Consider the following 64,843-nt stretch of genomic DNA (forward strand, 5'->3'; position numbering starts at 1 on the left):
TGCGATTTGGATTGAGTTCCTGGCTCCCAGCTTTGGTCCAGCCTGGCTCTGGGACTGTAAGCATTTGGGAAGTGAACCAGTGGATGGGAGAGCTCCCTGTCTCTCTCTCTCTCATCCCCCACCCCCCACCCCCTCTCCCCTTTCTCCTCCCTCTCCACTTCCCCGTTTCTTCCCCCCTCCCCTTCTCTGTCTCTCAAATAAATACATCTAAAAAATTCAAATCATTTTATGTAATTCATTACCACCAACTGGAGGAAAACAAAATCATGTAATCACCAATTGATTGAAAAAACACGTTTGACAAAATCCGATACTCACTCATGATAAAAACTGTCAGTAAACTTAGAAGGAAATTTCCTTAACTTGGTCAATCATATCCACTGAAATCCTACAGCTGATATTCTACTTTATGGTCAAATCTGGTTTTACTGTGAAGATCATGAACAAGGCAAGGATGCCCTATCTCACTACTCCTTTCCAAAATTTGTACTGAATGCAATAGGCAAGAAAAGGAAATAAAAAGTATACTTGTTAGGTCTGGAGTAGCTCGGGGTTCCGGTCTTTCGTACCCTCAGAAAGGAGAGACGGATAAAGGAGATGGAGACCGACTTCAACAGAGACAGGTTGCTTTTTTGGAAGCAAAGAGGTTGGCAACTGTCTGTTCCTGCAAAGAGAAGGTGGCTGGGTGCATGTGGGACTCTGGTTTTTATCTGGGTTAGGAGGGAGTTTGAGGGGGGAGGCAGCTGGGGGAGGAGTAGGGGCTCTTTGAAGTCTCCGGGAATTTCCCTCTTGTCTGCTTCACTGCTGCCCTGTTTTGCCATTTGCATTGCAAGGAGATGAGAAGGGTCAGGTCAGGCACCCAGGATCTAGAGGAAAGGGAGGATGTGGGCGGGGATGGGGAAGAGGAAGAAGAACGCGAGGAGGGGAAAAGTGCCGCAAGTCCTTTAGTACTGACTGTAAAGGAAGGAAATGTACTGTCTCTGTTTTCAGGCACTGTGTTTGTTTATGTAGAAAATGCGAAAGAATCAACATAAAAGTCATAAAACTAATAAGCAATGTTATCAAAGTTGTAGGATACAAGGTCAATATATTAAAGTCAATCACTTTCCTATAACCTGCAATGGACAAGAGGAACTTGGACTTAAAAGCACAATGCCATTTACATTACAAAATATCAAGTACTTGAGTATAAATATAACAAAATGTGTGCAAAATCCGTATGAGGAAGCTACAAAACTCCAACAAAAGAAATCAAAGAGAAACTAAATAAATGGAGAGATATTCCATGCTCATGGGTAGGAAAACTCAATATTGTTGATGTCAGTTTTTTTCCAGTTTGGTCTTTAGATAAAACACAATCCCAATCAGAATTTCACCAAGTTGTTTTGCGGATGTTGATACATTGATTCTAAAGTTTATGCAGAGAGGCAGGAGATCCAGAACAAGCAGCACAGTGGTGAAGAAGAACAAAGTCGGAGGAGCAACACCGACACCACTCAATTCCAGACTTACAATGCACCACTCAACTCCACACCTTACAATACACCACTCAACTCCAACTTACAATACACCACTCAACTCCAACTTACAATGCACCACTCAGCTCCACATCTTACAATGCACCACTCAACTCCACACCTTACAATACACCACTCAACTCCAACTTACAATGCACCACTCAACTCCAACTTACAATGCACCACTCAGCTCCACATCTTACAATACACCACTCAGCTCCACACCTTACAATACACCACTCAACTCCACACCTTACAATACACCACGCAACTCCACACCTTACAATACACCACTCAACTCCAACTTACAATGCACCACTCAACTCCACACCTTACAATATACTACTCAACTCCATGCCTTACAATAAAACCACCATCATCGCAGCAGTACAGCGTTGGGAAAGAACAGACAATAGTTCAATGGGGCAGGAGAGAAAGCCTAGAATCAGATGCCTAAAATACAGTTAGCCGAGCTTCCATACAAAGCACGGAAGGCAATACCATGGAGAAAAGTTCATATTTTCTAAAGCGGTGCTGGAAAAACTGGACATCCACATGCCAAAAACAAGCAAAGCAATTGGGCTCAAAGTTTAAATCCTTTGTAAAAATCAACTCGGCACACCGGGTTCTAGTCCTGGTCGGGGCACCAGATTCTGTCCCCGTTGCCCCTCTTCCAGGCCAGCTCTCTGCTATGGCCTGGGAGTGCAGTGGAGGATGGCCCAGGTCCTTGGGCCCTGCACCCGCATGGAAGACCAGGAGAAGCACCTGGCTCCTGCCATCGGATCAGCGCAGTGCGCCGGCTGCAGCGCGCTGGCCGCAGCTGCCATTGGAGGGTGAACCAACAGCAAAGGAAGACCTTTCTCTCTGTCTCTCTCTCTCTCACACTGTCCACTCTGCCTGTAAAAAAAAAAAAACAAAATCAACTCAAAATGAATCAAATACCTAAATGTAAAATCAAAAGCTATAACACTCCGAAGAGTGCATCGTATAAAATCTAGATAACCTTGCATAGAGTGATGACTTTTTTATGATTTATGCATTTATTTAAAAAGCAGAGTGACAGAGAAGGAGAGTCAGAGAGTGGGAGAGAGAAATCTTCCATTTACTGGCTCACGCCCCATATGCCTGTCAAAGCCAGGGCTGGGCCAGGCCAAAGCCAGGAGCCAGGAACTCCATCCTGCTCTCCCATGTGGGTGGCAGAAATCCGAATAGTTGGCCCAGTGTCTGCTGCCTCCCGGGGACTTCAGAAGGAAGCTGAATCAGAACTGTGGAGCACCTGCAACTTGAAGCGGGCTCTCTGATAAGGGCTGTGGACCTCCCAAGCGCAGCTTGGTCTGCCATGACACACCTGCCTCTGGAATGGCTTGGTAAATACAGCATGATCCCTGAAATACTTGATAAGCTGGACTTCACTGAAATCAAAAACTTCCCTGTGAATCACACAGACTGGGAGAAAATGAAGGACTTTCATCCAAAATACACAAAGAACTCTTAAAAATAAATGATTAAAAAATAAAAACAATCCAATTAAAAAATGGGCCAAAGATCTGAACAGAATATCTCATCAAAAAAGATATACGGTGGCAAGAAAGCATAGAAAATCATGCTCGATATTGCATGTCAATAGGGAATTGCAAGTTAAAACAATGAGTTACTACTACATATGTATTAGAATAACCAAAACGCACAACACTGACAGCACCAAATACTGCTGGGGATATGGACAGGAACTCCCACTCACTGCTGGTGGGAATGCAGAGTGTTACGGCCTCTTCTGAAGCCAGTACGGCACTTTCTTACAACGCTAAACCAGCAACCGTACTTTGCAGAATTTACCTAAACGAGTCCAAAACTCACGTCCATGCAAAAGTCTGCACATGGATGCTTACAGCTGTTTTGTTCATAACTGTGGGGACTTAAAAGCGACCGAGATTTCTTTCATTAGGTGAACGAATAAATCAACAATGGTATATTCAGACAATGGAATATATTACTCAGTGCTAAAAAGAAATGAGCTGTCAAGGCCTGAAAAGACATAGAAGGAACTTAAATACACGTTACTAAGCGAGAGAAGCCGATCTGAAAAGGCTCTGTGATTCCAACTATATGACATTCTGGAAAAGGCAAAACGATGGAGACAGTAGAAAGATCCGCGGAGGGCGGGGGTTTGGCACAGCAGTTAAGATGCCACTTGGGACGCCTACATCCCTTGTAGGAGTGCCTGCGCTCCAGGCTTGGCGGTGCGCCATACCCCAGCTTCCCACTAATGCACACTCCGGGAAGCAACAGGTGATGGCTCATGGGCCTGAGTCCGTGCCCTGCGCATGGGAGACCCGGATTGAGATCCAGTCTCTTGGCTTCAGCCTGGTCCAGCCCTGATTGTTGCAGTCAAGGGCATGGACTAATAATGGATGGACGATCTCTCTGTCTCTGCTTCTCTGCCTTTCAGAAATAAAAAAGCTGAAGGTTAGGAGGAAGGGAAGGGTGAACAAATGGAGCACAGGATTTTTTTTTTTTTGGACAGACAGAGAGAGACAGAGAGAAAGGTCTTCCTTTGCCGTTGGTTCACCCTCCAATGGCCGGCACACCACGCTGATCCGATGGCAGGAGCCAGGTGCTTCTCCTGGTCTCCCATGGGGTGCAGGGCCCAAGCACTTGGGCCATCCTCCACTGCACTCCCGGGCCACAGCAGAGAGCTGGCCTGGAAGGGGGGCAACCGGGACAGAATCCGGCGCCCCAACCGGGACTAGAACCCCGTGTGCCGGCGCCGCTAGGCGGAGGATTAGCCTATTGAGCAGCGGCACCGGCAGGAACACAGGCTCTTTTAAGGCAATGAGCCCACGTGTGATTCTATCATGGTGGGTACATGCCATTACACGTTTATCAAAATCCACCGGGAGTGAACTCCAACAGAAACAATGGACTTTGGGTGGTAGTCGTGTGAATGAGGGTTCATCAACTGTAACACAAGTTTACTCTGGGAGAAGACAGACATATTGGGGAAGGCTGGGCTGGTGTCCCAAAGGAACACCACTTTAAGTCCTGGTTGCTCTGCTTCTGATCCAGCTTCCTGCTAATGCACCTGGGAAAGCAGCAGAAGATGCCCAAGTACTTGGTTCCTGCCATCCACGTTCGAGACCCAGATGGAGTTCTTGGCTCCTGGCTGCGGCCTGGCCCAGCTCCAGCTGTTGCGGACACTTGGGGAGAGAACCAGCAGATGGAAGCTCTCTCTCTCTCTCCCCCTCTTTATTTCAAACAAATAAATAAAACTTTAAAACAAAACAAGCAATGAATAAAAATCTTAAAATAATGGAGGAGGCTGTGCACGCACAGGAGTGGGGAGTATATGGGAATTTTCTTTACTTTCTGCTCAATTTTGCTATGAATCTAAAACTGCTCCAAAAAATAAAGTCTATTCAATAAGTGAGGAATAAACTTTAAAAAATATTTGTATTCGTTTGCTTTTTGCTACTACAATGACACACCTCATGCAAGTGACTCATGAAGGAAGGTTTATTTTAGCTCATGGTTTTGGAGGTTCACAGTCCAAAATCGGGCAGTTCTCACTGGTCTAGCATCTGGTGATGGCGTTCTTGTTGGCAGAGCCTTAAGGTGGCACAGGGCCCCGCCCTTACAACCTTATCCAAACTAATGCTCCCGAGGGGGACCACCTTCAGACGCCATAACTGGGTCAAGTTCCCACTCTCTTAGTACCAGTAAGGTAAGGCTTTAGGGACCAAGACTTTAACATGTGGGCTTTTGGGGGAAAGCTCAAACTAATATGCGAACCATAGCACTACTTAATGGAAGTACACAGATGAAAACCCCAGAACTGAAAAATGCCATCTCTGAAATGAAGCATTCATTTACTAGCCCAGAAAACAGGATGGGTTAAGCCACTGCCTGCAAGGCCTGCGTCCCATGCTGGAACACCAGTTCGAGTCCTGGCTCCTCTGATCTAGCTCTCTGCTTATGGAGCCTGGGAAAGCAGCAGAAGATGGGACATCATAATCAAACTAGAAAACAAAAGAGGAAATCTTTACTCATCTGGAAAATGCTGTTGTATCACAGAATGCTGACTTTTCATAAGAAAAAAAAAGCTAAAAGACAACTAAATTTTAACAGTCCAAAAGAAAAAATGTCTGTGACCTTAGATGAGTATACCCCAATAAAAAGATCCTTGAAAAGAAAGGTCTGGGGCCAGCATGGTGGCATAGCAGGTAAAGCTGCCACCTGCAGTGCCAGCATCGCATATGGGCGCCAGTTCGAGTCCTGGCTGCTCCACTTCCAACCCAGCTCTCTGCTATGGCCTGGGAAAGCAGTAGAAGATGGCCCAAGTCCTTGGGCCCCTGCACCCACATGGGAGACCTGGAAGAAGCTCCTGGCTCCTGGCTTTGGATCAGTGCAGCTCCGGCTGTTGTGGCCAATTGGGGAGTGAACCAGCAGATGGAAGACCTCTCTCTCTCTCTCTCTCTCTCTCTCTCTCTCTCTCTCTCTCTGCCTCTCCTCTCTCTCTGTGTAACTCTGACTTTCAAATAAATAAATAAATCTTAAAAAAAAAAAAAAAAGGAAAAAGAAAGAGCAGAGGGAGGGACGACTGTGGCTCCGTTCACCCTGCTCAGGAAGGAGGAGCTGCTTAAATGGCGCCCAGCAGCTGTTACAGTGCCAAGAGGAGGCCTGGTTTCTAGAATCTATCCACTTGATCCCACCCCTATAAAATGGCAGCAGTGAATCAGAAGTCCCCAGGCTGACCTTCCAGTTGTCCCCACCACAGAGAGGGGGTCCCGGGAAGGGGGCGGGCAGCTTGAAGCTCCCCGCTTCCAAGCCCAGGTCAGGAAGGCCAGGCCTCAGGGCCCTGCATCTCGTGGGCCAAGTCCTGCTCTGGCTCCCCATGCAGCCAGAGCTCCAGCAGGAGTGCAGAGCAGGAAGTGGGCTCAGGCTGCGCCCCAGCTCCTCCTCCTCCTGACGGCTTTGGCCAAAGAGGAGGACTCCCTCCCCGTGACAAGCACACCAAGATCTCCTCACCTGGGAGCCTGCATAGCTTGGGGAGCTCTGTGGAGTCCGTCCCTGTCTCTCTTTGTTAACAGTACTAATGGGCAGCGTGATTAATATGCAACGAAGTGCGCAAATCCTAAGTGCACAGCTTGATGAGTTCCTACAGCGACAACACACCCTGTAACAGCCACTCACATCCGGTGAATAAGAGCGTGTCAAACAGCATGCTTGCACTACAATTGTACTGAGTCCTCTCAGCCCTTGCTGCGAGTGTTACTATACTTTTTTTTTTTTGACAGGCAGAGTGGACAGTGAGAGAGACAGAGAGAAAGGTCTTCCTTTGCCGTTGGTTCACCCTCCAATGGCCACCGCAGCGGGTGCGTTGCAGCGGAAGTGGAGCAGCCAGAACTCAACCGGCACCTGTATGGGATTTCGGCATTTCAGGTGGTGGCTTTACCTGCTACACCTCAGCCCCAGCCCATCCTCATCTTACCTTGTTAACTCTGGGGAAAGCAGCTGGGAAAACTCATTCATACTAAGGTGTGGGTGACCGATGCCCATTTAAATTCTGCCTAATAGGGCTTGCATATTAACTGTCTCTAAGACACCCTCCTAATGATGGGGTCCCAGTTAGCACAGAGAGGCAGAAAAATCAGCTCCAAGCCCAGCACTTGCCCTCACACCTCTGAACCTCACCTTACAGTACGGCCACAACACCCAGGGTTGGGCCAGACTGAAGCCAGGAGCTTGGAACTCCATCAGGAATCCCACGTGGGTGGCAGATGCCCAAGCACCTGGACCACCTTCTGCTGCTTTCCCAGGAGCATTAGCAGGGAGCTGGATGGGAAGTGGAGCAGCTGGGACTCTAACTGGTGTTCATATGGGATGGCGGCATGGTAGGTGGCGGCTTAACCCACTGTGCCACAAAATGCTGGCCGTATAGCATATGCTTTGAAGATGTAAGATAGCTAGGCAGTAAATGCGGAAGTTTAGACCGGATGTGCCTGGAACATAGAAGATGCTCAATTAATGACAATTCAACTGCTGGTGCTCCTGTGAAAGCTGACAGACCCCGGGCAGGCCCCTGAGCACCTGAGCACCTGAGCACCTCACTTTACTCACTGTCAAGGCAACCAGCAGCCAGCCCTGCCAGGCTGTCCCCTGGCCTGGTGAGGTTTTGGTTGCAGGTGCTTTTTTTTTTTTAATTTTTTTAATTTAATTTAATTTTTTGACAGGCAGAGTGGACAGTGAGAGAGAGAGAGACAGAGAGAAAGGTCTTCCTTTTGACGTTGGTTCACCCTCAAATGGCTGCCACAGCTGGTGCGCTGTGGCTGGCGCACTGCGCTGATCTGATGGCAGGAGCCAGGTACTTCTCCTGGTCTCCCATGGGGTGCAGGGCCCAAGGACTTGGGCCATCCTCCACTGCACTCCCTGGCCACAGCAGAGAGCTGGCCTGGAAGAGGGACAACCAGGACAGAATCCGGAGCCCCGACCGGGACTAGAACCTGGTGTGCCAGCGCCGCAAGGTGGAGGCCGGTTGCAGGTGCTTTGATGCCAACTATCACTGGGGCCAGAACTGGAGGGAGGAGGACTGGGTGGGCCCCCGAGACAGGAGGTCCACCTGGCTGTCCCCTCCCTTGCAGGAGCACCCTAGCTGCTCCTGGGCTGCCGGCTGCGTTTGTGGGGTGACACAGCAGATAGAAGCCTGGGGACAGAGAACCTGGGAACCAAGGAGGACCTCTACCTGCCCCTGCTTCCTCCCCAAGCTGATGTGGTCCCTTGCTTGGGAGATTTAAAACTGCTTTATTTCCAAAATAAAAAGAACAAAGCCCCCCTAATGGCGATAATTATGCTGTAATAAAAGGCAGCTTAATGGGTTCTCATTAAGAGGTGTGCTCAGGGAATGAGACAGCTCTGACAGCTGTCAGTGTGACTGTCACAGGGGTGGGGCAGGCGGCTGCTGCTTCCCCAGGGGCCAGGCTGAGAGGAGGGGAGGCGGCGCCCAGCAGCATTCCTGCTCCAGGGCTGCAGTTTCTCCCCAAGTGGGGTTCCCAGGGGGAAGGGCCCGGGGGGGGGGGCAGCCCTCTGGGACCACCAGATCCTCATCTGGCTCTCAGCTGTGGTCTCAGGCCTGTCGCTGTGACTGTGGCACGAGCCACCTGACCAGAGAAGCATGGGGTGGGGGCGGGGTGTGGGGGGACGCGTGCAGGGAAGGGTCCCCGAGGCCTTGCATTTCTGACGGGTCCCTGTCCCTCATCACGGCATGGACCGCACCTTGAGCACGGGGAGGGCAGTGTGCAGGGAAGAGCTGCAGCCTGAGCCTCGTGCATCTCCCGCTGGTGGGGTTGGACCTATTTCCTCTGCTCCCCGGTCCACAGGGCAAAAACTGTGTCCTGGCTGGGGGACCAGGGCTTTAACCTCCTCTTCCGAGCCCTCCCGTCCTCCTGCTCAGGCGAGGAGCTTGGAGCAGGCTTTGCGCACACAGGTTCAGGCGTGCCCAGGTCAGCATCAGCTGGAGGTCGGGGCTCCTGCTCTGCAAAAACTGAGCGGCCATGGCCCTGCTTGTGTCTCTCCCACTCTGTCTTTCCTGCTAGATCTGGGGCCTCGACAGCACGCAGGTTTGCCCCATTTAGGTCCTGCAAATGGAAGCTGGCCCCTAAGTAGAGTTGATGGGGAATGGGGGACGGGGCGAGCTTGGTCACTTGAGGTGGATAACTGGGCCCCACACGGATGTGTGCATGAGTGGATGGGGTGCTAGAGGGTGTGGCTGAGCCAGAGATGGGCTGGTTCGCTTTGAGGAATGTCCCAGAGCTTGGGCCCCACGTGATGCATAGGGGAAGCGGCTTTGCTGCTCCCATGGAGGAGCGGAGGACAGACGTGGAGAACGGGACACCGGCACGCCACAGCCCACGAGGCTTCCTCAAGCTCACCTACAGGTCTTCAGCTATGCCACTTGGACAGCTGCCCCCTGACCCCAGGAACAGGGCTGGCCAGGGGGAGGCAGCCTAAGCTGCGCTTAGGGGAGGGTTTGCAACCCCACCAACCTGCCACCTCACCCCACCCCCACCAAGCCAAAGAGACAGGGACAGGGAGGGACTGCAGGCAGTTGGCAGGGCAGCGCTGAGAGCTCTGAGGGTCGAGGGCTGGGGCAATGTCTGGGCTACACTTTGCTCATTCCATGGTGGCCCGGTGATGGAGTGAGAAGCACTGGCTGAACTGCCGGCAGCCTCCTGGGGTCAAGGCCAACCTCTGCAGGCCGCCTTTTTTGGTTGAGCAGCAGCTGATGTATGCAAGAAGACCCTTCCCTTATGCCAAAGAGTCCTGGGAACCTGAACCCTGAATTCATTGCTACGCTGTCTCCCCCGGGGACCACTCAGCTAGGCTCCTTTGGTTTGGGCACCGTTCGCTGACCCAGCCTTGGCAGAGGGAAGACGAGTGCACACTGGCAGGTGGGAAACCGCCCTGGTTTAGATGGGACTGGGCGTCGTAGGGGGCAGGACTGGTTCTGGTCAGGGTCTCTTCTAAAGATTTCTGGAGGAAGCCGGCACCGCAGCTCATTAGGCTAATCCTCCACCTAGTGGCGCCGGCACACCGGGTTCTAGTCCCGGTCGGGGCACAGGATTCTGTCCCGGTTGCCCCTCTTCCAGGCCAGCTCTCTGCTGTGGCCAGGGAGTGCAGTGGAGGATGGCCCAAGTACTTGGGCCCTGCACCCCATGGGAGACCAGGATAAGTACCTGGCTCCTGGCTTCAGATCAGCGCGGTGCGCCGGCCTGGCCGCAGCGCGCCAGCCGCGGTGGCCATTTGAGGGTGAACCAACGGCAAAGGAAGACCTTTCTCTCTGTCTCTCTCTCTCTCACTGTTCACTCTGCCTGTCAAAAAAAAAAAAAAAAAAAATGCCGCAGAGCAAGACGTCTGAACTTGGCCCACAGATTGACCCTGAGCTGGATCGCGGCCACCGGGGCGGATCTGACCTCCCTGCCGGTTTATCCTTTGGGCTTCCAGCCGCTGGGCAGCTCCTCCTGACCCCGTGGACCCGTCCCTCCCCTGACCTCTGGGGAGCACCCTGTCGCTCAGAAATCCCAGCCATCCTTACAAACAAACAAGGCAAAGGCCGCACTTAGCAGAAGGCAACTTGAACTACCAGCAAAGCGCATGGAGAGCACATTCGGGAATGTACTTTAACCAGAGGCACCTCCTGGAAAAATACAATGCAAATACAAATTAGGAAAAAAAATGCTCACCCCTGCCTCTGTCAAACTCAGTTCCAGCAGCTGCTGCCTCCTGTCTGGGAGCACCTACATCCTGGGAATAATGCATTTTTTATTGTATTTTTTTAAAAATTTTTTGGTGCAGAGGGAGCTTATTTTGTTTTTGGAGGCAGTAGCAGCAGCAGGAGAGGGAGAAGACAGGAGGAGCACAAAGCCGACTGGAAGGTGTTCTGCCTGGGCGGGGGTGCGGGGGTAAGGGACACCCAGCCTCCTTCCCTGTGTACGGGGGAACAGCAGTACGGAGAGTGAATGAAGTCAAGTGAGCACCCCACCATGCCTACAGTCAGTGGGGTCTGGAGACAAGCAGGGGAGGGGATGTGAGCCCTGCCCTTCTCCAGGGGCCAGTCCTCCAGCTCCCACCCCCGAAGGTACGCTGAAGTCCCTGTTGAGCGCCACCCTGGGGCCAGAGGGGGCGGACAGGAGCAACAGACCAGAAAGGTCCCAGGCGCCCGCCCCATGTTAAATACAGCGCAGGCGCAGGCAGGGTCTCCCCAGGGTGTGTGACAATGCTGGGGAGGCTTCCTGAGGACCCCAAGAGGGAGGATCCACGCAGAGGATGGCCTCACCTGGGTGGAACAATAGAGTCTGTGTTTTGTTGGTGCCTGTATATGAATTGTTATTTTATTTTACTATTACTTTTTATTTGTTTGAAAGGCAGACAGAGAGAGAGAGATCTTTCATCTGCTGGTTCACTCTGCAAACGTGCATGATGGTCAAAGCCGGGAGAAGGGAGCTCAGTGCAGGTCTCCCACTGGATGACAAGGACCAAGTCCATCCGCCATGACCAGCTGCCTTCCAGGGTGGACGCTGGCAGGAAGCTGGAGTCAGGAGAGGTGCTGGGACTTGAACCCAGGCTCTCTGATATGGGATGCAGGTGTCTCGGCATTGCAACCACTGTGCCAAACGCCCACCTCCATCTGTACGTTTTGGAAGACCCAGAGGCATGCTCAAGACATTGTTAGTGATTATTTGGGGGAGAGAAACATTTTCTCCCAGGCATTTGATATTGCTTGAATTTGTTGCTATGTGTTATTTTTATTTAGAAATACTAGCTGAAGTAATTACCTTTAGGGACCAATTTGTTTTGGGGGAGGATGAGGTAGTTAAGAAACGCATTAACATTGTCTGGAATATAAAGGTTTTTTTTTTTTTTTTTTTTTTTTTTTTTTTTTTTTTTTTTTTTTTAAAACAAAGATGTTCCTGAGCAATTTTAAACAAATCTGTAGGACCAGCGTGGTGGTGCAGTGGATTAAGCCTCAGCTGGTGATGCCAGTATCCCATATCAGAGCGCTGGTTCAAATCTCAGCTGCTCTGCTCCTGATGCAGCTCCCTGCTAATGGGGTGGAAAGGTAGCAGAAGATGGCCCAAGTGCTTGTGCTCCTGTCACCCATGTGGGTGACCCAGATGGAGTTCTGGGCTTCTCTGGCTTTGGGCTGAGCCAGCTCTGGCTGTTAGAGCCATTTGAAGAGTGAACCAGTGGATGGAAGATCTCTCTCTCTCTCTCTATTTCTCTCTCTCTTCCTGCCTGCCAAATAAATAAATAAATATTTCAAAACAAAAAAAAAAACTTTAAAATCTAGTAAACTGGCCATCAATCAACAAACCAAAGCCCCTGGGCTGCGGCTGCTGGCCTCCCCTCCCCCTGCAGAACCCCCAGATGTCTACCTTGCTTGGAGATGCAGGTCTTAGGTGGGCAAATCTCTGTCTGGCCCTGGAGGAGACCTGCCCAGCCCTCCAGCAGCAGGGGCCAGGCAGCTCCACATGCAGGAGCCCAGCTCCCGGGGGCGCTAGTGGGGCTGCGAGCTCACAGCTCTTGCCCACTGCTGCTGTCAGTGGAGCCCAGCCCAGCGCCCCACAGATGGAGGACCTCCTTGATACTGATCCCTGTCCAGCACGTGGGCAAAGGTCCAGACCAGTTCCCCCAAACCCCCACATCCCTGTCCTCACTGCGCTCCCAAAGGTGCCTTGGTGGAGCCTGAGCTGCCCACCTGAGGGTGAGGTTTGACCTGACTTTCTGGCTCCTTCCCCCAACTCATGGCTTTTTTGGTGTCCTGGTGCAGAGGGACATGGGCTGGGGTGTGCATGTGCTTGGGGGAGGGGTCCCAGGCCAGGCGGGTTGCAGCACCAAGCTCAGTGGCTGGCAGGTGGCACTGTTCAGCACCTGCCAACTCCCCGCCCCCTCCGCTCCTGCCGCCTGCCTTGTCATGGCAATCTGGGAGCTGTCACGTCAGCTGTGAAGCACACCCAGTTCTCCCCACTTGCTTCTGCAGCCTCTGCTCTGCCCCACGCAGCCTGGTGACCTGGGGTGTCCTTTTCTGCACCTGGACCTGGGAGTCCACAAGGGCCAGAGAGAGCAGGGACCGTGTGGCTCACGTGAGCCGATTCCCTGCCCAGCTGGGCAAGGACTCAGGCTGGCTGAGGGCAGGAGGAGGTGGCGGGAGCAATCTTTCCAGTGATGCAATATTCGGCGTTTACCTGTGAGACACACAGGTATGACCCTAGCAGGGAGGAGGACCAAGGCCTCCACCATTCGCAGAGCAGTGGGGTGGCCAGCTCACAAGAGAACTATGAAGACGTTCATAGTAGCAAGACAGGACCTCGAGTTTTTCCCTGGGTGTGTGGGGGGAGTTCAGAAGGCTTTGCAGAGGAAAGGGCATTTGAGTTGGGCTTTGAAGGATAACTAGGAGTTCACCAGTTAGAGGGGACCACAGGAGCCTTGCAGTCAGTAGGCAAAGCAAAGTACGCTTCACCCAGAGATGTATCAGATGGGTGGTGGTGGAAAATGCCGGGAAGGTAGCTGGACACCATGTAGTACTGAGCCTGTGTACCAGGTAGGGTGCTTTGGGCTGCAAGTAAACAAACAGCCCAACTGAAGTGTGTACAACATTTTCTTATATCACAGAGCAGACAGGGACAGGGCCAGGACCAGTTAACCTGGCAGCTCAGCATTATGGTCAAGGACAACTTCCTCCTTGGGCTTGTCTCCTCATGGCTGCAAGATGGCTGCCACGCCCCGGGACTGCATGCCCTCACAGATCTAGAGACCAGAGACAGTAAAAGGGCTGTGTCCCCAGAAGTCATAGCAGACGTCCGCCCTCCGTGTCCCTGAGCTGGGAATGGGTCGCATGACAATGCCCTGGTTGTAAGCAAGGCTGGGAAGGCAAGCAGCCAGCACCTTCTCTCTCCTGGAAGGCTGGGGGGGGGGGGCTCTGGCTGGAGGAGGCACTGATGTCTCCAATGGCTCCCAGCGCCTCCTTTCAGCCCCGACCCCCACAGTCTGAGGATGGGCCAGTGCCGGGAGCAGGGGGGGCTTCCCCAGTGCCTGAGGGGAAGCCACTGGCAGTGGGCCGCCCTTTGCAATGTGGAGTAGCAGAGCTCGCTCAGGCAGGGCTCCGCGCAGGTGCTGAGCCAGGCATGCTGCATGGTGGAGCTCACTTCACCCTCAAAGCACTGTAACCACCCACTATACAGACTGCTCCCAGCAGGCCCCAAACTTTTACTCCTGACATCGACTGCTGCCTCCTCTCTTGGGCTCTGGGCCCCTGCTCCTGTGCCCTGGGGAGAACACTGATCTGAGAGAGAAGAATCCTGGGCAGGATACCCGGTCCTACCCTTACCTCATCATGTGGCCTTGAACAAGCCACACCTTCCCTGCCCCTGGGGCTCCCCTCCTGCAAGGCCAAGGATTCAGCCTGGATCATCCACAGTTGCCCACAGCACAAGGGCTGGTGGGCTCAATTCCTATTCTCTAGAGGAAGAATTCATCATTCATTTGCCATTCAGCAAATATGAATTACCAATCAGCTTTGTGTCAGTGTCTAAGTACTTGGGATACTGCAGAGAACAAACCCAGCCGCCGTCCCTGCCCTGTGGAGTTGATGTTCCAAGGAGGTTCACATGCAGAGGACCAGATGAAGGGTTGGAACTCAGGCCTGAAGCAGGGGTGAGGGAGGGGCTGCCCATCTCCCCCTCCCCAGGAGCTGGCGCGAGGCGGCGGGAGCTGCCTGCATCCGACAGCTGTGCAGATAATCGGCACTTCTCCATCGCTACTAATGGCACGTTTAGCTTGTTAATGCCTCTGTTTGCCTGGCGCCTCCCACGGGCCCAGAGCTGGGAGTCTGTCGGCTGCCTGGGTGGGGCAGCTGTGGCAGAGGGACCCCTGATCCCGGGCTCTGCCCACAGCGCAGCAGCTCTACCCAGGATCCTGGACACAGGGCCTCCTTGAAATCCCTTGCCTCCACTCCTCCCGAGCCCAGAGAGCTCCCTCTGGGCTCTAGGACGTGGAAGAGGCCTCCTGTGAATCTCTTCCCCCTACATAGGGCCAAACCCACCTTAGGTCAGGTTCCCACCCCTGCCCCCATGTGGGGAGCAATCCGGACTGGACTAAGTTACTGAAATTAAGACTTATTCTATGCATCTGCTCTCCCACAATATGGCGCTGGGAGAGAAGTAAACAGCTTCCGCACAGCTGCCTCCAGTTCAGCTAATAAACTGTAGGACTTGCTCCTGATTGGAGAGCAGCGTACTCGGCGTGTGGGCAGCCGAGTTAGGATTGGCGGAGGAGGACTATAAAGGAGGAGAGAGACGGCATGCACCAGGAACATCTATGGGGAACATCTAAGGGAACCCGTGCAGCCCCCGAGAAAGCCGGCCGGCGGTGTGCCGCTCCCCTGCGGAAGTGGGGAATGCGGCCAGGGGGAACTGCCCTTCCACGGAGGTGGAAGGGATAGTAGCCAACCCGGGAAGAACCAGCAGCAAACCCGGGGAGGGCCGAGCAGACGAAAGAACAGCGCAGGGTCCTGTGTCGTTCCTCCACGAAGAGGGGGAGCGACATAATGGTGCCGTGACTCGGATAGGAAACCTAGCTTGGATAGGAAACTTAGGACGGATAGCAAACTTAGGAGGGAAGAAACGGGAAGAAGCAGGAAAATACCAGAGAGGGAGACTAGCAAACAGCCTAGGGAAAAGCCGGACGAAAAGGGTGCCGGAAGAAGCTATTGAAAGCCTAGGCATAGACTCAGATACGGACTACGGGGGGAAGCTGGGAGAAATCTCTAAGGTCGAAAGTGAAAGTGAACGCTAGAACAAACAGACTCGGACGCGGACTGTGGGGAGAGGCCAGGAGAAATGAGGGAGGAGTATTGTTGGAGGAAAGCTTGGGGAAACATACCGGGTAGAGAAAAATGTTAGGGAAATTGAAGCCGTGGGGGGCAGGCCGAGGCGGACACGAAAGCCACTTTGGGATTCTCAAGTTAGCCCGGGAATAGGGGGCGAAAAGTTGAAACCAGAAGCTGAAACGTGAGCCTGGTTGGGATCCGTCTGATTAGCCCGGGGAGCAAAGGACGGGAAGCCAAACTGTGGGGCGGAGACGTACGCTGGGTTGAATTCGCCAGGCTAGCCCGGGGAACTTAGATTGAATGCTAGTGGCGGACACGTAAGCTACGCTGTGTTACTCGCGGAAGCCGCCGCGTGCAGAGAGAGCACGGGGCGTGAATAGATAGGGAACGGGGCTGGCGTAGGCCGTGGTTCAGACGCGAAAGGGTTAAGCGTGGAGACCGCGGAGCGCGCGAAGCCGAGCCGCGCAAAGCCGGGAAGCTGCGCAGATGAGAGAGGCGCGCGGGCTGAAGCGGCGCAGAGCCGGGAACCCGCCGGCGGGGCGAGGTGCCGGAAAGCCGCAGGGATAAGAGAAACAGAAGTTTAGAAGTAAAGTGAGAAAAATAGGAATGCTGGAAGATAGAAGTAAAATGGGAGAAATAGGAATGCCCGGAGATAGAGAAATAGAGAAATAAAAAGGCCTCCCTACAACACTGCAATGTGAGAGCTTGGATTCGGTCTGCCTGATTAAGTGAGGCGATGAGCACGATGAGCACCTGCGGCGGCTAGCAGCTTGTGCGCCGCAGGTCACCGAAGACGGGCACGAATTAACATCAGTAAGGCTTCCCCACAATGCAACAATTAGGAGGCTTGGATTCGGTCTGCCTGATTAAGGCGGTAAGCGCCAGCAAGCAGCTCGACCAGAGTATGAGCTGCAGGTCACCGAAGATAGGCACGAACCAACACTAATAAGTCTCCCCCACAATACGGCAATGAGAAGGCTTGGATTCGGTTTGCCTGATAGGTTTTGTAAGCACCTGCAGGCAGTTCTAGCAGAGCAGAGCATGCGCTGCAGGGCACCGAACACAGGCACGCATCAGCGCCTAAAAACCTCCTCACAACATGGCGAAGAGAGGACCCGGATTCGGTTTGCCTGATAGGACTTGTAAGAGCCTGTGGCAACTCTAGCAAGTAGAGCAGAGTGTGTGCCGCGGGACACCGAAGACAGGCGCGTATCAACGCTAAAAAATAAAAAGAAAGGGGGATCTGTGGGGAGCAATCCGGACTGGACTAAGTTACTGAAATTAAGACTTATTCTATGCATCTGCTCTCCCACAATATGGCGCTGGGAGAGAAGTAAACAGCTTCCGCACAGCTGCCTCCAGTTCAGCTAATAAACTGTAGGACTTGCTCCTGATTGGAGAGCAGCGTACTCGGCGTGTGGGCAGCCGAGTTAGGATTGGCGGAGGAGGACTATAAAGGAGGAGAGAGACGGCATGCACCAGGAACATCTATGGGGAACATCTAAGGGAACCCGTGCAGCCCCCGAGAAAGCCGGCCGGCGGTGTGCCGCTCCCCTGCGGAAGTGGGGAATGCGGCCAGGGGGAACTGCCCTTCCACGGAGGTGGAAGGGATAGTAGCCAACCCGGGAAGAACCAGCAGCAAACCCGGGGAGGGCCGAGCAGACGAAAGAACAGCGCAGGGTCCTGTGTCGTTCCTCCACGAAGAGGGGGAGCGACACCCCCAGCCCTTGCCTCCCTGGCCGCCATTGCAGGTCTGGCGGTGCAGGGGCAGGATGGACCACCCCAGGCCCTCGGGTGCACTCACTCACTCCTGAGCACCCCCTGCCAGGTTAGTAGAAAAAGCAGCTCACACTGTGAGGGTCTGCTTCTCCCCTGGTTCCTCCATGAACTCCAAGGGTTCCCGGGCTTCCTAAGAGCAGCCTGATCAATTTCCGGCCAATGGGAAGACGTATTGACCGGCAGGGCCCAACGGCATTGGTCGGGTGACTCATTGCCTCACAGTGCCCCTGGCTTTGCTCCTGGTTGTCCCTGTGTTAGGAACCCGTGGACCTCTGCTGGACTCTTCTTGGAGACCGTGAGCTCAGGCAGTGGAGCCACAGTGGGCATCGAGGGGTGGCCGAGGGCACAGAGGCCTCATGGTCTGTCCAGCCCCCTGCCTTAGGGAAGGACTTAGCTGTTGTTTGACTGGTTGCTCACCATGGGGCTCTCCCCTGGAGCTCTCTCCATGAGGGCAGGGACTTGGTCCCTTTCACAGGGGTCTTTCTGGCACCTGGAGCAGGTGCAGTCACCATTCGCCACCCGTAAAGATAAGCACCAGTTCTCGTTCTCACCTCCCTTAACTGTATCCCACAAAGAATTTTCTGAGCTTGCCCGTTTTCCTTGGATGTGCAGTAACCGTTCTGCTGTGTTGACATTGCAGCCCCCCCCTCCCGCCCCCCACCGACTTGCAGATCTTTTGGCTGGTCCCACTTTTTTACTATTATAAATAATGTTGCTATAAACAGTTGTGCATATAGAGCTATTTTTTCCTTTTGCAATTATGTCTTTGGGAGGAATTCCAAACAGTAGGATTACTGGGGCAAAGACCATCGCAAGTTTGCAGGCCTGGATGTGGTGGGACTGCCTAATTCTCAGCCCTTCCCCAAGGTTTGTCTCTGGGTGAACGCCCACAGAAGTCCTTGCCCTTGACATCTGAGACTAGTCCGGCGCCCAGAAATGCTCTCTCTGGCTCCTGACGTGTGGGCAGAGCTAGGCACACCCGCAACAGAGATGGAGGTAGGGGTAGGAGTTTGAGGGGGTCATGACGAGGGGGCTGTGGGAATGGCTGGGATGATAAGCCCCCTAGTTCCCCCACAGCAGGGAACCCCAATCTGGGACTGTAGTGAAGCCTCTGCCTCTCACGGACCCCGCCTTCTCCAGCATGGCCCCTGTGCCCTGCACCACACCCCTCCAGCTGAGCCCCCCACAGCCTCTGGGAGAGCAGCACCGTTCACCCGGCAGGTGTGTTTGGAAGGGAGGGGACCCCAGTGTCTTGGCCTGGTCCTGACTTCCTTCCTGCAGACGGTGGGTGGGGCCGGGAGGGGAGGCCTGGGGAGAAACAAGTGTAGCTGATGCCTGGAGGAAATGGATCTGGGATCTGCCTGCCTCACCTCCTCAGCTCCCAGAGCCCCCTTTCCTCACCGTCAGCCCCTAGATCTGTAGGCCTGGGTGGGAGATGGGGAGGGGTCCACACTAGCCCTTCTGGGCCCCTCCCCAGAGCCTGGCTCCTACTGGGGGTCACCTCCCAGGCAAACTCTCCTGTCCTGGGGAGACTCCTTCACAGTGTGGGTTGTTGGCCTGCCAAGAGAGGGCCTGCATCAGGGGGCTTGCTGCTTCTAACCGGCTGAACCCCTGCACAAGCAATGGCAGCACAGCGGGAGAGCCAGGAGCGACACCTAGTGCCGGGAGGGCCGAGGTGCCCCCCAGTGCCTTCAGCTTGCCCTTGCATCTGGCTCTCTCTGAACCCCCTTCCCTGGCCTCGCTCCCTTCCAGGCCTCTGGTGGCAAGGAGCACTGGGAAGCAGTGTGGAGAGAGTGTGGGCCTGGGGTGCTCTCATCCAGGTTCCGTCCCCAGTGGGCTCTGGGACTCGGCCCTGCCTCAGTCCCCTGCTGGCACTCAGGGGCACCCACGCCCACCTGCTGCCTTGTGCGACTCCTGCAGCAGCCGGGGGTCAAGGTCTCACCAGGGTGGGCTGAGTGGCCAACTGGACACAGCCCAGGCTTCTGAGCCAGACACCCTGCTGGAGCCCAAGTCAGGAGGGAGGTTAGGAAGGAGGCTGGCTCCTGTCCCCTGATGCCACCAGCCTCTGGCCTGGTTCTAGGAGACCCTCAGGGTGGGGATGCAGCCCCTTCCCTCGCACGCCTCTCTTTGCTGCTGTGCCGGCAGAGGAGGGAGACGATGATGAGCGGGGAGACTTTGTGCCTTTTGTGAATTTCCCGGACAGGCAGGCGTGAGGGGGAGGAGGAAGTATTCTGTCTACAAGCACAGAGATGAGTCCTTCAGAAATGCCAGAGTGACTGGTTCGCGAACCCAGGTCTCTGGGCGCTGGAGTTCATATCTTCCAGACACCTCCGCTCAAGCAACCCCACGGGGGTCCTGTGTCTGTAGGCAGCCAGGGAGGGGACCACCCAGGCAAACGGGCTGTGGTTCCTGTCCTGGACCGCCAGGCAGGATTGGCCCAAGGCCCTCTGCCCGCAGCTCACGGCCTGCTTTCCCCTCCATGAGTGTGTCTTCCACGCTGGAGCAGGGGCAGGGTTGGACTGGGGAGAGGTGGCACCTGTTGGGATCTCCAGCCCTCGGCTGGCCTTTGCAAGGCTCCAGGCTTCATAGGGAACCTCGAGGTGCCTGGTGGACTTCCAGCTCTCTCCCCTGAGAGAGATCACAGGAAAGGAGCCAGCTAGCGGTGGCTAGACCCTGAACCCGCACCGGGGTCTCCACCTCCTTCCCTGGCGGCATTGCTCTCCCACGGCGGGATCTGCAGTGACTGGCTGGTGAGAGCAGGGGCTCTCGGTGACGTGTCGTCATGGCACCCCTTGGAGCTGCTCAAAAACGTTCACATTTCTTTCATCCCAGGTTCATGGCAGGAGGTGACTTCTCCATCTGCTTCAAATTTGTCAGAGTCTCAAGCCCGATGCTGCCCCCTGACCAGCAGGGACAGCGCAAGCACTCCCCGACAAGGCGAACGGGAGAGGTAAGGTCGACAGGTGATGAACACACCACAAGCACCCGTGAGTTCTGTCGAAGCAGGCACCGCTTTATTGAGGAAGCGTACAGGCTCATAAAGCTTACGAAGGACATGCGCAGTAGGGGAGCCAATCAGCGAAAAGGTCACGCAGGCCCGGGTGGACCACGCACAGGGGCATCTTAAGCAAAGTATAGGGATCACGCACTGTCCACGTGTCCGGAACTGAAGTGGACCTATTCCTGCCAGTGGTCCGATCTTAGGTAGTTTAACCGCAGCAGCTGCAGACACGCCCCTCGAACATCTGCCAGGCGCCATGTTGTAATGGAGATTTTAGGCAATGCCCAACAAAATTAGCATGGTGGGGGGGCCTTGTTCTGGTCAATAAACGGCAGGGATGTGGAAAGTCACTCTCAGGCAGGAGCTTTAAGGGCCCACATGGGGTCTGCTGCATTCTCTGTCTGTGTCTCCAAGGTCCTGGAGACACCTGTTGAGACAACATCTGTGTCACACTGGGTCACTGTGTGACTCCGAGGCACGGGTCGCCCAGGGGACTCACTGTGGACATGTCACATAGGTGAAAAGTAAGCCTTAGCGTTTCAAGCCTGCATAGCCTGGAATGGACTCCTGACTGGTACAGACACAATCTGACCAATAAAACCCTGGCCGAGGACTAGGACTTTAGAATTAGGGCCTCCCTGGGGCCGGCGCTGTGGCGTAGTGGGTAAAGCTGCTGCCTGCAGTTTTGGTATCCCATATGGGTGCCAGTTCCAGTCCCGGCTGCTCCACTTCTGATCCAGCTCTCTGCTGTGGCCTGGGAAAGCAGCAGAAGATGGCCCGAGTCCTTGGGCCCCTGCACCCACGTGGGAGACCTGGAAGAAGCTCCTGGCTCCTGGCTTTGGATCAGCCCAGCTCCGGCTGTTGGGGAGTGAACCAGCGGATGGAAGACCTCTCTCTCTCTCTCTCTCTCTCTCTCTCTCTCTCTCTCTGCCTGTCTGTAATTCTGCCTTTCAAATAAATAAATAAATCTTAAAAAAAAAAAAAAAAAGAGTTAGGGCTTCCCTATTGGACTGGGCCCCTGAGATCCAAGCCTGGCTCTTATATTTTCCATGGGATTGTGGAAGCAGAGAAATCATTTTTCTTAAAGAAAAGTTTTTTCAAAATTATTTTTCATTTACTTGAGAGGCAGACAGATGAAGCGGGCGGGGTGGGATGGGGGGAGAGAAAAGCTGCCCATCTGCTGGGTTCACTCCCCAAATGCCAGCAGCTGCTAGGACTGGGCTGAGTCCCAAGCCAGGCGCTCATGCTGGGTCTCCCACGCAGGTGGCGGCAATCTAAGCACTTGAGCCATCATGCTGTCTCCCAGGGTCTGCATCTGTAGGAAGCTGGACGTGGAGCTGGGCACTGACCAGGCATTCCAATGTGGGATGGGGGCATCTCAACGGTTAGGCTAAGCACCTGCTCCTCATTTTTCAGAAAGACGAGAGCAGGCTCCTGAGAAGGAGAGACACAGAGACTTCCTCAGCATTCTATTTCCCGCCTAAAATCTGCATGCGTGGCCGGCGCCGCGGCTCACTAGGCTAATCCTCCGCCTAGCGGCGCCGGCACACCGGGTTCAGGTCCCGGTCGGGGCGCCGGATTCTGTCCCGGTTGCCCCTCTTCCAGGCCAGCTCTCTGCTGTGGCCAGGGAGTGCAGTGGAGGATGGCCCAGGTGCTTGGGCCCTGCACCCCATGGGAGACCAGGAGAAGCACCTGGCTCCTGGCTTCGGATCAGCGCAGTGCGCCAGCTGCAGTGCACCAGCCGCAGCGGCCATTGGAGGGTGAACCAACGGCAAAGGAAGACCTTTCTCTCTGTTTCTCTCTCTCACTGTCCACTCTGCCTGTCAAAAAAAAAAAAAAAAAATCTGCATGAGTAAGAAGTCCGTGCCTGATGAAACCTTGTCCCTTCCCACAACGCAGGCTTACGCTGGTGCGGGCTGATTGCAGCCGACCATCCTAACACAAAGATGAAAGCGGACTCGGGACAAGCCCCCACTTTACGGACGAGGCAGGGGAGGCTCAGAGCGGGTCACGTGACTTGTCCATGGGCATAGGGCCACTAAGGACAAATATTCACTTGCTCCCTTTCGTGGTAAGGTAATTCAAGCAGTAAAGATAAAATACGTCTTTCTCTCTTTCCCAGCCCCAATGCTGCAAAAGCACCTGCTCATCAGTTAGGTGGGTGCCTCACTACTCCCCACAAGGTGATTGTATGAGGACCCTGAGAGGGGGCGTGGCCTGTGAGGCAGGGGGCAGGCTCTCGCTGGACATTGCTTCTCTTCTGCTGGCGCCTTCATCTTGGACCGGCTGCCTCCAGAGCTGTGAGCCATAAATTCCATCGTTTATAAGTCACCCGCTGTAAGGAATTCGTCAGAGCGGCCCAAACTGACTAAGACAGTGAGCAGTGCAGAGCCCTTTCCAAAAAAATGTCTTTGTAACATAAATAGCACGCTCACAGAATTGATTGGAAAAATGGGATTATGTTGTACCCGTTTTCCTGAAATTTATCTTCTTCACACATCGGAGTGTTGACACTGCCAAATCCCCTGGTCCCCACTCAGTCTGGTGCCAGGGAGGGAGTTGGGGGGGCAGGCGGGAGCCACCTGGAGCCCTGGGGTCAAGGGCGGAGCCTTCCAGAACTCTGGCTCAGTCTCTTCTGAGGGTCCCAACAGCCCCTCTGCCTGGTGCCAACCGGGAGGGGTTTGGCTTTTGTTTCAAGGGAAATCTGTTCCCTGCTGAGTCCTCCTACTAGCCCAGCCCTTCCCCATTAATTCCTGGGGCAAATTTCTTTTAGTGCCTTCCTGCCTCCCACAACAGAGCAGGCAGGAGGGAGCCGCCTCTGTGGGCTGGGGGTGTAGCTCTCTGATTCCCACGGTTCCCAGTGGGGGCCTCGGCAGCCCCACCCACCGGCTCTGCAGAAGGCCGGCCACAAATGCCCTCACTGACCAGGAAGACCCCACAGGCAGAGACCCCAGGGCTGGGGGCATGATGGGAACTGGGAGGAAGCCAAAACCGCCAGAGGCAGGCAGGCAATTAAAGGAGGGGGTTGAGCTTTTTTCAATTAACACGCTCCTCCCCCGCTGCCAGAAGCAGATAATTAACGGATTAGCAAGGCTGTTAGCTGCCAGGGAGGAGGGGGGCAGGCGGTGGGGGTGGGGGAGGCTCCGGGCTCCAGCATCCACAGGAATGAGAAAGAATCTTTGGGTTCCTGACCCGAGGCTGCCTGGTGGAATCCGGCAGAGACACAGTGTGCAGGCTGGAAGGGGTCGGGACAGCAGGCAGCTGAGGAGTGGATTTCTGGGGGTCATGGTGTTGATGTCCATGGAGTGTGCACATCACCGTGCAGTCCACAAGTTGGCACCATTGTTTTTGGGGAGGCTGCATAACACAGGGCTGAGAGCCAGGACTCTCACATCAGACACCAAGTTCAAGTCCGATTCCCACTTCCCAGCTGTGGGGGCTCATCAGACACCCCGGTTGCTCTCCCGGACTTCTCAGCGCCTTTCTCCATGAGCAGGGTCACGCCAAAGCACAAAAGAGCCAGTGTGCAGCCTCCATTTGTTCTTCCCCTGCCAGGGAGTTTGGGAGGCTACCAGTCCAGAGGGCGGAGCTGTTAGCCGGCCTGAAGCCCTGAAGCCAGGAGCCACCTGCATGGGGCAGGGTCTCACGCCTGTCCCATGACACACGGGGAGGGAGCGAGCAGTGAGCTGCTGTTTCAGCAGTGTAACCAAACCTGCCCAATTGCATGGGGACCCTAGCCTCAGTCCTGTCATCTGTAAAGTGGGTAAGAAGGAGCCCCAGCTTGAACGATCACTGTTTAGCTAAGATCATATATATATGTATATATGTTGACTAAAGGTTATGCTCCGCTCCTGGACCCCACATCCCCTCCACATAAGAGGACAGTTGCCCTGGGCCAAGGTCAGTGGCCAGGGATGTTGGATTGGCTACGACTAGTGGGTGGAACTCTGATAGTGCTGATCGTGTTTCAGGGTTGAGCCCCCGTGGGTGTGGGCAAGGTCCATGGGATGCTGGAGGCCTGGGCTGTGCCCTGCTGGGGGAGGCCTGGCCAGCTCTCTTGTGTCTGGAGAAAGGCTGAGGCCTGCACTTCCATCCAGGGAGGGCTGGCGGGGCCTCCGTGAGGTCTCCCCTTGGTTCTCGAAGGCCCCAGGCCAGAGGGGAGTCCTGTGACCTCCTCAGCAGCACAGCTTTCCCTCGGTCTGTGTCCATAGCAGGCTGTCTCAGCTAGGACTGAATCCCGTAAACTAAGTTGTAAAAGAGAAAGGGTTTTTTTTTTTTTTTTTAAATTTATTTAAGAAAGAGAGGGAGAGAGAGAAATCCATCTCCCATCTGCTGGTTCATCCCCCAAGTGCCCGCAGCAGCTGGGACTAGATCATGCCGAAGCCAAGAGCTGAGAATTCGATCCAGGTCTCCCACAAAGGTGGCAAGGACCCAAGTACTTGAGCAGCCTCGTTCAAGTCTCTCTTGCTGTTATAAAGCCACAGGCCCAGGGGATTGGACCCTTGGGGCCTCATCTAATTTTAAGCACCTCCAAACACCTCAGTCAGATGAAGTCCCCACCTTCTGGACAGCTCGCCCTCAGTTCCAATGTGAATCTTTGGGGGGACGTTCAGACCATGGCCGAGCCCATAGCTCTGCTTCCCTCTCAGCCACCCCCTTCCCAGGCTCATTGCTGAGCCTGCACCCCTGAAAGAGGCCGGGGGACAGCTGTGGCCAGGTGACTGTCCTCTCGCCTGCCTTCCTCCAGTGGCCTGCTCCCCGCTGTTTCTGTTTGGCCTACAAGATCAAACAGATTTTTTTTTTCTCCCTAGCTGATCTCTTTTCTCCTGGAGTTTCTGATGCCCTGTGTGCAAAGCCTGAGCAACCGTTTTCTGTTCGCTTTCTGAATACGAAGGCTTCACAAACTCGCTCTGTAGCTGGCTCCCTGCTCCGAGCTCACCTGATCCTTTAGAGGCAAAATGTTCCCGGCAGCAGCTTTTAAAAATTCCCTTCTCAGCCTGTGCATAATCCATCGGGACTCTGCCTGCGCCCCTGCAGCTCTCTTTGTTCGAGCCCTGCCTGCCCCTCATGGCTGGGTCAACAGCTCTGGGCTTTGAGATTCAGAAATACAATGAGTGACCTCCTGTCCAGTGAGGATCCCTGGCTGGGGATGAGCAAGGGTTGGCAGCTTCCCCTGTCTGGGCCACAAAGGATTTCCTGTTCTGGCTAATGCCAAGGGGTTGCCACCCTCACAGTCAGAGGTGTCGCCACCAGGCCTGTGCTGTCCGGGTCACTGGCCACGTGTGGCTCTGCAGGGCTTCGCGTGGGACCAGAACTACTGAGATGTGCTGTGAGTGTGAAATGCACACTGGACTCTGAAGATGGTGTGCGAACACATGCGAAATATCTAACTGATGCTTTTACCTTGACTACCGGTGGAAATGATACTCTTTTGAATATAGTGAGTTAAGCAGACAAAGGGTCTTTAAAAAGTTCATAGAAAATGTGTATTATGAAAAACCTATGCATGGATTTCAAATACTCTCCTCCCTTCCTCCCTCCCTCCCTCCCTCCCTTCCTTCCTTGAGACACAGAGACCCTTCATCTGCTGGTTCACCCCCCAAATGCCCTCAATTGCCTCAGGCCGGGCGGAAACGGAGCTGGGAACTCAATCCAGGCCTCCCACGTGTGGGTGGCAGGGACCCAATTACTTGAGCCATCGCTGCCACCTTCCAGGGTCTGCATCAGCAGGAAGCAGGACACCAGACCTGGTACTCGGACAGGGGAGGCGGCCTCTTCGCTGGCATCCACACCGCCACGCCAAATGCCCACCCCACCAAGCTTCTTTTCATCCCAGTTTTCTGCAAACTTACTGGAGCGCCCTTGCAAGTTGGGAAATTTTCTACCACCTGAAATCAGAAGAGCCTTGAATAAGCCCCTCTTCCCACACCCGCCCCACGTGGAAGGGAAGGCTGAGCCGGCCCCGGACCTGCAGGGGCCCTCTGGGAGGCGTCTTCCTCCCTCCCTTTGTGCCGGGCAGACAGCACGGCTGAGCTGGGAGTGCGCCCTGAGCTGCCCAGGGTTACAGCAAGAGACAACATTGGGTCCCAGGTGGTCTGACCCGTGAGTCTGTCTACCCTCTCCCCTCCTCTCACAAAGCAAACCCTGATCACATAACCCCATGGGACTGACGACAGGTATCTTCTGAGCAGGGCTTCCAGGGTGCCCGCTGCCTTCCTGCCAGACCCGGGGGCTCCTCCGCTTTGCCCTTCCCCTTCTTCCTCCCCTCGGCTGGAATCTCTGTGTGAAGGTGTGGCAGCCAACTTGTCACCATGACGGCAGACACTCGCCGAGGATGGCACTGCATGACTCAGCCCCCCCCCCCCCCCCGCCCCGGCTGAGACACCGTTGTGATTTGCACTCGTAACTCACCCTCATCTGTGTTCCCTGGGCGCTCTGGTCAAGGATGGAGTTTTCCGATGAGTCGGGAAGGGCTCAGAGGGTCTGTAAGTTCAGCATGCGGTCCAGGGTCCAGTCTCCTCTCAGGGTGGGAAGGTCAGAGGCAAGGTCAGCAGGAACCTGGCGTTGTCGGCACTGGGTGCAATGGATTCTGGGATTCCTTCATCAGAGAGGATGTGGGGAGGCTGGAAACCACTGGAGCCTTTCTTTCTTTAAAGAATTATTTTAAAGAATTATCTTTTTAAAAAATATTTGACAGGTAGAGTTATAGACAGAGACAGAGAGAAAGGTCTTCCTTCCATTGGTTCACCCCCTAAATGGCTGCTATGGCTGGTGCTGCACCGATCCGAAGCTAGGAACCAGATGCTTCTTCCTGGTCTCCCATGTGGCTACAGGGGCCCAAGCACCTGGGCCATCCTCCACTGACCTCCTGGCCACAGCAGAGAGCTGGACTGGAAGAGGGGCAACTGAGACTAGAACTCAGTGCCCATATGGGATGCCAGTGCTGCAGGTGGAGGATTAACCAAGTGAGCCATGGCGCCGGCCCCAGAATAATCTTTTTTTTAAAGAATTATTTTATTTATTTGAAAGAAAGAGTTAGAAGAGAGGGACAGAGAGAGGGAGAGAGAGAGAGAGAGAGAAATGTCTTTGATTTTGCTGATTCACTCCTCAAGTGACTGCAACGGCCAGAGCTGAGCTGAGCTGAAAGCCAGGAGCCAGGAGCTTCTTCCAAGTCTCCCACGTGGGTGCAGAGGCCCAAGGACTTGGGCCATCTTCTACTGCTTTCCCAGGCCACAGCAGAGAGCTGGATCAGAAGTGGAGCAGATGGGTCTCAAACTGGCGCCCATATGGGATGCCAGCACCGCAGGCGGTGGCTTTACCCACTACACCACAGCGCCGGCCCTGGCAGCCCTCTTGTAATCATGAGCAAGCTGGCCTGAGAACAGCACTAGCCCACGGAGAAGGGCAGCGTGGAAAGACAGGTGAAGACCGTTGCCGTCACGGCAGGATTGAACTAGCAGACCTGGCTGTCCCATCTTGGGGCTGTGTGGTCCAGGAGCTACAGCTCTGGTATTTAAGCCCTTTGACTTCAGCTTCCTATTTCTCACAGCTGAAAGTACTCCTACAAGCAACACATTTCCCGCAGGTGCATACCGGCACCAAGCAGCCTCCTGCTCAGGGGGAAAACAGCACGGCCCGTTCTTTGTCCATACAGCCAGAGCTCAGCCTTGTGTGGCTGGGTGCTCACTACACAGCCACGCTGCTCATCACAGCCATAGAGGCCAGGGACTATGTTCAAAACTCCAGGCAACGGGGAGGCGAGCTTTGCAGAGGAGGGGCCGCGGGCACTGCATAAAAGGCGGCCACTCCCCGACTGTCAGAAACAGTGCTGCCCCCCACCATGGTGCTGCCCGGGCCAGCTTCACCCCCAGTGTGCCCAGAGACAGTGACAGCAGCCACCCACCAGCTGCACAGGGGCCAGGCAGGGCGGGGAGGTTGGTGGCTAGTGCTGGAAAGGGCCCAGGCCCTGGGCCCAGGCCAGAAAGGGTTTTTGTTGAGGGCGTGTGACCATTCTCTCTCCCGCTGCTCAGTGTCTGGCGCAGGATGAATACTGGGCAGTTAAGTACTTTGCTGGCAGCCTGATTATATAGATTCGCTTCCTTGGGAGCTTGCTCTTGCAATGACCTGGGACCCCATGAGGGCTCTCGCTCTCCCCAGTCATTTGTGTTGGAAACACTGAGCCCTCCAGCCTCCTTGCTCTTTGGCAGGGAGAAGGGTCTAGAAAGAGGCACTTCTGCAGGGGTTTCTTTCTCAGAGGAAATGCCCCCCCAGGCCACCCACCACCAGCTGCACGTGGAGTCTGCCCATCATAGACCCCGGCCCGCCCCTGCTCGGCTCCCAGACACGATGGTCCCTGCTGGCCTTGACTGTCATGCGGGTGCTGGGCAGCCTGGGAACTAGACCTGCTTGTCCAGCTTCATTCCCTGAGATGTCAAGGTCACGTGGCCGAGTTTTGCTCACGCTGGGAGAGCCCTTTCCTGTCTGCGGGTGTCTGTAGGCCGTGGGCATAGCACGGGATTCTCTGGGTCAAAGAGGGTCAGTGTGTTATTCTATTGTTTGTTACTGTAATGAAATACCTGAGGCAGGTGCAACTTCCAGGGGTCTCCTCTGGCCATGACCTTCTTGCTAGGAGAGTCCCGGCGGCGGCTCAGAGCAACACACGGCGAGAGCCAGCATGTTTGTGTGTGTGTCTGTGTCTGTGTGTCTGTCTCCCTCTGTCTATAAAGCCACTAGGATTGGCTCATGCTCCACCTTAAATGCTGCAACTGGGTAAAGTTCCCTCCCTCTTAATTCCATTAATCTATGACTTTGGAGATTAAACTCCTGCATGCATTCATGGAGCAGAGAAGCCATATTCAAGCCATGGCAGTCAGCCCAGGGGCTTTTGTGGAAACCTCTGGAAAGCAACTCCCCCTCCCCTAACATCTTTGGTTAGTTCGCTGGGAGAGCGTTCACCTGCCAGTGCTGGGAGCCACCTTTGCTACTCCAGGACGTGAGCTGCAGAAGTGGGCCTGCATGGAGGACAGCAGGTGGGAAAGGCATCAAGAGATACCAGATAACATTATTTGAGCACTTGCATCCATCTAAGCCTGCAATCTAACCTACCCCTGGATTTTTCAGTCACTTGAGTCAATACATTTTCCTTTAAAAAAAAAAAAAACTTGAATTCAGCTTCCTGTCACTCATAATCGAACAGTCATGATGTGAAAGCAGGCTTCCCTGTCAGTCTGAGCCAGTCCCTCTTTACTGCCCCCTCCAGGCTGCTCTCACTGCCCCACCCCTACTGTGTTAGCATTTGCTGCTTGTGCACCTGCGTGGAGGTCCTTCTAAAGCCAAAGCCAGGAGCTTGGGACTCCTACTGGGTCTCCCATGTAGTTGTCAGGAACACAAGTACTTGGACCAGCATCTACTGCTTTCCCTGGAGCATCAGAAGGGAGCTAGGTTGGAAGTGGAGCAGCCTAGACTTGAACTCACACTCCCATGTGGGACGTTAGCATAGCAAGTCGTGGCTTAACCCGCTGTGCCACAATGCTGGACCTCCTTTTTCCTAAGTTTCATTTATTTGAAAAATGAAATGATATAGATAGAATATTCTATAAGCTGGTTCACTCCCCAAATAGCCACAACAGCTGAGGCTGAGAGCCACACTGAAGCCAGGAGCCAAGAACTCCATCTGGGTCTCCCACATCCTCCTTACTCAGGCCACTGATTCAAATGCCAGTCTCCTCTGGATACCCCCTTATAGACATTCCTGGAAATAATGTTTTACCAGCTATCTGGGTGTCCTTAACCCAGTCAGGTTGACATCTAAAAGTAACCATTATGTCTCCCTTTCTCCGACTTCCCTTGTGATTGCCAGGGAGAGGGCAGGAGCCTGTCTGGCTAGCCCAATGCCAGGTCCCGTCTGTCTCTAGATGCTGCACAGCAGGAAGGCCCACCATTGCATTCAGAGAGCGCCCTCCCCCAGCCACAGGGAGGCCTTTTGTCCCTCCGAGCCCAGGAGGCTAGTTATGTGCATCTGGACACTTTGGGGCACGTGTTCTGGCCTGAGGCTGGGGTGGGGAACCCAACACCCAGTTCAGATTGCGTGGGGCCCTGCCCGGTTGAGTTTCTGGTTCTCCCAGAGTCATGTCAGTCAAAGTCAGTGGGCATAGCAGCTGTGACGTCACAGTCCTGCGTCTTTTGCGACTGCCTCAGGAAAAGCAACTGAGTTCTCAGAACCCTACGTAAGATCCAGCAGCAACAGCCACCCCCCCACCCCCCCAGACACGTTTCTTCCAAGGAGCACCATATCTGAGGCCAGGGCTCTGCTGGTGACCAAGCTGGTCACGGTCCAAGCAACTTTCCATCTGAAGCATCTGCCTCGGAGCCACTTCTCAGCATTAGATCTCCCTAAGAAGAAGGGGTGGGCACATTCTGACCACTGCAAACTTCAATTGCCTACACAGATGGTGAAACTCAAGGCTGCCCTCCAAGGAAGCGACTTACATCTAAATAAAGGCTCCCCCACGCCCCTTCCTAAGCTTCAGAATCACCAGGTCTGGTTGTGGCCAGGACACCCTGATACAAAAGAACGCTAACAATGGGACACAAGGTAGACTCTGCAAATCCTAGGACTGAAAGTGAGTGGACCCAGATATGCAGCCTGCATCAGCACATAACGGTACAAAGAAGGGAGATGGCTACATCAGGAAACGCAGGCTCGGGGTAGTCACAGCAAGGGTGGTGAGTCAGAGAGAAGGCAGCCGCGTGAACCAGCTTCTGCTAGCGTGGGCCCAGCAGGGCTCACATATAGACTTTTGTTCCTGCAGTGTCACGAGGTTCTGAAACGATGGAATCTTCTGGCATGTCAGGTGGGCTCATTACATGGGCGGCAGTGCAAGGACAATGCAGAGTCATTCCCTCATTCTTTGATTCTGTACTGCATGCCTACCACTTGCGGGTCTCCTGCTGGGTGTTGGGAACAATCCAAAGATGAATGAACCTGTAAGGTCTCTGTTCACACGATGCTTAGGGCTGAGACAGCAGCTGGGTATCAACCAATTATAAGAACGCACACTCTGTCACAGACCCAGCTGAAACCCAGGCGCCTTGTGGGTGCAGGAGATCCCTGACTATGGCCTGGAGTTCTAATTAACAAGAGAGGTAACACTGGGAAGCCTGGCTTGCTTTTTATGACTTCAAGCTGGGTCTAGCGGTCTTTATTTTCTAAGCGTCCCCAACTCAGAATTTTCCTAAAGCATAAACTCTAGCTTAGTGGTGTGTGGACCCTGGGAACCTTTCACTACAGCCTGGCAAACCACGAGGCCTTCTCCAGTTTCTGGGTACCCTGTGTTTCACAGAGGTGTCCTCACGGAATCAAACAGAACCACCCCAGGAATACGCCCACAACCCCAGCAGCACGCGAGCTACGGCCACGGGGTCCGCCCAGAGCACAGGTCACGTGGCCACAGGGAATGCGGCAAGACGCAGGGCGCGGGGGCGGGGCTTCGGTCCCATCGCGCATTCCAATTGGCTCTCAGAGCTGCCCTCGCGATCAGCCCGCCCGCCCCTTCCGGCCGCCTCACTAGGCTACACCTTTGGCGGGAGTCGGCGGTGGGTGTGAGGTGAGGCCCACAGTCCCCGCTTCTGGAATGTGTTAGGTAGGACTAGGCCCCCAGTTATTCAGGGGCCTTCCCACCTCGAGGGCTGGGCTGGTGGGCCTTTCATTGGCTGCGGGGGGTTGGGCGGGTTGGTGCGTCGGCCGTGCGGGTCCTGTCGGGCAAATAAGCCCCTCTGAAGGACCCGGGTCTGTGAATAGTCTTGAGGAGCCCCGTTTCACATCGCCCATGGCCCCCCTCACCCTAGACCCAGCGAGGGGCGCCCAGATGGGATGTTTGACCTTGGTCCGTGGAGGGGGGCGCCCTTCGTCCATCTTGGGGGTCCGGGAACGCACACCAGGGGTCAAGCGAGGGACCTGACTTCTGAGGGGTAGGGACTGTGGGCTGCAGAGGCCGTGTGCAAGCTGAGCTCGAGAGCATGTGTCCTTCTGTGGTTCTTTGTGGGGCAGGAGCGTTCCGGATCGGGGACCGGGTTTGGGTTTTATCCTCCGATCAAGGGCTGCACACGCAGACGTGCACAGGGGCCCCCGACATCAAGTGTAATCAACGCGGGGGCACGCAGGAGGGCTCCTGCCGCCTGGTTAAAGAGGCGGTGGCGGCCCGGCTGCAGCCGGCTGAGGCCCTGTGGGGCGCGTGCTCCGAGATGCCAGGCTCGGATTTTCGTTTCAATAATGACAGCTGGAAGCTATCGTTGATTTTTTTTTTTTTTTATGTAACATGCTCTCTGGCTTTAAATGTTGGTCTTTAATTCATGAAATTTTAGCACATTGTATAGCTGAAGGATGGAGATGTATTTATTATGAAGCGTATCTGACCCTCGGGATGCCAGCTTGCAGTGGGTGCTGTGGGTGTCCTGGGTGAGGAGCTACAGAATGACAGGTCTCTGTTCTGGGGACTTGGGTGCTAGAAAAGAAAGTTCCAGAACTAGCTTCGGATTGTAAGAGCTGAGTCGCTGGCTTAATTGGAAGATGGAGAAATCACCCGCTGCCCTATCTTTTACTCTGCCCCTTTAAGGCAAGCACAGATCTAGGGCGGCTGGCTTTGGGAACTGGGGGTGAGCTGCCTGTGGGGTGGGGCAGACACCTCCTTGCAAGCCAGGCAGGTTTGCAGCCTTGCGGCCCTGGCTTGGGGCCTCGCTCTGCCGAGTGTCTGAATGGGGCTCTGAGACGTTTTCACACCAGGCCTTTGGGATGGGCTCCCCAGAACCAACGTCCTGTAACAGACTTGGTCTTATTGTTATTTGGTCTCATAGGTTTTTTATTTTTTTATTTATTTTTTTTTTTTATTTGACAGGCAGAGTGGACAGAGAGAGAGACACTGAGAGAAAGGGCTTCCTTTTGCCGTTGGTTCGCCCTCCAATGGCCGCCGCGGCTGGCGCGCTGCAGCCAGCGCACCGCGCTGATCCGATGGCAGGAGCCAGGTGCTTCTCCTGGTCTCCCATAGGGTGCAGGGCCCAAGCACTTGGGCCATCCTCCACTGCACTCCCTGGCCACAGCAGAGAGCTGGCCTGGAAGAGGGGCAACTGGGACAGAATCCGGTGCCCCGACCGGGACTAGAACCCGGTGTGCCGGCGCCGCAAGGTGGAGGATTAGCCTAGTGAGCTGCGGCGCCAGCCAAGTCTCATTGTTCTAAACTGTGTTAACAGAGAAGCAGAGAGGAGAACCTGAGGAATTCTTTATTTTATATTTTATTAACATGTAATACTTGTACGTCCTTATGGGTACAGTGCAATATAGCAACATATGTACAATGTGAAGTGATCGCTAGGTAACTAGCATCTCCATTTCTGTATCTTTTCTTTAGCTTTGGAGCCTGTAATGCATTGCTGTGAACTAAAGTTGCCCCACTGTGCTGTGGAGCTTGTAACTTCTGTGGGTGTCTGGCACCCATTATCCAGCCTCCCTATAGCCCCCTCTCCCCAGTCCTTCCAGCCTCCGCTATTCTCTTCTAAGTTCAGCTCGACTTTTGACAGAAACTTCCACATAGGAGAGAACGTACAGTAATTGTCTTTCTGTGTCTGGCTTTTTTTTTCTTAACATAATGATCTCCAGTTTATTCATTTTGCTGCAAATGTCAGAATTTCATTCCTCTTCATGGCTGAACAATATTTTGTTTGCATACACCAGGTTTTCTTTATTCTTTTTTTTTGACAGGCAGACTTAGACAGTGAGAGAGAGACAGAAAGGTCTTCCTTCTGTTGGTTCACCCCCCAAATGGCCGCTATGGCCGGCACTGCACCAGTCTGAAGCCAGGAGCCAGGTACTTCTCCTGGTCTCCCATGGGGTGCAGGGCCCAAGCACTTGGGCCATCCTCCACTGCCTTCCCGGGCCACAGCAGAGAGCTGGACTGGAAGAGGGGCAACCGGGACAGAATCCGGCACCCCAACTGGGACTAGAACCTGGAGTACCAGCGCCACAGGTGGAGGATTAGCCTATTGAGCCACTGCGCCAGCCTCTTTTTAATATTTATTTATTTGAAAAGTAGAGTTATGGAGAGGCAGAGGCAAGGGGTGGGGGTGGGGTCTTCCATCCATTGGTTCACTCCCCAGATGCTGCAGTGGCTGGTGCTGTGCCGATCTGAAGCCTGGAGCTTCTTTCAAGTCTCTCATGTGGGTACAGGGGCCCAAGGACTTGGGCCATCTTCTACTGCTTTCCCAGGCCACAGCAGAGAGCTGGATCAGAAGTGGAGCAGCCAGGACTTGAACCAGTGCCCATATGGGATGCCGGCACTGCAGGTGGAAGCTTTACCCACTACACCATAGTGCCAGCCGCACCGTTTTCTTGATCCATTCATCTATCAGTAGACATCTAGATTGATTCCATATTTTAGATACTGTGAATAGTGCTGCAGCAAACATGGGAGTGCAGGTTTCTCTTTTATATGCTGACTACATTTCCTCTGGGTAGCTGGGTCATGTGACAGATCTCTCTTTAGTTTTCTGAGAAACCTCCCTATTGTTCTCTGTAATGGCTGTCCTAGCTTGCATTCCCACAAACCGTATATAAGGGTTCCCTTTTCTCCCCATCCTCACCAGCATTTGTTATTTTTTATTTTTTTGATTATAGCCACTGTGATTGGAGTGGCTCATTGTGGTTTTCATTTGCATTTACCTGATAGCTAGTATTATTGCATAGGTATTCATGTATTTGTTAGTCATTTGTATTTCTTCTGTTTTGCAAAAGTTGTTTACTTTTATTTATTTGGAAGGCAGAGAGAGAGAGAGAGAGAGATCTCTTCCAGAGAGAGAGAGAGAGAGAGAGATCTCTTCCATCTGCTGGCTCACTCCCTGAATGCCCACAACGGCTGAGGTGGGGCCAGGCCAAAGCCAGGCGGCCAGAACTCAGTCTAGGTATCCTACATGAGGCTGGGACCCAAGTACTTGAGCCATCACCCAGGCCTCCCAGAGTGCGCATTAATAGGAGGTGGATCAGAAGCAGTCAGGACTCAGGCACTCCGGAATGGGGTACAGGCACCCTAGGGACGTCTTAACTGCTGCACTGAATGCCCATCCCTGTATTTCTTCTTTTGAGAAATGTCTACTCAGATAATTTGCCCAATTCATAACTGGATTTTTATTCTTTGAGTGCTTTATACATTGTAGATATTAGTCCCTTGTCAGATGAGTAGTCTGTAAATATTCCCTCCCATTCTGTCAGTCATGTCTTCACTCTGGTGATTATTTCCTTTGCTGTGCAGAAGCTTCTTAGTGTGAGATAGTCCCACTCATCTTGTTTCGCTTTTGTTGCTTGTGCTTTTGGGTCTTACCTAAACTATCATTGATCATGCCAATCGTATGATCGTACCAATTATATTACACCAATGTCTTGAAGTGTTTGTAATGTTTTCTTTAAGTACTTTCACAGTTTCTGGTTTTACATTTTGTCTTTGATCTGTTTTGAGCTGATTTGTGCATCGAATGAGAGTTTGGGATGGAGTGTCTGACATCTGTGTAAAGGTGTCCAGTTTTCTCAGCACCATTTATTGAAGAGTCAGCCTTCTCCAGTGTGTGTCTTTGGTACTGAGCCCGAGGAGTTCCTGGAAGTTAGAATCAGTCACCTGGCTTTTCCTGGGGCCTTCTTCCCTGTATAGAGATGGGTCAGCCGCAGCCCTTGTCCTCAAGAGACTTTCAGATGCTGTGGGGAGGTGCAGTGTTAACCCTGCAGGCTCCTTGCCCAGCAGACTTGGGCTGGAGAACCCCAGGAGGAGAGGGAGAACCTAGAAGGTATTCCAGAGGCCTCATGGACTTAGAGTCATAGGCAGGATTGAGGGCTGGCCAGGAAGGGAGAAGGCATTCCAAGCTGGGCTTGTGTGTAGTACGGTGGGGGTGAGGAAGTTGCAAATAATTAGGCCAGCCCACCCAGGGACATGTGAGAGATCAGGGAGGGGTTTTTAGGGTGCAGTTTTGAGATTGGGGTGCTCAGTGCTGTTTTATGGAAGATAGCTTTTTGTCAGCTCAGTATTGTGATGGGGAGGAGGGGCTGATGAGATGCCAACCAGGTGTTGTCTTCTGTAGAGAGAGCTGCGTAAGAGGGAGCTGATTGTGGAAAAGTCTGTCTTGTCCCCAGCCAGATGAGAATGCCTTGTGATATGTCTGCGTGGCACTTCTACGTGTTCTGACCCCGAGCTGCCCACATTCTCGTGATGATTGAGTAGACAAAGGGCTGTCTTCTGCTGGGCAAGGGAAGCACAGGTGCGCAGGACCTGGTGACCGCGTGGTCCCCATCCCCCTCGGCAGACTCCTGCCTCCTTGCTGCCAGTCCAGTCTGTGGCCTCTCCCTCTGCAAAGAAGGGTTCTGAGTCCCCAGTATGGCCCCGTTTGTGCTGGGAGGTGGCAGGTGTGTGTCGATGGCAAGAGCCAGTTCCCCTCGTGGTGATGTGAGAAGTCCCGACCTGGACACTGTAGACCTTCTCAGGACAGCTGGCTCCTTGCTGAGACAACTTGGGTGTGGGGCGGACTGAGATCTGAGCTGCCCTCAGTTTCCAGCCAACGTTCTCTTTACCACTGCAGGCCTGGGGGATGTCTGTTCTGGGTCAGAGTGGGGTGGGGTTTGGGGTCACTCCAAGAACTCCTGAGTATGGCTCAGACTCCTTATGGCTGCTTCCTTCCACTTTTCCCAAGGTCAGGTTCCTGTGGAGAGAAATAGAAGGAGTCAGAGGTACCAGGGTCCCAGATTTTACAGACCTTCATGGAAACCATGTTGGAAACCAGACCCCAAATCCAGCAGAGGAGCAGCCACAGTGGCCAGGAGGTAGTGTGTGCCCTCCCATTCCGTCTCTGGTGCCCCTCACCCCTTAAGTCTCCCTCTTTCCACCAAGGACCTCTCACCTCTCCCTGTACCCTTTTCCAGACCAGCCTGTGGTCATCAGGCTTTGGGATGAAGCTGGAGGCTGTCACCCCATTCCTGGGGAAGTATCGCCCCTTTGTGGGTCGCTGCTGCCAGACCTGTACTCCTAAGAGCTGGGTAAGTGATGGCAGGGCTGAGCCCCACTCTTGGAAACTTGGGGTAGCTTGGCTTTGGGGGCCACAGCTCTGGGAAGCTGTTCTTTTTATGTCTTTCCAAGCGGGGCCCCTACCTGATCCCAGCCTCTAGTTTTGTCTTTGAGGGCAATGGGTGTACTGGTGTGGTTGTAGTTCTGGGGCTGCAGCAGTCTCCCAAGCCTGAGAGAGACAGGTGGGAAGCTCAGAGGGGCTCAGAGGAAGTGGGGCTGTGCCCAGAGAGCTGATGTCTGGCCGGGCCTGAACGAGTCCTGTTCAGTATGGGGTGGCGCCCCCTCAGGCTTCGCAGCACTCAGCACGTGCTTGGAGACCGCTTGTGTGTCCATGCCATGTGCAGATGCTGAGACTGAGTTTTGATGGACATCCAGGCTGTGTGTTCTCTGCTGTTGAGGGCAGAACTTCTCTTCAAAGAGCTGATTCTGGACAGGGCGTAGCACTGCCCTTTTGAGCGTGGAAACTTTTTCCTGAGCAAGCACAGGCTCTGGGGTCAGACATCTTTTGTGAAGTACTGTGTGGTAGTCCTTTCTCCTGCTAGACTCACCAAGCCACTGGGCAAGGACTGGGGCGGGGGGTGGGGAGAGGACAGGGCCTTTCCTTCACCAGTTTCCAAAGGCCCCCCGGGACATGCTGTCCATGCCTCTTCCCTGGCAGGAGTCCCTCTTCCACAGAAGCATCATGGATCTGGGCTTCTGCAACGTGATCCTGGTGACGGAGGAGAACACCAGGTAGTGAGAGCGGAGCAGAGGGCTGCTGGGGCCCTGCTTCCTGCCGCAGGGGAGGAAGGGCCCTGTGCCCGCACGGCAGTGAGGAGAGGCGGGCTGTGCTCCCCTCTCCTGCAGTTCCTCTGAGCATGAGGGACTGTCCGCTGTGTCTCAGGCCCTCAGCGGAGAGCCTGCTCAGCAGGGGGAGAGGTGGGACTGGGGCACAGGGTGGCAAGTGGTTCCTCTCTGCTCCATTGACGAGCCAAGCTCAGGTGTTTTCTGGGATGTGGGAGTGCGGTGTAGTCCCTGCCTGATGGAATGCCCCAGGGGCCCCAGCTGGGGTGGACCTTTCCTGCACCATCTTTCCCTTCTGGGGCTGTGCCTAGGTTTCGGGGCTGGCTAGTTCGGAGACTCTGCTACTTCCTGTGGTCCCTGGAGCAGCACGTACCCCCCTGCCAGGACATCCCGCAGAAGATCATGGAAAGCGCTGGGTGAGGGGCAGGGACTGGGGTCTAACTGGCATTCCTGGGGTCTGTAAAAGGATGATGAAAGCTCTAGGCAGGGGTGGCCAAGAAGCCTGCTGGGGCAGGGCTTCCAAAGTGTTAGCTCTGCCTGGGCCCTTCTCAAAGGAGGGTGAAGACGGGAGGCTGTGCCCTGGGAGAGCTTGGGCCTGCCCCAGCCTGACAGCAGCCTCCCACCCCACCCCCTACTGTCACAGGGTACAGAACCTCCTTGCAGGGAGGGCCGCTGGAGGGGCTGAGGAAGACCAGGTGCCCAGTCATGTGAAGAAAGACGTGCAGCGCATCCTGGGCCACATCCAGGCCCCACCACGGCCTTTCCTGCTCAGGTAAAACTTGCCCCTGGGCCAGGTCCTGTGCCCTTCTGGAGAAGCTGGGCCTGGGGAAGGGCTGGACACACCTTCTGGGGAGCTGGACGATATCTACCAGAACAGGCAGCAGCCTGCTGTCACACCGGCCTCCCCGCCCCACCTCCCTGACCAGGGCTGAGCACCTGTTAGATGCAGGGTCCTGTTCTAGGGGTGTGAGGGGTGACAGAGATACATGTAAAAAGAAACAGGGCAATACTAAGGACAGCAGAAGCGAAGGGAGAGGGAGTTTAACCAGGGCCAAGAGGAGCCAGGGTTGGCGGCACGAGAACTGCGGGGAGAGGAGGCAGCCTTGCTAGAAGGAGCAGCAGGAGCCGTGGCCCTGGGCAGGAAAGGGCTGCATGTTTAGAAGCTGGCAAGCGGGGCCGGTGCTGTGATGTGAAGCTGCTGCCTGTGGCACTGGCGCAGTATGGGCTCCGGTTCTAGTCCCAGCCGTGCCACTTCCAAACCAGCTCCCTGCTGATGTGCCTGGGAAAGTAGCAGATGGCCCAAGGGCTCCCCTGCATCCACGTGGGAGACCCAGAAGAAGTTCTGGCTCCTGGCTTTGACCTGTCCCAGTCCTGTCCATTGCAGCCATTTGGGGAGCGAACCAGCGGATGGAAAATCGATTGATATCTCTCTCTGTGCCTCTGCCTCTCCTTTTCTAACTCTGACTTTCAAATAAATAAATCAGTCTTAAAAGCTGGCAAGTGAGGAAGATAGCTGCTAGAGATGATTTTTTTTTAAAGATTTATTTATTTATTTGAAAGAGTTACAGAGAAGGAGAGGAAGAGGTAGAGACAGAGAGAGAGATCTTCCATCTGCTGGTTCACTCCCCAAATGGCCGCAGTGGCTAGGGCTGGGCCAGGCCAAAGCCGGGAGCCGGAAGCTTCCTCCAGGTCTCCCATGTGGGTGCAGGGGCCCAAGGGCTTGGAGCATCTTCCACTGCATTCCCAAGCGCTTTAGCAGGGAGCTGGGTCCAAAGTGGAGCAGCCAGGTCTCTAACCTGTGCCCACATGGGATGCCTGTGCCGCAGGAGTGGCATTACCTGCTATGCCACATCGCTGGCCCCATAGAGATGAATTTGAGAGGTAAAGGGGACCAGCTCATGGTGGGCCATAAGAGAAAGTGGGGTTGGATCTCTGAGGAAAGGGTTTTAAACAGGGAGTGACAACTCTTAGCTCAGGTGAGAAATGACGCTGGACGGCCGTGCAGAAAAGCACATGCAGGCATCGAGGAGCTGCCTTACTCACTGGTGGACCAGGTGGCAGGGCTGGGGTGGTAAAGGGAAAAGAAATTACAGGAAGCCCTGTTACAGCCTGTACCTGGTGGTATGTACAGAGGGGAGCGGGCTTGAGGAAAAGTGGGTTTGGTTTCGAAGGATGCTTTGGACATAAAAGAGTTTTCAGTACCTGCCACACTGTGGAGACAGTGAGGAGCAGTTGGGTGTAGGAGTCAAACTCAGAAGGACAGATTTTGAGAAGCTTTAGCATATAGGTAGGGGTGTGTGTGTGTTAAAGATTGATTTAAAGAGAGAGATCTTCTATCTGCTGGTTTGCCTCCCAAAATGGCCACAATGGCCAGGGCTGGCACAGGCTGAAGCCAGGGGCCAGGAACTTCATCTGGGTTCCCCATGTGGGTGCAGGGGCCCAACCATTTGGGCCACCTTCTGCTGCTTTCCCAGGCACATTAGCAGGGAGCTGGATCAGAATGGAGCAGCCAGGACTCATATGGGCGATCGTAGTGGGATGCCAGCATTGCAGGTGGGGGCTTAACTCTCTGCACCACAGCATCAGCCCCTAAGTGGTATTTATAGCCAAAGGATGGAGGACCCAGGACTACACGTGTGAGTGACGGCTGGGATACTGATAGGACAGAAAGCAGAGGTTGCTGGTGACCTTGACCACGCCTCCCCTGGCATTCGTCAACTTTGTTGTGTGATTCCAGTCCCTAGACCTGACTACCTTTACACCAACTGTCAGCCCCTCCCATCCTGCCCTCCCTCCTGGCCTAGCTTTGGTGCTGGGCTCGTTGTGATGAAAACACATGGGAAAGTCTCTGGGTACAGCCCCCGCTGCCTGCCTTCTCTGTGTACCTAAGCAGCTGAATGGTGCCAGCCAAACATACTGGGTGGGTGGTCCCTGTAAGTACAGATCTCCCAGGGGCACATGGCGTTTGCCAAGCCTGTCCAGGCTGCTCCTTCTCTTGCTTACCCACTGATGCCACGTGTCATGCTTCGTGGAGATACAGAAGCCACCCAGTGGAGACTTGCTGCTTGTTTACAATGCCCTGCTACCTGCATGTACACGTCTGTCCCCTTCCCAGCCTCTACCAGGGACTTTGCCCTTCAGTTATCCCCGCTCCTTCTTGTATCACTGACGCTTCCCTCGCATCCCATCTCGCCAGTGGTTTGCTAAGACCAGGCTGAGTTCTGCCTGGGGCGAGTCTGGAGCTTCCAGTCTCCCCTGGGGCGAATGGAGGCAGCTGCTCACAGAGGCCTTGGTGTGCCCGCACCACCCCTTCTCAACCTTCTCCACTATTAAGCACCTCTGTAGCCTAAGCCCCACTTTTCTCTTGTGTAAAATGGGGACAGTAGTGCCACCTGGCTCCGGGTGGTGCTGTGCAGCTCTTGAGGTGCTGGGGCTGAGTCTTTCGGGCTGTGGGTCGCCCTGGCTGCAGCTCAGACCCGGATTCACTCCCCAGGCTGTGCAGCTGGGTGTTCCTGCGGTTCCTGAACCGCCTCTTCCTGAATGTGCAGCTGCACAAGGGTCAGATGAAGATGGTCCACAAGGCAGCCCAGGCGGTAAGGCCCCCGTGCTGGGGTGGGGATGGCGGGGAGAGGCTGGGGCCAAGCTCTTGAGTCAGGCCAGCCCCATCGGCTGGTGGGAAAAATGCAGTGCTCTTGGGTGACCTTCTCTCCATGTCTCACGGCCCTGCTCCCACAGGGCTTCCACTAACATCTTTTCATCATGGTCCTCACAACCATGACGTCAGTGCATTACCTTAAAAGTTGTCGGAAGGCTGCTCTACTCTGAGAAATATGCTCAGAGCAAGAAGTCTTCAGCTGAGCCCTCCCTCCCTCCCTCCCTCCCACCCCCTTCCCGTATTGCTCTGGTCTGAAGGCACTGGGGTTTGGCTTCCTGTGTGTTCAGGGTGGGGACAGGTTGGCACTTCCCTCTGGCTCTCCCTGGAGCAGGGCTTGCCGCTCGTCTTCCTCTCTACTCACAAGTCCCTCCTGGATGGGCTCCTGCTGCCCTTTGTGCTGCTCTCTCAGGGGCTGGGAGTGCTCCGTGTGGCTTGGGATCCCCGTACCTGCTCCCCTGCCCTCCGGTAAGAGCCTTGTGCCCCTGGACAGACATGGGAGGAGTTACAGGCTGGGAGGGGCCCTCTTCCTGGCACCTCTGCTCCCAGCAGCATGGCAGCCTTGCCTGTGGGGCTCACAGGGAGTCAGCTGAGGGTCCCAGGGCTATGGCTGCAGGTGTTCAGGCAAGACGCACGCTGCTCTTGGGGGCCCTAGGCTATCACTAGTCTCTGGCTCAGCCCCACCTCCAGAGACCCCTCCCTCATCAGGCTCTACCCTGTGCCCCACAGAGCTCTGATAAGGAACCTTGGGGGGCTTTTCCTGCCCCCAGAGGCCAACCTCTCCCTGGACAGCTCCGAGGGGGTCTTGGCAAGGGCCGTGGTGCGTGCCGTAAGTACCCCCAGTAGCTTTGTGTGGGGCCAGGTCAAGGATACAGGGTCTGTTTCTTCTCTGGCCTTGAAACCTGCCCTCGCTCCCTCCCATTCCAGGCCATGGAGCAGCTGCTGGTCAGCGGACAGCCCTTGCTCATCTTCCTGGAGGAGCCCCCTGGAGTCTTGGGGCCTCGGCTGTCAGCCCTGGGCCAAGCCTGGCTAGGACTGGTGATGCAGACAGTCCAGTTGGGCATCATCCCAGATGCTATGCTGGTGCCAGTGGCCATCACCTATGACCTGGTTCCAGATGCACCATGTGACAGTTACCATGTGAGCACCTGGCACGACTGCCCCTGGGGATCCCAAATGGACACCAGCTGCAGACAGGAGGCAGTACTGTGTGGCTGAGCCACCCTAGGGCTGGGGTCAGAGTGCGGGTACGTGAGCATGTGTCTATGCAAAGGCATCTCCCTGCATCTCCATCCTCACATTTCTTCCTCAAAAGACCCTGTGGGGAAGGCAGGGTTTCTCCTGTTTCATGGATGAGGAAATGGGAGCTTGAGAGGAAGCGGTCCTGCATCAGGTCGGCCCTGAGATAAAACTGAGCAGGCGGTAGCAGGGGGTGCCTCTGGAGAGTGAGGTGGGCCCTGAGCACAGTGAGACCTGAGAGCAGCGCCCTCCCATGAGGAGCTGCACCTTTACCCTCCCCTCCCTCCAGACCTCGGCTCCCCTGGGGCTGTGGACAGTGGCGCTGGCTGTCCTGCAGAGCCTGTGGAACTGCTGGGGCCGCCGTCGCCGGGTCTGCGTCCGGGTGCACCTAGCCCAGCCCTTCTCCCTGCAGGTATGGAGCCCACTGGGCAGGGCTGGGAGTGCCTGGGGATCCATCCTGGCAGCATGGCCCTCAAAGTCTCTGCAGAGACAGCTTTGCCTGCCTTAGGTGGGCTTTATGCAGGGTTTCTGGTGGGCCAGAGAAGGCCATCTAAGAGCCTTGTCCTGGACAGGAATACATCATCAATGCCAGAAGCTGCTGGAGCAGCAGGCAGACCCTGGAACAGCTGTTGCAGCCCATCGTGCTGGGCCAATGGTAAGGCAGGGGAGTGCCTGGGTCTCAGCCCTTTAGCACCTGCCTGTGTGGGGAATACGCCATCTTCCCCCAAACATACCAGCTTGCGGTGGGGTCGTCTTGAACAGTACCACGCCCTCGTCTTGCCTGCAGTTTAAGTGTGGAATATGCACCCAGGCCTGCAAGGAGCTGAGGTGACATAAGCCACCCCTCCTCTGGGACTGGGAGGGAGAAACGCCTTCACCTTGAGAAAGGCCCAGCTTCCCCCACTGTTTTCAGGTTTGGTCCCTTCATCCTCTGATCTGTGTCTCTGTCCCAGTTCTGTTGTCCCAGATACTGAAAAGGAGCAGGAGTGGACCCCAGTAACTGCGCCCCTCTTAGCCCTCAAGGAAGAAGACCAGCACCTGGTCAGGAGACTGAGCCATCACATCCTAAGTGGTGAGACGGACTAGCCCTGGACTTTGGGGGCGGGTCCTGAGCAGTGCCTTCTCTCTGTGGCTCGGCCAGTCAGGGCCCTGTGTTCCAAGTGAGTGTCTGCACCGACCTGCTCTCCCTTCATGGCACACTTGGGACGTCTGTAAGGTGGAACCTCCCCCACCCCTAAGAGCAGAGCACCCAGCAGAGCAGGAGGGAGCAGCTGAATGAGTGCACCCAGATGGCTGCCTAGACAGTCAGACAACCGTGCCGAGGGCAGAGGCCAGCCCAGAGCCCCAGTCACAGCCAGCCTCATCCCACATCCTCATGTGGCCTCTCTGAGCCTGATCTCCTTAGCTGCATATGGGGATGAGGGTCATGGGACGGAGGCTTGTGACCGGAGGGCTCTGGCAGAATTCTGTGACCTAGTGCCTCTCTGGTGCAGAGACTTGGGGCTAGGTAGGCCCTACAAGATGAAGGGGAAGTCCCTGAGCTTCTGGCCTGTCAATCTACGTGCTGAAGGCCAGCTCTCTGGGCTCTCCTGAGACCTCGCTGGGGTGGAGTTGGGGTTGGGCCATGTGGCGGGTGAGGCTTGGCCAGATGATGTGACCAGCACCGCACTCTTGGCCCCAGCTGGCGTGGCAAGCTCAGCGGTGATGAGCACGGCCATCATGGCGACGCTGCTGCTGTTCAAACACCAGAAGGTGAGGTACGGTGTGGTGGGGCCCAGGGAGGGGCGTGGCCCCGTGCTCAGCCCTGCTCTGCCCACCCAGGGCGTGGTCCTGTCACAGCTCCTGGGGGAGTTCTCCTGGCTGACGGAGGAGACGCTGCTGCGAGGCTTTGATGTGGGCTTCTCTGGGCAGCTGCGGTGCCTGGTGCAGCACACACTGAGCCTGCTGCGGGCGCACGTGGCCCTGCTGCGCATCCACCAGGGGGACTTGCTGGTGGTGCCCCGGCCCGGCCCTGGCCTCACGCACCTGGCACGTCTGAGCGCCGAGCTGCTACCTGCCTTCCTGAGTGAGGCTGTGGGTGGTGAGTCCCGAGGGCCAGGCTGGATGGGATTTGTGTGCAGAGATGAGGGGATTGGCTCCCCCTCATCCTCTCCTGCTTCCCACCTAGCCTGTGCTGTGCGGGGGCTGCTGGCCAGCAGAGTGCCACCAGAGGGACCCTGGGAGCTGCAAGGCATAGAGCTCCTGAGCCAGAAAGACCTGTACAGCCAGATCCTGCTGCTGCTGCACCTGCTGCCGCAGGACCTGCTGCTCCTGCAGGTCAGGCCTCCCCTGGGCCCAGTGTGGCCTTGGGCCTGTCCTGACGCCCTCTGGGAGTGGGACAGGTTGTGCCCCGCCTCTGGTCAGCCCTTGCCTGTGGGCTTGGCTTTCTTGAGGCCACACAAGTGCTGCTTTCTCCCTAGCCGTGCCAGTCTTCCTACTGCTACTGCCAGGAGGTGCTGGACCGTCTGATCCAGTGCGGGCTTCTGGTTGCTGAGGAGGTAGGCCACGCGGTTGGAGACAAAGGCCCTGTCTGGGCTGAGCTTCCTGCAGCCTCCCCTGCCCTGTGTGTGCTGGATGGGAGCCCCCTGGCTCGATGGACAGGGAAACCTGGGTTGTACCTCTACCACTCCTGCCCCAGGAGATGACAGGATCTGCTCCCTACACTTCCTGCCCCCCACATTTCTGTCCAAAGGACTGTGGCCCATGAGAGGGGGAACTGATTTCCTGCAGCCCACAGACTGGCTGGGCTCCTTTTGGGCTCCCTGGATTTGCTCTTACTGCTCTCATCTACACAGACCTGGTCTGGGGCATAAGGCTAATCCCTAGCCGACGTGACAAGGACCAATGGCTCCTGTCACCTCCAGACCCCAGGTTCCAGGCCAGCCTGTGACACCGGGCGCCAGCGTTTGAGCGGAAAGCTGCTGTGGAGACCGAGTGGGGACTTCACCGACAGTGACAGTGATGACTTCGAGGAGGCCGAGGGCCGGTTTTTCAGGGTAGGTAGCGAGAAGACTTCCCCAGAGGGAGGTGCTGGGGGGCAGTGGGAGCTGTCCTCACCCTGCCTGTCCTCCTCCAGCTCAGCCAGCAGTCACGCTGCCCTGACTTTTTCCTCTTCCTCTGCCGCCTGCTCAGCCCTTTGCTCAAGGCCTTTGCACAGGCGGCCGTCTTCTTGCACCAGGGCCAGCTGCCGGACTCCGGTAAGACCTCACTTCCTTCAGTCCTCAAGCTGGGGGCTCTGCCTGGGCTGGCCGCGGGCCTGGGCTAGGTCTCCTCTCCCCTGCAGAGTCAGGCTACACAGAGCAGCTGCTTCAGTTCCTGCAGGCCACCGCCAGGGAGGAAGGGATCTTTGGTGAGTCCCAAGCAGCCAGCCCTGGCTCCTAGAGGTTTGCTGGTGGCTGCTGCCCCCTGCTGGGCAGTGGCAGCCCAGCCCCAGGAAGGTGTGCGGCACAGTGGCTGAGCCTTGGGTCCTGTCTGAGTGCTGTCCCTGGGATGTTCCTTCTTTACACAAGAGGACAAGAAGCCTGCACCCAGTGGCTCCCAGCCCTCCCTCCCTCCCTCAAACGTTCACTTCTCTTCCCTTCTCTTCCCTCCAGAGTGTGTGGACCCCAGTCTCGCCGTGAGTGCCATCTGGACCTTCAGAGACCTGGGGGTGAGTGACTGTCACATCACCCTGTCCCCTTGTTCTCACCCCCAGAGCAAGTTGCCCAGGGAAACCCTCATGTGCTCCCCCCCCCCCAGGGCTGGCCTTGGTGATGCCTCATTGAGATGCAGGGATTTACCTGGTGTCTCCCCAGAACAGATGCGGGGACAGGAGGCTGGAGATGGGAGGGGTTTCCTGTCCCTCTTGGTCTCCCAAACCACTGGCTCCTCACACTCCCAGGTGGGGTACTGAGTGTGGTTTGAGATGGGGCAGTGTCTGCACACAGACACAGACCTAAGGAGCCAGACTGCAGAGTTCTGGGACGTGGGCTTGGTCCCTGTGTGCGCAGTCCCCACAGCAAGGGTGCTCAGTCTGTTTCTCCTGCCCAGGTGCTGCAGCAGACGCCCAGTCCCACAGGCCCCAGGCTCCACCTGTCCCACACATTTGCATGCCGGGACAATCAAGACAAGCTGGAACAGTTCATCCGGCAGTTCATCTGCAGCTAGACCTGGGGAACGGAGCCTGCGCTGACTCCTCAGCCTGGACGCAGCCATGTCCCGGAGCCAGACGACGGACGAGGCTGCAAACCCTTAGCTGGGCTACAAAATCGTTGCTGTTTGACTGTTGCGCATCCCTTGCTGTCTCCATCCTTTGCTGTGATAAACAAGGGGACAGAGCAAGTTCTCTTCCCAAACCCAACTGTCGCTTGTGGTGTGCCTGTGTAGGTAGCCGCGCCTCCTTCCCCGTCTCCCCCACCAGACCAGCCCTGAGAGAAGACAGAGCATGGACCCAGCGGCCACGTGGCAGGACAGATTTATTGAGAGCTCGATCTTCCTCCTTTCCACCTAGCGCCTTGAGGCAGCTGGCAGGAGCCCACGCTGGCACTGGGCTTCCCCGGTACTGTGCTGTGCGGTGCTGTGCTGTGCTGAGTGGCAGTGGAAACCCCGTCCTGTGCGCCCCATCACACCACCTTGTTGACAATGACGCCAAGTCCTTCAATCTCACACCGGACTTCGTCTCCCTTCTGTAACAGAGTGGGCCCCAAGTTTCAGCCTTGGTCCAGACTCGCGCATGTACACACACAGGCCTGCTGGGTCCCTTCCTTGCTCCCTTTCCTCCCATCTTGAGCAAACCCACCTTGAGAAAGACGGGAGGCTTCCTGAACACACCAACACCTGGGGGGGTCCCGGTCAGGATGACGTCTCCTGGATAAAGAGTGACGAACCTGGGGCAAAGCAAGAGGACCAGAGGGTCAGCTCAGCCGGCAGGTGTGTGTGTGTGTGTGTGTGTGGTGGGGGCAGGGCTGGCCGCACAGGCTGCACACTCACTGGGAGACCCAGGCTATCAGCTCTTCCGTCTTAAACACCATCTGGCTGGTGCTGCTGCTCTGGACCACCTCCCCATTGACTCGGCAGCTGATCTTCAAGTTGTGTGGATCTGAAACGGAAGCGCGGAGGGTCACCCCTCTGCCACACGGAGGGAGGCTGTGTGAGCTGCACGTGTGAGAGCGTCACCTGTGGCCCCCTTGGCTCAGCATTACCTGGGAACTTCCACAGACACTGGCCCCCTTGTGCCCCCTGCATCCTCCGCCACAGTCACTTGGGTGAGTGACAGGAGGGCAGTCCAGACTCAAGTGGGGAGAAAAAGGCTAGGGTTTTTGCCCTACAAGATGGACAGCTGTCCACAGCAGAGGCTAACAACTGTAGCCAGAAAAACGACCCCGCATCCACAGAGCACGAGGGCGACAGCATGAGCAGGGACAGCGAGGCCCCCGTGTCTGATGTAGGCAGGCCCCGCCCACCTGTGACAGCGTCCTGGTGGACTTGCACTTTGCGTGTTCTTGTGACGGCGTTCACGCTCTGAGCACTGCCTGCCTTACTGAATAGGTGCTGGGAGGCCCTGGGCGTCTGGTGCACTGGGTGTCTCTGTGGCTCTGGCCCTGCCAGTTATCAGTGGCTGTGCTATACCTTCTTGGCCAGTGGCCCCCTCCTTGCTGTTCTGGTCACACAGGGCTGACCTCTCCGTTACTGTGGAAAACGCACAGGCTCTGAGACTGCCTCTCACACCAACGCTCAAGGGTCAGTGTTGCTTCCTTCCAACGTGGCAGCTGGGGGAAGGCTGGCCCACGTGTCGGTGTGACACTGACCCTGGTAATGGGCTTCATGAATGCAGTCTGACCACCTCTGCAGTTGCGTCCCCTAGGGGGCTTGGGGCTGCAGAGCTCAGCACTGAGGCTGAGACCCACCCTCTATAGAAGCAGCAAGAAAAGGGCCATGGGAAGGGAGGGGCTCCGCATGTAGCTGGACTCCCTCTCCAGCGCCTGGAATGCTGCTTTGTCCCCACACAGGTACCTGCAAGGATAGGTACAAATGGCAAGAACCAGGGACCTACCTGCCACACTGTCCTTGGTCACCAAGGCAGGGCCCAGGGGGCAGAAGGTGTCAAAGGTTTTTCCCAGTAGCCACTGCTTTCCGTTGCGTCTCATTTGCCAGTCACGAGCACTCACATCTTGAGCCACGGTGAAGCCGGCCACGTAAGCCATAGCATCCGTGGCCTGTAAGGGCAGACAGGTTACATCACAGGTGACACTAATCCCTACAAAGGATCCTAAATCCTGTATCTCACAGGAGCCCCCAGAGCCAGCCAAAGGTTGTGGGTGAGAGCAAGGGACAAGGCAGACGGGGGCTGACCACTTCCCAGGGCCGGGGGCAGCTGGCATCACTGTGAGGAGGCAGGAGCAGGGTCTGGGGGCCCATCCCTTCCACCTCACCTTGATGTGTTTGCCTTTCTTCCCAATGATCACGGCCAGCTCCACTTCCCAGTCCACCTCCTGTTGAGTGGGAGAGCAGCGAGCTGTAGTGGCCATTCCTGCATGCGGAGGCCGCACACCAGGCCTCAGGGCCAGGCCTCCACACCTGCCACGAAGCAGAGCTCATGGCCAGCTGCAGGATGTGTATATCCCTAAGCGCTGGGTAGTGGCAGGCAGCACTGCTGGAGGAAGGCACAGCTCCACACTGACCACAAGACCAACAAGTCTGGGAGGTTTAGTTCAGAAGTCAACTCTTGGGGCCAGTGTAGTGGCATAGTGGGTTAAGCTGCTGGCTGCGGCACTGACATCTCCCATATGGGTGCTGGTTCGAGTCCTGACTGCTCCACTTCCAATCCAGCTCCCTGCTAATGCACCTGGGAAAGCAAGGAGGATGGCCCAAGTGCTTGGGCCCCTGCACTCCCCCTGCAGCATGGGAGACCCGGAAGAAGCTCCTGGCTTCTGGCTTTAGCCTGGTCCAGGCCATTTGGGGAGTGAACCAGCGGACGGAAGACCTCTCTCTATCCCTCCTTCTCTCTATGTAACTCTGCCTTTCAAATAAGTACAATTTTTTTTTTAAAAAAGAAAAAGTCACTTTTGATAGCTGCAATAAAGACTGAATACCAAGCAATGACAGCTACCAACAGTTAGCCCCACAGTGTGCCCAGCACTGCTCCAAGTGCTGTGACCCATTAACTCATTTTAATGATAACAGTTCAGCATCACGAAGTTAAGTGTGGGCAAAGGACTTAATAAGCAATGCATAAAGAGGAAATAACCCATGGCCACAAACAATGAAAAAAATGCTCGCTCTCCTCATCGCAAAATGCAACTAGGCCCTTCAGATTGGCTGCTGTTTCTAACGGTAGTAACTAGAACCGGTGTAAGAACATGGACACCTGGATGCTGGTCTCTAATACAACTCCCCACTAGAAGAAACAAGATCCCAGGAAGCGGTTAATTCCAGGTCAAGATGAGTACGAGATAAGCCTGGCGTGTCCTGGCTAGAAAGCAAGGAGGTACTCAAGTGATGGGGCCGGGAACCAATGGGAAACTCCCCTCCCCCCACAACTGGCCAAGCTGAGGTCAGAGCGCACGGAGATGGGAGTGGACTTTGCAGTGCTGTGCAACACACCTGCGTCTCACACTGGAGTGCCTGCCTTTGATTCCTGGCTCTGTTGCTGACCCAGCTTCCTGCTAATGCAGACCCTAGGAGGGAGCAGGTGACAGGCCAAGTACTTGAGTCCCTGTCATCCAGTGTGAGGAGAACTCGACTGAATTTCGGCCTCCTGGTTTTAGCTTGTCCCAGCCCCAACCACCACAGTGTTTTAGGAGTGAATCAGAGGCTGGAGGATCTCTGACCTTCTGTCTTTCAAATAATCAAGTAATTTTTAAAAAAGGTAAATGATGAATTACAGGTAAATTACAGGTAAATGATAAATTACAGGTAAATGATGAATAAAAATAAAAATCAGAAATTTCAGGATACCAAAGGTGTGCAGTAAACAAAGGAAGGGAGACAGCGTTTCTTCACAGAATGCCAGTGATGAAAGTATAAGGCCCAATAGAAAAGCCATGTGTCCCCACCCCGCAGTGCAATAAGTTAGGGGGGATGAGAAGCTGAGAGGCAGTAAGACAGAGTCCCCAGCTCACACCATGGCCCACTTACTAGTTACAAGGATGAGAGCACACCTTCACAATCGGGAGATCTAGTGGCATCAACTACACCAACCGGCTAAACTTTAGGGCCAGCAGACGTGAGCCTCCTCACGGGAGCACACAGCACCGTCTGTGGGAAACTCCAGACCAAAGTGCGTAACCTGAACCTCATCGTGAGGACACAAGGCAAATCCAGAGTGCGGGACGTGTGGGCAGGGAGCCCGGCTGGGGTCTTCCCAAGGTCAGCGTCACGACAGACAAGGGTGGGCAGACCTACCGAGAGTGGAGGGCAAACCATGGCCAGCTTAGGGGCTGCGTTTCTGTTTGTTTATCCCAGGGGCAGAGAGAGAGGTCAGTCCTATCCACTGGTTTACGCTCCAAATGCCCGCACAGGCTGGGGCTGGGCCTGCGGGTGCCGGCATCAGGGACTCAGTCCAGGTTTCTCGCGTGGGTCACAGGGACAGCACCTGGGCCATCACTGCTGCTTCTTGGGGTCCACATTAGCTGGAACCAGGAGCCGGAGCTGGGAACCCAACCCGGAAGTCTGATGTGGGGCTTGGGAACTGCCCAACACCTGCACCTGCATGCCTGTTTGTGCAAATAAATCAGGTCTTCCCGCACCACCGCCGTGCTCACTCATGTGTCACGACACCACGACAGCAGAGCTATACTGCCATAACACAGTCCACACTGCATTCAAGGCCCAACATTTATTATTAACTGGCCTTTTAAGAAAAAGTCAGTGGAGCCCTGATCAAAACCTCTCAAGAGACATAACCAAAATGTGTGCGGCCTTGATTAATCCTAGATCAACCCCAAAAAAAAGCAACCAAATTCAGAGTCACCTTCGGTCAACTCTGAGCATTCCCGGTTGGGAATGGGGCCAGCTGGACTATGGATTAGATATTATTCACGTTCATTTTATTAGTGGTAACCATGGTATGGTCATGCAGGCCACTGTCCCTATTAGGAGATGCATGCTTAAGTTTTTTATGAGTGAATTGTTTTAGTATCTGCAACTTTCAAAGGTTCTCACTCCAAAAATATATACGTTCAAGCCGGCGCCGTGGCTCAATAGGCTAATCCTCCACCTTGCGGCGCCGGCACACCGGGTTCTAGTCCCGGTTGGGGCGCCGGATTCTGTCCCGGTTGCCCCTCTTCCAGGCCAGCTCTCTGCTATGGCCAGGGAGTGCAGTGGAGGATGGCCCAGGTGCTTGGGCCCTGCACCCCATGGGAGACCAGGAAAAGCACCTGGCTCCTGGCTCCTGCCAGGATCAGCGCGGTGCGCCGGCTGCAGCGGCGGCCATTGGAGGGTGAACCAGCGGCAAAGGAAGACCTTTCTCCCTCTGTCTCTCTCTCTCACTGTCCACTCTGCCTGTCAAAAAAAAAAAAAAAAAACAAAACAAAACAAAACAAAACAAAAAAAACAAAAATATATACGTTCAGATGAGGAAGGAGGGAGAGGAGAGACAGAAAAAATATGGCAAGATAAACCAGGTGAAGAGTCTGAGTGTTCATTATACCTTTGTTTTCAACTTTACTATAATTTCCAAAACATCCCCCAAACTCCTTTGTTTTTAAAGATTTATTTATTTGAAAAGCAGAGTGACAGAGAGGGAGAGACACAGAGAGAGACTGTCCATTGTTGGCTCAATCCCCCAGTGGCTGCAATAGCCAGGGCTGGGCCAGACTGAAGCCAGGAGCCAAGAACTCCATCCTGGTTTCCCACATGGGCAACAGGGCCCCAGCACTTGGGCCATCCTCTGCTGCCTTCCCAGGTGCATCAGCTGGAAGCTGGATGGGAAGTGGCGCAGCCAGGACTCAAACCAGTGCTGATACAGGATGCTGGCGTTGGAAGGAGCAGCTTAATCCACTGCACCACAATGCCAGTCCTTCCAAAACATATTTCTAAAATAAAAAAAGGAGAGGAAACTAACTAGTGTTAGTAATGGCCCAAACACTGCTGGTGGATGCGTGAAACTGTTATTTATTTATTTTTTTGAAAGGCAGAGTGGACAGTGAGAGAGAGACAGAGAGAAAGGTCTTCCTTTACCATTGGATCACCCTCCAATGGCTGCTGCAGCTGGTGCGCTGTGGCCAGTGCACCGCTCTAATCCGAAGCCAGGAGCCAGGTGCTTCTCCTGGTCTCCCATGTGGGTGCAGGGCCCAAGCACTTGGGCCATCCTCCACTGCACTCCCTGGCCACAGCAGAGAGCTGGACTGGAAGAGGGGCAACCAGGACAGAATCTGGCACCCCGACCAGGACTAGAACCCAGGGTGCCGGCACTGCAGGCGGAGGATTAGCCTAGTGAGCCGTGGCACCGGCCTGTGAAACTGTTTTTACAACTTCTCTGACGGTCAGTTGGGCAGAATTTCTCAAGCGTTTTAAAATGCTGCCTGTACTTTGACACATTCAAATTCTAGGAGCTTATCCAAAGGAAATAATTAAGTATTAATGGATGTACAAAGTCTTTTCTAGGCAAGCCTGGTCATTGCAACAATATTTATAAAAGCCAAAACTGGAAACAACTTTAGTCCAGCACCAGGGAACTCCTGAGGAAGTTACAGCTGTCGGTACAACAGCAATTCCTAGGCAATCTAAAATCCGGCAGGAAAATTGCTCAGTAGTGTGAAAAATGCTCTGATGGAGTCTTAAGTAAAATGCTGGTGCAGGAGGAGTATAAATACACACGGAATAAAAAACACTGGGATAAAAAACACTGGGATAAAAAACACTGGGAAGTTATGCAGCAAATACTAATACTACAAACCCCAGGCAGTACGAACATGGGTGGCTGTGCACTTTCCTGTTGATTGGTCGTCATCATTGATTTTCTCTCTCTCTTTTTTTTTGATAGGCAGAGTTAGACAGTGAAAGAAAGAGACAGAGAGAAAGGAGAAAGGTCTTCCTTCCGTTGGATCACCCCGCAAATGGCTGCTACGGCCGGCTGGCACGCTGTGCCGATCCAAAGCCAGGAGCCAGGTGCTTCCTCCTGGTCTCCCATGCGGGTCCAGAGCCCAAGCACTTGGGCCATCCTCCACTGCCTTCCCGGGCCACAGCAGAGAGCTGGACTGGAAGAGGAGCAACCAGGACAGAATCCGGTGCCCCGACTGGGACTAGAACCCAGGGTGCCGGCACCGCAGGCAGAGGATTAGCCTAGTGAGCCGTGGCGGCGGCCTTGTCATTGATTTTCTACAGAAGGTCCGTAACTTTTGTAATCAGGGAAAGATGGGATTGCTTTTTTTCTGAGGCCACTGCTATTAGTGTGTGAGCCCCTGCAGTCTCTACTCCCTGTGATGGGGTCTCCTGCAGCCTGAAGGCCAGGCTCTGGGCGCCCTGCGGGGGCTGCAGCGGGCAGGCACCCACCTGGCTCTCGGGCGGGAGCACGACCTCATCGTAGGGCCCCACGATGGAGCTGCCGAACTTGCTGAAGATGATGGGCTCCTTGGGCACGGGCACGTTCTGCTCTTTGCAGTGATCCACGTAATTCAAGCCCACGCACACCACTTTGTCTGGCCTTGTGACGGGGGCCAGGAAGGTCACCTCTGACCGCGGCAGGACTGGCAGCTGGGCAGCCAGGGCTCTGCAGAGAGCAATCAGGGGAGAGGGGCTGGTTGGGAGCAGGCTGGCCATCCTGGGGCACACTGCGGAAATCCTGCAGCAGCTACAATGTTTGCTTTTTACATTTTCTAACTTTCAATTTATCTTCATCTTATTTGAAAGGCAGAGACAGAGAGAGTCCGTCTGCTGGTTCATTCCTCAAATGCCCACAACAGCCAGGGCTGGGCCAGGCTGAAGCCAGGAGCCAGGAACTTAATCCAGGTTTCCCACCTGGGTGGCAGGGGTGCGAGTACTTCAGTGAGCATCTGCTTCCTCCCTGGGAGCACATTGGCAGGCAGCTGGATCAGAAGCAGAGGAGGCTGCCCCTGAACTTGGCACTCCTATATGGGATGTGGGCATTCGCAACAGCATCTCACTGCTGTGCCAAGCACCCGCCCCGGGTTTGCTTTGTCAAACAGAGTGAGGAACCTGCTTTCAAAGGTGCCCTTTGGAGATTTATATCATTCATGGGCCACACAAAGTCACCAACTCAATGAGGAGCCTGTGACAGATTCACTGAATCCCCAGTCCCAACTGTGGTTGCTTTGGCAGGGCCGCAGCAAATGATTCCCCCTCCCCCGTTCCAGATCAGTCCAGCAGGGTCAGTATGAAAATCGAGCCCCGCTACTGCCCTTGGCCATGAAGCACTATTCGCTCTTTTACCCAGTGTTAATTCTCGCCCCCCACTGGGTAATTCAGGTCCAGGTAAGAGGATTCAAAAGCGGCCTGCCATCCCTCTGGTCACCCTGTCCCCCTCCCTGGAGACCACCATCTGTATAGCTCCTCAAAGCTCCCCCCACCACACTTTTATATGCACACGATGGCACCCCAGGCTCCCATACACCCTTCTTTTCTTTCCTTTTTCTTTCTTTTTTTTTTTTGACAGGCAAAGTTTGACAGTGAGAGACAGAGAGAAAGGTCTTCATTCTGTTGGTTCACCCCCCAAATGGCTGCTACGGCCAGCGCGCTGTGCTGATCCGAAGCCAGGAGCCAGGTGCTTCTTCCTGGTCTCCCATGCAGGTGCAGGGCCCAAGCACTTGGGCCATCCTCCACTGCCCTCCCGGGCCACAGCAGAGAGCTGGACTGGAAGAGGAACAACCAGGACAGAACCAGTGCCCCAACCAGGATTAGAACCCAGAGTACCGGCACCGCAGGCAGAGGATTAGCCTAGTGAGCCGCGGTGCCGGCCTTTCTTTTTTCTACCTTAGTATCTTCCAGCGATCTCTCCATAGAGAGCAGCCACTATTTTCCCTCCACAGCTCTGGTTACTGCTCATGTCACTACAACCCACTCCCTAATGAGGGGCGTGGAAGTTGTTTCCAACCTTGGGAACACGGTGTCAAGGACTCTGGGTGCTCTCAAACATTTCTGTTTCCTGAACACGATAAGGTGGAGTGGTTTGAACTGACTGCTCACCAATCCCCCAGGACAGATTCCACAGGGCTCCTGGCTTCGGGGCCGCCCCACCCAATCCAGCCCAAACTTGGCAGCTGTCCTGAGAGATTGCTGCTGAAGTCCTCTCTCCTCAAAGGAGCCAAGCGTCCAAAGCATTCTTCGGCTTCCCAAGCTGCCTCGCAAGTCCCCTGGCCCCGGACCCTGCAGACAGGCGGGGGCTTAATCCCATGGGGAAAGCAGCGCGAGGACAAAGTAGAGGCTGGCTCCGCTACCCAGAGGGGGCCTTGGAGAGCTGCCCACCCTCTCAGGGCCTCCTAATGAGAACAGGTAAGAAAGGAAAGGTGAAAAGTTCCCCTGCTGGCTGTTTCCCAGGGCAGGGGCTCCAGGGCGACACTGCCAGCTGCCTTACCTTCTTGCCACCGACAGGGTGGCCTCTCCCTGCTCCAGGAACTGCATCATGGTCTTGGGGAGCGTGGGGTCAAAGGCGTTGAGGTCGATGACTCCCCCCCCACTCTCTGACTCCAGGCCTAGGCGAGGCCCTGCCAGGTGAGGGGCCTGGAACTGCACCAGTCTCATGTCTCTGGAGGGTTGCAGGGGCCGCTTGTGAGCCTGCAGCAGAGCCCTGAGCAGCCTCCTCCCAGCAGATGCCAGCATCAGCCCCTCCGCAGGGAAAGAGCAGGACCTGGAGGACAGAGAGGTCCCGGAAGCTCCTCAGCCGCAGCCCCGTCCCCTCGCCCCACCGCGATTCAGAATCATCTCACCCTGCCAGCAACCATGTCATGCCATACACACCACGCCAGTCCCGGGAATGCCAGTGTTTCTGGAAAGTTCACGCTGTGCCTGGCACATAGCAGGCCCTGGGGAAACCAGGCCGACAGACTCAGCCCTGCCATCCTGCGCGAACAGCTGACATGAGCTGTAGTACTGGGACCAGTGCCGTGGAAGTGACCAGGGGTCTGCCTTTTATCTGGTGCTGTGAGGTTGAGGACATGATGCGGGCTGAGCTGAGCACACACGGGCAGCAGGAGTTGTCAGGGTGGCAGCCCAGCACGGGCAAGTGGCCACTGCTGAAACTGGCTTCCTACCTGCCCAGCCATTGTCAAATGCTAACTTGATTGTGTTACATTATTTATTTATTATTTATTTGAAAGAGTTACAGAGAGAGGTAGAGACAGAGAGAGAGGTCTTCTATCCGCTGGTTCACTCCCCAGATGGCTGCAACGGCTGGAGCTGTGCCAATCCGAAGCCAGGAGCTTCTTCTGGGTCTCCCACATGGGTGCAGAGGCCCAAGGACTTGGGCCATGTTCTACTGCTATCCCAGGCCATAGCAGAGAGCTGGGTCGGAAGTGGAGCAGCCGGGACTAGAACCAGCACCCATATAGGATGCTGGTGCTTCAGGCCAGGGCTTTAACCTGCTGCGCCACAGCGCCAACCCTGACTGTATTACCTTGTTACTTAAAATGCTTCCCACTGCTGCCACCCTCAAGCAAGAGCCTCTATCAGGCTGCCCAGGCCTCCTGGAACAGCTCTGCGCCTGCCCCTCTTCCTCTCAGTGACTTGTCTCCGCTGCTGGAGCACAGGCTGCCCGAGGCGAGAGTCTGCACACAAGCAGCGGGGCCTGACGAGGACCACCGAGCTGCCTCCCCCAGCGCGGGGGCCAGGGCTGCTGAACCCACAGTGCCTGGTGCCCAGAAAGCTCTCTCTCCACTCTCTGCTGAGTGAGCAACTGAGAGAAGCCAGGACTTGGCTCCTCACCATGGGAAAGCCTGGTGACTGTCAACCTTGGGAGGCATGGTCATGCCTTCCCTCCTTGAACCACCTGGAAAGAGTTCAGGTCCTACTGACAAGCCCCACTGTCATGTTCTGTTCTTAATCTAAGTCTGGCCTCCCCTCTGCACCACGGAGACTTTCCTCTGGATGGTTCTTTGCTTTCAAAAATACCCCTTTATGGGTCAGCACTGTGGTGTAGTAGGCTAACCTTCTGCCTGAGGTGCTGGTTCCTGTCTCAGCTGCTGTGGCCTGGGAAAGCAGTGGAAGATGGCCCAAGTCCTTGGGCCCCTGCACCCGCGTGGGAGACCAGGAAGAATCTCCAGGCTCCTGGCTTCAGATTGGCGCAGCTCCGGCTGTTGTGGCTATGTGGGGAGTAAACCAGACCTCTCTCTGTCTCTCCCTGTCTCTGTCTGTAACTGCAACTCAAATAAATACATCTTAAAAAAAAAAAAAAAAACAAAAAACACAGCCCTTTATGCCACAAGTATGTGAGGTACCTGTCTTTTTTTTTTTTTTTTTTTTTTTACAGGCAGAGTGGACAGTGAGAGAGAGACAGAGAGAAAGGTCTTCCTTTGCCGTTGGTTCACCCTCCAATGGCCGCCACGGCCAGGACACTGCAGCCGGCGCACTGTGCTGAACCAATGGCAGGAGCCAGGTGCTTTTCCTGGTCTCCCATGGGGTGCAGGGCCCAAGCACCTGGGCCATCCTCCACTGCACTCCCTGGCCACAGCAGAGAGCTGGCCTGGAAGAGGGGCAACCGGGACAGAATCCGGCACCCTGACCGGGACTAGAACCCGGTGTGCCGGCGCTGCTAGGTGGAGGATTAGCCTAGTGAGCCGTAGCACCGGTGAGCGAGGTACCTGTCTTAACAGAGCCCTCCCTGGACTCCTGGTCTTCACCCAGATGAAGTAACCTGTTCAGTTAAAAATTCGTTAGTCTCAGGTCACCACTGCACTGGCCCTCAAAGTCCAACCAGGAAACCAGGGGCTTCAAGCCCCCGGCTCCGCTGTCTTCCACAATTACCAACTGTGCTATGGTCAGAGGGCGGCTCTAACCAAAGGGCCTGTGTTCAGGCTCGCCATGTGCTGCGCTAGGAGTCCTGTCCCCACTGCATGCCAGCTATCACCCACAACGTCTCATTTAATTCTCTTGACAGCTGTGGTGGAAAGGGGCTGTTAGCCCGTCCTTACAGACGAAAAAGTAAAGCTTAGAGCGGTTAAAGGGATTTGCCCAAGGGTCTCAGGGTCATTGGGCTAGAAGGAGAAAGAGCTGGGATTTGAATCCAAGTCCAAGTGACATTGAAATCCTTGGAAGACAACCCAGCTACAACCCCTCACTCCCCTCCCCTCCCCCGGGGCACTTTAACCCAGAGCCTATCGGAGAAGGAAGGACCTCCACCAGGAGTTCCTCCAAGGCCCCTAACTACCAAAAGCCACGCCTGAGAAAACACCGCCAGCTGGCGACCGGGCCCGCGCAGTTCTCCCGTGACAGGCACCTGCAGATCCGTCCACCACTACAGCCACGCCCCTCAAGTAGAGCTCTCCTGGGGCTGAGAGGTGCAGTCCCCTGCCCAGGCCCCAGTCGGAAAGTGGTCCCTGTGCTTCCGCAGTAACCGCCAGGCAGAGCAGCCGGAGACCCACCCAACGCTGCGAAAGGGGCGGCGGCACGAGGTGGGAACACAACAAACTTCATTCTGCGGAGCGGGGTTGCACGTGGGGCCCACGCCCACCACGTATGAAACCTAGGTCGGCCCCTCCGTCTTCATCCGTGTCTTGATTCGTCTCCTGCAGTCAGGGGGACCGCGCCACCCTGTCCATGGCTTCGTAAGCAGCTCGGGGACCCAGGTCCAGTCCCGCCCTCTGCGCGAGACCCGGGCGGCGGACACCCTCCCAGCCTAGCCCAGACCCAGTCTACCTGGCCTCGGCCGGCGATGCTGCCAGGCGCCCTGCGCCGTAGGGCTAAGGCTCACGGGCAGGAGGTGAAGGGCGAAGGGCGCCTGGGCACCAGCACAAGTCACCGCTGGCGCCAGCGACCCCGCCAGCCGCGGCACTACACTGACAGCTGAGTGGCGTGGCGTCCCGAGAATCACGCTGGGGATCCCGGGCGCGCCCCGTTGACGTCACGGAGCCAGGGCCAATAGGGCGCCTCTTTCGGCCCCGGAAGGCCAATCCCGAGGGCGGGCCCAGCGCTCATGGGCGGGTCTTCCTGGACGTTCCTTCCGGCCTCCGGTCCTGACGCCAGCGCCTGGGCGCCCTGGACTAACCCATACCCTAGCACGAGCGCGTCCGAAATGGAGTGTCCCGGACGCCTCGCTGACCGCCCCCAGTCCTGGCCCTGCTTCTGGGCCAGGCAAGAGGTGGAAGAGACCAGGTCGTAGCGCGCTGATTGACAAACGCGAGTGTTCTCGTCTTCTGGCCGTGACCTATCACTGACCCTAGATGGCGCAGGCAGTGAGCCTCGAAGCAGGTGCAGCACAGCTCGCCAGGCCTCTGACGTGTGAAGACAGAGGAGGGGCCTGGGCAAGAGGCCCCCACGTTATTTAAGGGCCGGATCATTGAGGACTTTACCCGTCCCACAGAGTTCGGCTCTTAAGTGCACGGGAGGGAGAGTGATTGGGTTTGGGTCCCCGCTCCGCACCCGACGCAGCAGGTGATGGCTCAAGTAGTCGGGTCCCTTGCCACCCAGGTGGGAGACTTGCATTGCCGGTTGCTGGCTTCTGCCGGGTGCAGGCATCTGGGGAAAGAAAGGGACGATGGAAAAATCTCTCCTCGTCCCTCCCTCCATCCCTAGCCTTCGCCTTCCCCACCTCACCCCACCCCCTCCTTCAAACAAATAAACATAAGGGAGACCTGCGTTTGAAAGGTTCGGCCCTGCCCCTGCCTCCAAGGGTGAGTGGTGCAGGGCGCACACGGTGAGTGCCCAGAGATACTAAGGGGGAAGCACTGACAGCCCGCATTGATGACAGGAGGCGGCCACGAGAGGGAAGGAGGTGCAAGGCTCGCCCCCAGGTCTCTGGGTAGGGAGCAGAGCCCTTCCTGGGGACAGGGCTGTAGATCTGCCAAAGAAAGCTAGTTACACCAAGCAGTGGCAAGGATGTGGAGGGACAGCACGGCCACCCATTGCTGGTGGGATTATAAAGCAGTGCAACCATGTTCAAAACCATTTTGGCAGCACTTTAAAACACTCCAACATTCACTTAGCATACGACACAGCCTTTTCACGCCTGGATATGGCAATACCGCGTTGTCACCTCAGCTCTGTGCTCCTAGAAAGAGTGATGAAATCCAGGAAAGGGGCCGGCGCTGTGGCATAGTGGTAAAGCCGCCACCCGCGGCATTGGCATCCCATACGGGCACCGGTTCAAGTCCCGGCTGCTCCTCTTCCCATCCAGCTCTCTGCTGTGGCCTGGGAAAGCAGTAGAGGATGGCCCAAGTGCTTGGGTCCCTGCACCCACATGGGAGATCTACCTAGAAGAGTCTCCTGGCTCCAGGCTTCGGGTCAGCGCAGCTCTGGCCATTGCGGCCATTTGGGGAGTGAACCAGCAGATGGAAGACCTCTCTCTCTCTGCCTCTCTGTAACTCTGCCTTTCAAATAAATAAATAAATCTTAAAGAAGGAAATCCAGGAAGCAACTTACTGGAAAACACCACTCTTTCCCATATGATTTGGATCTATTTTTTTAAGGTCTTATTTATTTATTTATTTAAGAGGGAGGCAGAGACAGAGAGAGATCCTCTGGTTCACTCCCCAAATGGCCAAACCGCCAGAGCGGGCCGAGCCGGAGCCAGGACTCGGGTCTCCCTCCAGGGTTTGCCGCTGTGCCGCTGTGTCGCTGTCCTAGTCCCATTCCCTGGTACAGAGCGGTGACACAGGATGTTTACCTTCTTCTTCTCTGGATGAATGAATGGATGAATGGATGAATGAATGGATGAATGGATGAGTGAAGCAGTGGGCTGGGGGCAGGATGGATGGATGCTGGAGTGGAGATGCCTCCCCTCCACCCCACCCCCGGTGTCTCCTGGCTTTTCCACATACGTGGGGCAGGGGACGGGATGGCCTGAGGCTGGGGTGGGGGACAGGGGTGAGACTGCCATCCCTCCCTTTGGGCCCATGGGCTGTGGTCAGCAGAAACCTGGACACTGGCCCCAGAAGTTTGTCAACAAAGCTGGGGACCTGGGGACTTCCTGGTCCCGGCCGGCTGGCAGGAAGCGACACACAGCCTGCCCTTTGGGGCTTCATTTTTAGTTTCTGGATGTTTTACTGTATTTGCTGATTCTTCAAAACTGGAGAACTTGCATGCGCCAGAAGAGCTCGGGGAAGAAAGCAGGTGGGGCAGTGGCCGGCGGGAAGCGGGGAGGATGGGAGGATGGGGTTGGTGGCTCAGGTCCAGGTGGGCTGCCTGGAGGAGACACCGAAGGACTTTGATCCCCATGCCGCCAGGGAGCTGTGCCTGTGACCAGGCACGCTCAGGGCGCTGTGGCCTGGCCTCACCCTGCGAACTCTGCCCAGGCTGCACTCCTCACACCCCTCAGTCAGCAGTATTCACTGACTGCTCCCCCCAGCATTGCGCCAGCCGCCCTGCCTGCTCTGGGGCCCTGGGGTGGCGGCCATGGTTCCTGCTCGGGGAGACGGCACTGGGCATGGCAGCCTCGGGCCCCTGCCTCCAGGGCGCACTGGAGTCTGGAGGCACGGTTCGCAGCCCCACAGTCCCCTTTGAAGTGAGGGCCCACGGCAGTTGAGAATCTTCCAGCTACGTGTGCAGAGCACCCCGGTCCAAGTGGCTTAAGGGGTGGGGTGGGTGTAGGTGGGGGATGGCCTGAAGGGGCTTGTCTAAATGAAAAGTGCAGAGATTGGAAGGGGACTTGCTCAAGGTGTGGTTTGACTTTGAGCTTAGGCCCCGATGCTCTTCCCTTCTCCCTATTGTTTTCTCTCCTTCAACCCTCAGCCAGGGCTGCTTCTGCCCCAGCTTTGTTCTCATGGCTCCTCACGGTGACAAAATGGCAGCAATAGCTCCAGTCCTTCTACCCCATCATCGTCAGAGATTGAGGAGAGGAAGTGGGAGCTTCTTCCTTGCTCAGCATTTCCAGCCGAGGTCTCCCTGGGCTTCATCGGCTATCATCAGGCCAAGTGCCCACCCCAGTTCATTCGGATGACCCGGAACAGGCAACACGCCATTGGCTCGGGCCAGGCTTTGCTCTCTCTCCCTGACCCCAGTCTTCCTGAGTGGAGGAGGGATCTCCAGGCAAGACTGGGGAGTTACTGCTGGGAAAGGGAGGCGGATGCAATCGGCTGACTTCCCTCGTCACCCTCAGGTGGCCCAGGGACATCCGTGAGAAAGCTCCCGAGGGGAGGGCCTTTTACTGAAGGGGAGGGGCATGGGGAAGACACAGATGCCGCAGGTTCAGGGCCGCTCAGAGGCAGAGGGCCAAGCCGCAGGAGCGGAGGCAGGTGCGGCCCAGCAGGTGATGAGAGCGCAGCTGGGGCTCCTGCGGGAGGAACAGCAGAGCGACCAGGAACACAGCCACCGGCAGGGAGCCCAGGCTGAGACAGGCCAGGCAGCCTCCCGGGAGGGAGGTTTGTGGCCTGCAGATCCTCGCCCCACATCTTCCCTCTCCAGACACGAGATGGGCGTGTGGGTGGGTGTGGATGGGGTGGGGGCAGGTTCTTTTAGATGCCCTCATCTTGGCCCTACCTGGGCACGGGCGGCCCCTGGCTGGGCGGGCTCTGGCACTTCCCTGTGCAGACGGGATCACACTGCCATCCCGCCTGGGAGCCCCGTGGTGGTGCTCACTCATGTCGCGAGCAGTTAGACTCTGCACATTCCTTTTACAATCTGCTGCTTCAGACAATGTGCAGGTGACTGAGGCTGACCCACACATAGCACGGACTTGCTGCCCTCAATTGCTGGTCTTTGGCTACCCCGTCTCCCAAAGGGCTGGGGACCGGGTAAAGGGGCCGGGACCATCGCCCCGCCCCTGGAATAACAGAAAACATAGACCTGGGGCTTGACCAGGGTGGAGGAGGTTGCTGGGGGCCATGGAAAGAACTAGGAGCCATGGGGGGTCTCAGAGCCGCCCAGGGCCCAGCAGCGCAGCTCCTGGCTGGATGGGTCCAACAGGGAGGACTGGGGGGAGGGAAGAGTTTGGGGCTCCCCAGTGCTGTCACTGCTCACCACAGCCCTGGCAACCATCAGCAGGGCTCCTGAGTGCTACACAGCCAGCCTCCTGACCCGTGTGTTTTACTCCTGGTTCCGTGGGACGTCCAAGTCCTCCCGGCAGAGAGGGAACCGACAGAGTGGCCGCCTGGTGTGCAGGACGGGCAGCAACCCCACCCCAAGCGGACTGGAATGATTGGACGCCCAGGGAGTGCCGATGGCCCTGCACCTTAGGGGGCCCCCGAGAGAGAGACGTGTGAGGACTTGAAGGATGGGCGCGTGGCTATTCCTGGAAGGCTCCAGGCCCCAGAATGGAGGTTGGAGCCTCGAGCAAGCTGA

At 55.5% G+C, this 64,843-nt stretch overlaps 2 protein-coding genes across 12 annotated transcripts; one reads left to right on the forward strand and one right to left on the reverse strand.

Moving 5' to 3' along the window:
* The first annotated feature begins 32,168 nt into the window (after positions 1–32,168).
* Positions 32,169–47,819, forward strand: GPAT2 (glycerol-3-phosphate acyltransferase 2, mitochondrial). 10 transcript variants are annotated; one of them, XR_016229189.1, is made up of 22 exons: positions 32,179–32,319; positions 37,397–37,526; positions 37,626–37,739; positions 38,426–38,499; positions 38,862–38,966; positions 39,194–39,322; positions 42,044–42,143; positions 42,537–42,670; positions 42,932–43,031; positions 43,130–43,342; positions 43,731–43,853; positions 44,014–44,096; positions 44,395–44,513; positions 45,123–45,193; positions 45,263–45,521; positions 45,609–45,757; positions 45,901–45,978; positions 46,345–46,476; positions 46,613–46,677; positions 46,764–46,829; positions 47,074–47,129; positions 47,510–47,819. XR_016229189.1 is itself a non-coding variant. In XM_051836060.3 (22 exons), the coding sequence occupies exons 2-22, from the start codon at positions 37,464–37,466 to the stop codon at positions 47,624–47,626; spliced, it is 2,406 nt and encodes an 801-aa protein (XP_051692020.3). In that variant the 5' UTR covers positions 32,179–32,319; positions 37,397–37,463; the 3' UTR covers positions 47,627–47,819. The 10 variants fall into 10 exon arrangements, 8 of the variants coding, with proteins under 8 accessions (XP_089182197.1, XP_051692020.3, XP_089182200.1 ...); XM_051836060.3 differs by having other exon boundaries at positions 46,557–46,677; XM_089326074.1 differs by having other exon boundaries at positions 42,932–43,022; positions 46,557–46,677.
* Positions 47,820–47,917: 98 nt separating this feature from the next.
* Positions 47,918–60,452, reverse strand: FAHD2A (fumarylacetoacetate hydrolase domain containing 2A). Of its 2 annotated transcripts, none has more exons than XM_089326077.1 (8): positions 60,266–60,452; positions 56,991–57,161; positions 54,953–55,169; positions 49,891–49,950; positions 49,512–49,674; positions 48,449–48,557; positions 48,258–48,345; positions 47,918–48,144 (listed from the first exon to the last, which is right to left on the reverse strand). In XM_089326077.1, the coding sequence occupies exons 2-8, from the start codon at positions 57,155–57,157 to the stop codon at positions 48,082–48,084; spliced, it is 867 nt and encodes a 288-aa protein (XP_089182203.1). In that variant the 5' UTR covers positions 57,158–57,161; positions 60,266–60,452; the 3' UTR covers positions 47,918–48,081. The 2 variants fall into 2 exon arrangements, with proteins under 2 accessions (XP_089182203.1, XP_002709612.1); XM_002709566.6 differs by having other exon boundaries at positions 56,991–57,263.
* Positions 60,453–64,843: the final 4,391 nt, after the last annotated feature.

The sequence above is a fragment of the Oryctolagus cuniculus genome, chromosome 2, assembly GCF_051225735.1.
Source record: "Oryctolagus cuniculus isolate XC-2025 breed Fujian yellow rabbit chromosome 2, ASM5122573v1, whole genome shotgun sequence".
In the NCBI taxonomy this organism is placed as follows: Eukaryota; Metazoa; Chordata; class Mammalia; order Lagomorpha; family Leporidae; genus Oryctolagus; species Oryctolagus cuniculus.

Excerpts from the sequence above, each read along its gene's own strand:
- GPAT2 (XM_089326071.1), top strand. The coding sequence starts at position 37,464 with ATGGAAACCATGTTGGAAACCAGACCCCAAATCCAGCAGAGGAGCAGC. Across the intron at positions 43,854-44,013 it reads CCCAGCCCTTCTCCCTGCAG|GAATACATCATCAATGCCAG; the intron begins GTATGGAGCCCA and ends TGTCCTGGACAG. Across the intron at positions 46,678-46,763 it reads GGGCCAGCTGCCGGACTCCG|AGTCAGGCTACACAGAGCAG; the intron begins GTAAGACCTCAC and ends TCTCCCCTGCAG.
- FAHD2A (XM_002709566.6), bottom strand. The coding sequence starts at position 57,235 with ATGCTGGCATCTGCTGGGAGGAGGCTGCTCAGGGCTCTGCTGCAGGCT. Across the intron at positions 55,170-56,990 it reads ACCCTGTCGGTGGCAAGAAG|AGCCCTGGCTGCCCAGCTGC; the intron begins GTAAGGCAGCTG and ends TGCTCTCTGCAG. Across the intron at positions 48,558-49,511 it reads GACCAAGGACAGTGTGGCAG|ATCCACACAACTTGAAGATC; the intron begins GTAGGTCCCTGG and ends CTTCCGTTTCAG.